Source organism: Triticum aestivum, chromosome 6A (assembly GCF_018294505.1).
Source record: "Triticum aestivum cultivar Chinese Spring chromosome 6A, IWGSC CS RefSeq v2.1, whole genome shotgun sequence".
NCBI classification, from domain to species: Eukaryota; Viridiplantae; Streptophyta; class Magnoliopsida; order Poales; family Poaceae; genus Triticum; species Triticum aestivum.
In genome coordinates this window covers 531,433,629-531,505,717 of record NC_057809.1, presented here as the reverse complement: position 1 = coordinate 531,505,717, position 72,089 = coordinate 531,433,629, and the positions used below count along the sequence as shown (strand labels likewise).

At 45.2% G+C, this 72,089-nt stretch overlaps 3 protein-coding genes across 3 annotated transcripts; 1 reads left to right on the top strand and 2 right to left on the bottom strand.

Annotated features, from left to right (window-relative positions):
- Positions 1-22,410: 22,410 nt before the first annotated feature.
- LOC123130923 (keratin-associated protein 10-5-like) lies at positions 22,411-23,275 on the bottom strand. The gene has a single exon (XM_044550713.1). It carries the CDS (start codon positions 23,183-23,185, stop codon positions 22,649-22,651), a length of 537 nt encoding a protein of 178 aa, XP_044406648.1. The 5' UTR covers positions 23,186-23,275; the 3' UTR covers positions 22,411-22,648.
- Positions 23,276-46,427: 23,152 nt separating this feature from the next.
- On the top strand, positions 46,428-48,855 carry LOC123128301 (GDSL esterase/lipase At5g37690). Its single transcript, XM_044548269.1, has 6 exons — positions 46,428-46,727; positions 47,069-47,196; positions 47,445-47,571; positions 47,664-47,776; positions 47,889-48,138; positions 48,237-48,855. Exons 1-6 carry the CDS (start codon positions 46,475-46,477, stop codon positions 48,491-48,493), a joined length of 1,128 nt encoding a protein of 375 aa, XP_044404204.1. The 5' UTR covers positions 46,428-46,474; the 3' UTR covers positions 48,494-48,855.
- Positions 48,781-52,342, bottom strand: LOC123128300 (cysteine-rich receptor-like protein kinase 10). Its single transcript, XM_044548268.1, has 6 exons — positions 51,331-52,342; positions 51,052-51,215; positions 50,727-50,937; positions 50,311-50,548; positions 49,439-49,589; positions 48,781-49,351 (listed from the first exon to the last, which is right to left on the bottom strand). Exons 1-6 carry the CDS (start codon positions 52,262-52,264, stop codon positions 49,046-49,048), a joined length of 2,004 nt encoding a protein of 667 aa, XP_044404203.1. The 5' UTR covers positions 52,265-52,342; the 3' UTR covers positions 48,781-49,045.
- Positions 52,343-72,089: the final 19,747 nt, after the last annotated feature.

Below are 72,089 nucleotides of genomic sequence, written 5' to 3'. Positions count from 1 at the left end.
AGTCTCACCGTAGTCAACTCCTTGAACTTGTCAGAAAACATTTTAACGACAAGTCGAGCTTTCTTAATGGTGACATTTACCATCATTGTCCGTCTTCCTTTTAAAATCCATCTGTACTCAACAGCCTTACGACCATCAAGTAGTTCTTCCAAAGTCTACACTTTTTTTTCATATATGGATCCTCTCTCGGATTATATGGCCTCGACCCATTTATCGGAATCCGGGCCCACCATCGCTTCTCCATAGCTCGTAGGTTCATTGTTGTCTAGCAACATGACTTCCAAGACAGGATTATGTACCACTCTGAAGTAGTACGCATCCTTGTCATCCTACGAGGTTTGGGAGTGACTTGATCCGAAGTCTCATGATCAATATCATAAGCTTCCACTTCAATTGGTGTAGGTGCCACAGGAACAACTCTTTGTGCCCTGCTATACACTAGTTGAAGTAACGGTTTAATAACCTCATCAAGTCTCCACCATCCTCCCACTCAATTCTTTCGAGAGAAACTTTTCCTCGAGAAAGAACCCGATTCTAGAAACAATCCTTTATTGCTTTCGGATCTGAGACAGGAGGTATACCCAACTGTTTTTGGGTTGTCCTATGAAGATGCATTTATCCGCTTTGGGTTCGAGCTTATCAGCCTGAAACTTTTTCACATAAGCGTCGCAGCCCCAAACTTTTAAGAAATGACAGCTTAGGTTTCTCTAAACCATAGTTCATACGGTGTCATCTCATCGGAATTACGTGGTGCCCTATTTAAAGTGAATGTGGTTGTCTCTAATGCCTAACCCATAAACTATCGTGGTAATTTGATAAGAGACATCATGGTATGCATCATATCTAATAGGGTGCAGTTATGATGTTCGGACACACCATCACACTATGGTGTTCCAGGCTGTATCAGTTGTGGAACAATTTCCACAATGTCTTAATTCTGTGCCAAACTCGTAATTCAGATATTCATCTCTATGATCATATCATAGATATTTTATCCTCTTGTCACGACGATCTTTCAACTTCACCCTGAAATTACTTGAACCTTTCAATAATTCAGACTCGTGATTCATCAAGTAAATATACTCAACATCTACTCAAATCATCTGTGAAGTAAGAACATAACGATATCCACTACATGCCTCAGCACTCATTTGACTGCACACATCAAAAATGTATTACTTCCAACAAGTTGCTTTCTTGTTCCATTTTACTGAAAACGAGGCTTTCAGTCATCTTGCCCATGTGGTATGATTTGCATGCCTCAAGTGATTCAAAATCAAGTGAGTCCAAACGATCCATCTGTATAGAGTTTCTTCATGCATATCTACCAATAGACATGGTTCGCATGCCTCAAACTTTTCAAAACGAGTGAGCCCAAAGATCCATCAACATGGAGCTTCTTCATGCGTTTTATACCGATATGACTTATGTGGCAGTGCCACAAGCAGGTGGTACTATCATTACTATCTTTTGGCATGAACGTGTGTATCACTACGATCGAGATTCAATAAACCATTCATTTTAGGCGCAAGACCATTGAAGGTATTATTCAAATAAACAGAGTAACCATTATTCTCCTTAAATGAATAACCGTATTGCGATAGACATAATCCAATCATGTCTATGCTCAACGCAAACACCAATCTCGATGGTAGAGGGAGCGTGCGACGCTTGATCATATCAACATTGGAAACACTTCCAACACATATCATTAGCTCACCTTTAGCTAGTCTCCGTTTATTCCGTAGCTTTTATTTCGAGTTACTAACACTTAGCAACCGAACCGGTATCTAATACCCTGGTGCTACTAGGAGTACTAGTAAAGTACACATCAACACAATGTATATCCAATATACTTCTATCGACCTTGCCAGCCTTCTAATCTACCAAGCATCTAGGGTAATTCTGCTCCAGTGGCTGTTCCCTTTATTGCAGAAGCACTAAGTCTAGGGTTTGGGTTCAACCTTGGGTTTCTTCACTAGAGCAGCAGCTGAATTGCCGTTTCATGAAGTATCCCTTCTTGCCCTTGCCCTTCTTGAAACTAGTGGTTTCACTAACCATCAACAATTGATGCTCCTTCTTGATTTCTACTTTTGTGGTGTCAAACATCACGAACATCTCAAGGATCATCATATATGTCCCTGATATATTATAGTTCATCACGAAGATCTAGCAGCTTGGTGGTAATGACTTTGGAGAAACATCACTATCTCATCTGGAAGATCAACTCCCACTTGATTCAAGCGATTGTTGTACTCAGACAATCTGAGCACAAGCTCAACAATTGAGCTTTTCTCCCTTAGTTTGCAGGCTAAGAAAATCATCGGAGGTCTTATACCTTTTGACGTGGGCACGAGCTTGAAATCCCAATTTCAGCCCTCAAAACATCTCATATGTTTCGTGACGTTTCAAAAACGTCTTTGGTGCCTCAACTCTAAACCGTTTAACTGAACTATCATGTAGTTATCAAAACGTGTATGTCAGATGTTCGCAACATCCACAGACAACGTTCGAGGTTCAGCACACTGAGCGGTGCATTAAGGACATAAGCCTTCTAAGAAGCAATGAGGACAATCCTCAGTGTACGGACCTAGTCCGCATAATTGCTACTATCAACTTTCAACTAATTTTTCTCTAGGAACATATCCAAACAGTAGAACTAAAGCGTGAGATACGACATAATTTGCAAAATACTTTTGACTATGTTCAGGATAATTAAGTTCATCTTATGAACTCCCACTCAGATAGACATCCCTCTAGTCATCTAAGTGATTACATGATCCGAGTGAACTAGGCCGTGTCCGATCATCACGTGAGACGGACTAGTCAACGTCGGTGAACATCTTCATTTTGATCGTATCTTCTATACGACTCATGCTCGACCTTTCGGTCTTCTGTGTTCTGAGGCCATGTCTATGCACATGCTAGGCTCGTCAAGTTAACCCTAAGTGTTTTTGCTGTGTAAATCTGTCTTACACCCGTTGTATGTGAACGTAAGGATCTATCACACCCGATCATCACGTGGTGCTTCGAAACGACGAACTGTAGCAACGGTGCACAGTTAGGGGAGAACACTTCTTGAAATTTTAATGAGGGATCATCTTATTTACTACCGTCGTTCTAAGCAAATAAGATGTATAAACATGATAAACATCACATGCAATCAAATAGTGACATGATATGGCCAATATCATGTAGCTCCTTTGATCTCCATCTTGGGGCTCCATGATCATCTTGTCACCGGCATACTCATCGACATGTAAGTTGTGATTCCTTTGACAAGAACATGATCAATCTCATACATCACATATATCATTCATCACATCCTTTTGGCCATATCACATCACATAGCATACCCTGCAAAAACAAGTTAGACGTCCTCTAATTGTTGTTTGCATGTTTTACGTGGCTGCTATGGGTTTCTAGCAAGAACGTTTCTTACCTATGCAAAACCACAACGTGATATGCCAATTGCTATTTACCCTTCATAAGGACCCTTTTCATCGAATCCGATCCGACTAAAGTAGGAGAGACAGACACCCGCTAGCCACCTTATGCAACTAGTGCATGTCAGTCAGTGGAACCTATCTCACGTAAGAGTACGTGTAAGGTTGGTCCGGGCCGCTTCATCCCACAATACCGTCGAATCAAGATAAGACTAGTAACGGCAAGCATATTGAACAAAATCAACGCCCACAACTACTTTGTGTTCTACTCGTGCATAGAATCTACGCAATAGACCTAGCTCATGATGCCACTGTTGGGGAACGTAGCATAAATTCAAAATTTTCCGACGTGTCACCAAGATCAATCTATGGAGTCATCTAGCAACGAGGGAGGAGTGGATCTACATACCCTTGTAGATCGCGCGCGGAAGCGTTCAAGAGAACGGGGTTGATGGAGTCGTACTCGTCGTGATTCAAATCACCGATGATCCTAGTGCCGAACGGACGGCACCTCCGCGTTCAACACACGTACGGAAGGGAGACGTCTCCCATGCCTTGATCCAGCAAGGAGGAGGGAGAGGTTGATGGAGATCCAGCAGCACGACGGCGTGGTGGAAGTAGCGGGATTCCAACAGGGCTTCGCTAAGCGCTGCGGGAGGAGGAAGATGTGTCACGGGAGGGAGAGGGAGGCGCCAGGCCTTAGATTGGTTTGCTCCTCCTTTTCCCCACTATATATAGGGCCAAGGGAGAGGGGGAGGCGCAGCCCTTGCCCCTTCCTCCAAGGAAGGGTGCGGCCAAGGGTGGGGAGGAGTCCATCCTCCCCAAGGCACCTCGGAGGTGCCTTCCCCTTTTAGGACTCTCCTCTTTTTCCCATCTCTTGGCGCATGGGCCTCTTGGGGCTGGTGCCCTTGGCCCATATAGGCCAAGGCACACCCCCTACAGCCCATGTGGCCCCCTGGGGCAGGTGGCCCCACCCGGTGGACCCCCGGGACCCTTCCGGTGGTCCCGGTACAATACCGATGACCCCGAAACTTGTCCCGATGACCGAAATAGCACTTCCTATATATAATTCTTTACCTCCGGACCATTCCGGAACTCCTCGTGACGTCCGGGATCTCATCCGGGACTCCGAACAACTTTCGGGTTACCGCATAATATCTCTATAACCCTAGCGTCACCAAACCTTAAGTGTGTAGACCCTACGGGTTCGGGAGACATGCAGACATGACCGAGACGTTCTCCGGTCAATAACCAACAGCGGGATCTGGATACCCATGATGGCTCCCACATGTTCCACGATGATCTCATCGGATGAACCACGATGTCAAGGACTTAATCAATCCCGTATACAATTCCCTTTGTCTAGCGGTATGTTACTTGCCCGAGATTCGATCGTCGGTATCCATATACCTTGTTCAATCTCGTTACCGGCAAGTCTCTTTACTCGTTCCGTAACACATCATCCCGTGATCAACTCCTTGGTCACATTGCGCATTGATGATGTCCTACCGAGTGGGCCCAGAGATACCTCTCCGCTTACACGGAGTGACAAATCCCAGTCTCGATTCGTGCCAACCCAACAGACACTTTCGGAGATACCTGTAATGCACCTTTATAGTCACCCAGTTACGTTGTGACGTTTGATACACCCAAAGCATTCCTACAGTATCTGGGAGTTGCACAATCTCATGGTCTAAGGAAATGATACTTGACATTAGAAAAGCTTTAGCATACGAACTACACGATCTTTGTGCTAGGCTTAGGATTGGGTCTTGTCCATCACATCATTCTCCTAATGATGTGATCCCGTTATCAATGACATCCAATGTCCATGGTCAGGAAATCGTAACCATCTATTGATCAACAAGCTAGTCAACTAGAGGCTTACCAGGGACATGGTGTTGTCTATGTATCCACACATGTATCTGAGTTTCCTATCAATACAATTATAGCATGGATAATAAACGATTATCATGAACAAGGAAATATAATAATAACCAATTTATTATTGCCTCTAGGGCATATTTCCAACAGTAAGAACATAACGATATCCATTACATGCCTCAGCACTCATTGGACTGCACACATCAAAATGTATTACTTCCAACAAGTTGCTTTCTAGTTCCATTTTACTGAAAAACGAGGCTTTCTGTCATCTTGCCCATGTGGTATGATTTGCATGTCTCAAGTGATTCAAAATCAAGTGAGTCCAAATGGTCCATTTGCATGGAGTTTCTTCATGCATATACACCAATAGACATGGTTCGCATGCCTCAAACTTTTCAAAACGAGTGAGCCCAAAGATCCATCAACATGGAGCTTCTTCATGCGTTTTATACCGATATGACTTACGTGGTAGTGCCACAAGCAGGTGGTACTATCATTACTATCTTATTGGCATGAACATGTGTATCACTATGATCGAGATTCAATGAACCATTCATTTTAGGTGCAAGACCATTGAAGGTATTATTCAAATAAACGGAGTAACCATTATTCTCCTTAAATGAATAACCGTATTGCGATAGACATAATCCAATCATGTCTATGCTCAACGCAAACACCAATCTCGATGGTAGAGGGAGCGTGCGATGCTTGATCATATCAACATTGGAAACACTTCCAACACTTATCGTCAGCTCACCTTTAGCTAGTCTCCGTTTATTCCGTAGCCTTTTGTTTCGAGTTACTAACACTTAGCAACCGAACCGGTATCTAATACCCTGGTGCTACTAGGAGTACTAGTAAAGTACACATCAACACAATGTATATCCAATATACTTCTATCGACCTTGCCAGCCTTCTCATCTACCAAGTATCTAGGGCAATTCTGCTCCAGTGGCTGTTCCCCTTATTACAGAAGCACTCAGTCTCGGGTTTGGGTTCAACCTTGGGTTTCTTCACTAGAGCAGCAGCTGAATTGCTGTTTCATGAAGTATCCCTTTGTTCCCTTGCCCTTCTTGAAACTAGTGGTTTCACCAACCATCAACGATTGATGCTCCTTCTTGATTTCTACTTTTGTGGTGTCAAACATCGCGAATATCTCAAGGATCATCATATATGTCCCTGATGTATTATAGTTCATCATGAAGCTCTAGCAGCTTGGTGGTAATGACTTCGGAGAAACATCACTATCTTATCTGGGAGATCAACTCCCACTCGATTCAAATGATTGTTGTACTCAGACAATCTGAGCACAAGCTCAACAATTGAGCTTTTCTCCCTTAGTTTGCAGGCTAAGAAAATCGTCGGAGGTCTTATACCTCTTGACGTGGGCACGAGCCTGAAATCCCAATTTCAGCTCTCGAAACATCTCATATGTTCCGCGACGTTTCAAAAAACATCTTTGGCGCCTCAATTCTAAACCATTTAGCATTACGCACTGAACTATCATGTAGTTATCAAAATGTGTATGTCAGATGTTCGCAACATCCACAGACAACGTTCGAGGTTCAGCACACTGAGCGGTGCATTAAGGACATAAGCCTTCTATGAAGCAATGAGGACAATCCTCAGTTTACGGACCTAGTCCGCATAATTGCTACTATCAACTTTCAACTAAATTTTCTCTAGGAACATATCTAAACAGTAGAACTGAAGCGCGAGCTACGACATAATTTGCGAAGACCTTTTGACTATGTTCAGGATAATTAAGTTCATCTTATGAACTCCCACTCAGATAGACATCCCTCTAGTCATCTAAGTGATTACATGATCCGAGTCAACTAGGCCGTGTCCGATCATCACGTGAGATGGACTAGTCATCATCGGTGAACATCTTCATGTTGATCGTATCTACCATACGACTCATGCTCGACCTTTCGGTCTTCTGTGTTCCGAGGCCATGTCTATGCACATGCTAGGCTCGTCAAGTTAACCCTAAGTGTTTTGCATGTGTAAAACTGTCTTACACCCATTGTATGTGAACGTAAGGATCTATCACACCCGATCATCACGTGGTGCTTCGAAACGACGAACTTTAGCAACGGTGCACAGTTAGGGGAGAACACTTCTTGAAATTTTTATGAGGGATCATCTTATTTACTACCGTCGTTCTAAGTAAACAAGATGCAAAAACATGATAAACATCACATGCAATCAAATAGTAGTGACATGATATGGCCAATATCATATAGCTCCTTTGATCTCCATCTTGGGGCTCCATGATCATCTTGTCATACTCATCGACATGCAAGTCGTGATTCCTATTACAAGAACATGATCAATCTCATATATCACATATATCATTCATCACATCCTTTTGGCCATATCACATCACATAGCATACCCTGCAAAAACAAGTTAGACGTCCTCTAATTGATGTTTGCATGTTTTACGTGGCTGCTATGGGTTTCTAGCAAGAACGTTTCTTACCTACGCAAAAACCACAACATGATATGCCAATTGCTATTTACCCTTCATAAGGACCTTTTTCATCGAATCCGATCCGACTAAAGTGGGAGAGACAGACACCCGCCAGCCACCTAATGCAACTAGTGCATGTCAGTCGGTGGAACCGGTCTCACGTAAGAGTACGTGTAAGGTCGGTTCGGGCCGCTTCATCCCACGATGCCGCCGAATCAAGATAAGACTAGTAACGGCAAGCATATTGAACAAAATCAACGCCCACAACTACTTTGTGTTCTACTCGTGCATAGAAACTACGCATAGACCTAGCTCATGATGCCACTGTTGGGGAACGTAGCAATAATTCAAAATTTTCCTACGTGTCACCAAGATCAATCTATGGAGTCATCTAGCAACGAGGGAGGAGTGGATCTACATACCCTTGTAGATCATGCGCGGAAGCGTTCAAGAGAACGGGGTTGATGGAGTCGTACTCGTCGTGATCCAAATCACCGATGATCCTAGCGCCGAACGGACGGCACCTCCGCGTTCAACACACGTACGGAGCAGCGACGTTTCCTCCTTCTTGATCCAGCAAGGGGGGAGGAGAGGTTGATGGAGATCCAACAGCACGACGGCGTGGTGGTGGAAGTAGCGGGATTCCAACAGGGCTTCGCCAAGCGCTGCGGGAGGAGGGAGATGTGTCATGGGAGGGAGAGGGAGGCGCCATGGCTTAGGTATGGTTGCCCTCCCTTCCCCCCACTATATATAGGGCCAAGGGAGAGGGGGAGGGTGCAGCCTTGCCCCTTCCTCCAAGGAAGGGTGCGGCCAAGGGGGGGAGGAGTCCATCCTCCCCAAGGCACCTCGGAGGTGCCTTCCCCCTTTAGGACTCTCCCCTCCTCTTGTCCCTTTGGCGCATGGGCCTCTAGGGGCTGGTGCCCTTGGCCCATATAGGCCAAGGCGTACCCCCTACAGCCCATGTGGCCCCCGGGGCAGGTGGCCCCACCCGGTGGACCCCCGGGACCCTTCCGGTGGTCCCGGTACAATACCGGTGACCCCAAAACTTGTCCCGATGGCCGAAATAGCACTTCCTATATATAATTCTTTACCTCCGGACCATTCCGGAACTCCTCATGACGTCCGGGATCTCATCCGGGACTCCGAACAACTTTCGGGTTACCGCATACTAATATCTCTATAACCCTAGCGTCACCGAACCTTAAGTGTGTAGACCCTACGGGTTCGGGAGACATGCAGACATGACCGAGATGACTCTCCGGTCAATAACCAACAGCGGGATCTGGATACCCATGTTGGCTCCCACATGTTCCACGATGATCTCATCGGATGAACCACGATGTTAAGGACTTAATCAATCCCGTATACAATTCCCTTTGTCTAGCGGTACGATACTTGCCCGAGATTCGATCGTCGGTATTTCGATACCTTGTTCAATCTCGTTACCGGCAAGTCTCTTTACTCGTTCCGTAACACATCATCCCGTGATCAAGTCCTTGATCACATTGTGCACATTATGATGATGTCCTACCGAGTGGGCCCAGAGATACCTCCCCGTCACACGGAGTGACAAATCCCAGTCTCGATTCGTGCCAACCCAACAGACACTTTCGGAGATACCTGTAGTGTACCTTTATAGCCACCCAGTTACGTTGTGACGTTTGGCACATCCAAAGCACTCCTACGGTATCCGGGAGTTGCACAATCTCATGGTCTAAGGAAATGATACTTGACATTAGAAAAGCTTTAGCATACGAACTACACGATCTTTGTGCTAGGCTTAGGATTGGGTCTTGTCCATCACATCATTCTCCTAATGATTTGATCCCGTTATCAATGACATCCAATGTCCATGGTCAGGAAACCGTAACCATCTATTGATCAACGAGCTAGTCAACTAGAGGCTTACTAGGGACATGGTGTTGTCTATGTATCCACACATGTATCTGAGTTTCCTATCAATACAATTATAGCATGGATAATAAACGATTATCATGAACAAGGAAATATAATAATAACTAATTTATTATTGCCTCTAGGGCATATTTCCAACAATAATATTATCGAGGATTATGGTGGAGGAGGGCACTGCACACGGCTAATAGATCTCAAGGATCAATTGTTGTGTCTATGGGGTGCCCCTGGCCACGTATATAAAGGAGTGGAGGAGGGGGGAGAGGGCCGGCCCCTATGGCGTGCCCTGGAGGAGTCCTACTCCCACCGGGAGTAGGATTCCCCCCTTTCCAAGTAGTAGGAGTAGGAGTCAAGGCAAGGGAAGAGAGAAGAGAAGGAAGGAGGGGGCGTAGCCCCTCCCCCTAGTCCAATTCAGACTAGGCCTTGGGGGGCGCCCAACCTCTCCTCTCTCTTTCCCCTAAAGCCCAATAAGGCCCATATACTCCCCGGCGAATTCCCGTAACTCTCCGGTACTCCGAAAAATACCCGAATCACTCGGAACCTTTCCGATGTCCGAATATAGTCGTCCAATATATCGATCTTTACGTCTCGACCATTTAGAGACTCCTCGTCATGCCCCCGATCTCATACGGGACTCCGAACTCCTTCGGTACATCAAAACTCATAAACTCATAATATAACTGTCATTGAAACCTTAAGCGTGCGGACCCTACGGGTTCAAGAACAATGTAGACATGACCGAGACACGTCTCCAGTCAATAACCAATAGCGGAACCTGGATGCTCATATTGGCTCCCACATATTCTACGAAGATCTTTATCGGTCAGACCGCATAACAACATACGTTGTTCCCTTTGTCATCGGTATGTTACTTGCCCGAGATTCGATCATCGGTATCTCAATACCTAGTTCAATCTCGTTACCGGCAAGTCTCTTTACTCGTTCCGTAATACATCATCTCGCAACTAACTCATTAGTTGCAATGCTTGCAAGGCTTTAGGTGGTGTGCATTACCGAGAGGGCCCAGAGATACCTCTCTGACAATCGGAGTGACAAATCCTAATCTCGAAATACACCAACCCAACAAGTACCTTCGGAGACACCTGTAGAGCACCTTTATAATCACCCAGTTACGTTGTGACGTTTGGTAGCACACAAAGTGTTCCTCCGGTAAACGGGAGTTGCATAATCTCATAGTCATAGGAACATGTATAAGTTATGAAGAAAGAAATAGCAACAAACTAAACGATCAAGTGCTAAGCTAATGGAATGGGTCAAGTCAATCACATCATTCTCCTAATGATGTGATCTCGTTAATCAAATGACAACTCATGTCTATGGTTAGGAAACATAACCATCTTTGATCAACGAGCTAGTCAAGTAGAGGCATACTAGTGACACTCTGTTTGTCTATGTATTCACACATGTATTATGTTTTCGGTTAATACAATTCTAGCATGAATAATAAACATTTATCATGATATAAGGAAATAAATAATAGCTTTATTATTGCCTCTAGGGCATATTTCCTTCATGTATGACTCAAGAGGATACCAATACATCTCACCTCGGGTTTTGTAAAGTATCAGGAAGCAAAGGGAATAGCACATGATTACCAAAGGTTCACTCGAATGTCATTGGTGTACTCATAGAGATCCATATAGACGTGCACGGTTCGCTATCGATCATTGAACAAAGGGGTTTTATTCATTTCTATATTTTACCGAACCTACAGGGTTACAAACTTAAGGTAATCATGATCTGCTGAGTGTTATTAGGATAAGAGTGATGAGGAATTATTTGTAAAATAGTTTCGTTAATATTCAAAATAGTTTCTAGAGGAACCGAAAGTGTTTCAGGGTCACCGGAAGGGTTTCGGAGTTTATCGTGCAATACCGGTTATTACCGATAAATAATATATATACATATATATATATACACATATATATATATATATATATATATATATATATATATATATGAAAAATGTTTCCGGAGATGCTAAATTAATAATCAAAGACTCACTAGGAGAATTTAATAATTAATTAAATATCAACAGGGCTTAAAAGGCCAAGAGGTGGAAGGCAACTTAGGCCACAAGGGCCCAAGAGGGGAGGCGCCCTCTTTCCCTCTAGGGGTAGCCGAATTGGGTGGAGGAAGGACTCCCCCTTGCCCCTTTGGCCGGTGCAAGGAGGAGAGTCCTCCTCCTCCTTCTGCCCCGCCTCCTCTCCCCTTTAACTTATATATACTAGAGGCTTTTGCACATTTTCTCTAGACAAGTTTTGAAGCCTCCTCTATTCTCTAGTTCTAGTTGGTCCTAGTTGATCAATTAGAGCTTGACCTATATTTTCTAATCCTCATAATTAGAACCCTGGTGTGGTTCTAATCTCCTATCTCTAATTCTACGATGACGATTAGCTATGGACGATGAAGCGTTGTCGGATCATGATATCGTACGCTCGCAACTCGTAGAGAGGCCGTGCTTTCGATCTTTCATTCGAGGGATTGTTTGTGGGCGATTCGCGGGATCATTCATCTATGGTCCGAGTGACTCCAGGTACGATCTACACCGACTCGTCTTCTTCCGCTGTCACTCGGAGTCGGTAACGATCGAATCCAAACCGTTAATACATCTTCATATTGTTCCTGGGTGGTCGTAGGGCATTTTTTCTACCATGTTTCCCAAGATTATAATTATAGTAAAATAATTACTCTCGTAATTTTAGATGCGGCAATTAATGTGGATTACTTTCCTCTTTTAATCCAATGAGCTAATTTATCCAAAGTAATTAACGAAGCAATAAATCTACGCTTTTAATGTGGAGTATTAACAAACGAGGAAGAAATCTGTGTTTTTAATGCGAAGTAATTAATGGACGATCTTAAACTGCTCTCGGTCCAACCCGGGTGTGGGGTCCGCAATGGCTTTTAATTGGACGTGGATGTCCGAATTCCTGCAAAGCTCTCCATGTTTGGTTCCGATTTGCGGGGAAAATGTGGTCCGGACCTCTCGGCAGAGTGACATGACCACACGTTCGATGTCACAACACATCCGGACCGCGCACTCTGGAAGATTGCGGACGGTTTAAGGGTCCGCTTTGGCGATGCCCTTATGGAGTACTACCTCCGTCTCGGTGAATAAGTCATTTGCGTAGTTCTAGGTCGACGATTTAACTATCTAAATATGTATTATATGTGACAAAAAATATATATTTAGAAACTACATCCATGTAGAAATCTAGTGATATACTTTTCATTACATATAACACATATTTAATTGCTCAAATTGATGATATAAAATTACGCGAATGACTTATACACCTAGACGGAGATAGTATATTTGATTGATTTTACATGATACTGATCAATTGCTTTTTTGGGTGAAATCATAGCACTGTAGATTTGTACTCAATCTAGCACGTAACATTTCTGAAATATTATTTGTGTTCATGCAACACGCGCACACCTAGACAAAGAATTCTCAGTCTATTTTCTGAAATCTTCTATTCATAACTCCTTTTTTGCGGTGGAAAAGGAGTTATATATTAATCAAGCAGCAGGTAAATCTGCCTTACGAATGTTCAGTACATCTCCAGATCCAGATTTAAGCCAGACGGCAGTACGTCTTTCATAACTCCTTTTGTACTCTTGGTAGTATGCTTGCCAAGATGATTTTTCAATAGTAGAAACTCAGTCTAGCTGTCTGTCTGGGCCAGGCAAGTAGACTAGATTGAAAATAAATAGATCGGAAGCTTTCTTGCAAAAAAAAAATAGACTACGTGAGCTCAGTGGGAACGAGACTTTCTTGGTTGTGTAACAAATTGTATGCTGCGAATTTTAAACAGACTTTCTTGGTCGGATGTGTGTGTTCTTCGCTGGTTTTTTGAATTAACCATGCCATGTATGGTTGTTGGATCTGGTTTTCCTTATTAAGTGGACCAGTTCACTTCGTCTTAATGTAGTGCGGTAGCTGCCCGCCCTCTGACGAGGTTCTGTAAAAGAACAATATGTATAATCGGTCATTGTGCAATTTTTTTATTGAAATACTTCCTGACATCATTCACCGCACAATGGATGGAAGAAAAAATTATTGTGCTCCTTCCTTCTCGGATATTTCTCTTGTGCGAAAATACATTTGCTTCACTTTCTCAATCATCTACAAGGCCACTACACATAGTTGACGTCCTATGGCGATTCAGTTTATCTGCCCTATTTATAAAGATTCGAGTTGATGGTGTGTTCACATGTGGACCCACAATCTTCACATGTGGACACATGGTGAAACTATGATGGAACTTGGGCAAGGGATAACCGGACTACTCTAGAAAGGCGATAAACTCGTTGCAAATGCTCATATGCTAGGAATGCTCGTGTCTTCCGCACGACATTTGTACCACTTGTGTGGCGGAGACAATTAGGGATGAGGCAAAAATTTGGGTAGTTGCCAAGGCTAAATTTCTGGGAAACATTTTACCGGGAGAGTGATCCCCTTTGTGGACCTTCGTGGTCCTGTAACAATTCAGACCATGTCCTTCTCCTTATTTAATGAGATGAGGCAAAACTTTTGCCTCCATTTAAAGAAACTTCAAAATAAATAAATACACTCATCCCCACAATTTTTCAAGAGACATATAAATAATTATACTTTACACACATATGCGACATAACACAAATAGACAAATACTTTAAAGTAAGACCAATATTTTTGTTGAAGACAAATAAGAAAGGAAAAAATGTGAGTCCAACTCAAAATTATAATAATAGTTTTAGTTTCTCTTCTCAACCAATCCTTCAAGTTGTATACCATATCATAAGAGAAATTGTATATCTAACGCGGTGATAGACCTTATCCTCCTTCCCAATGTTTTGAATTCAAAATGTTATCTCACTTTAAGTCTTGCAGAGGACCTACTGCGGTCACTGAAAATTCCTTGACGCCTGCCGCATCCCTCTAGATATACTTTTGCCGTCTTTTAAATTATGAATCATGAGCCCACGACAGAAAACCGACATCTTTTGATCATCTCCTTAGTCAGTGGCCTAACTTATCTTTTTTATGACTCTTTAGCAACGCAGGGGCATTATGCTTGTTAGAAACAACTTTCTTAAAGGAAAATATTCACTAGATAATGTTCAAAAAAAGAAAATGTGGCATTAATCTAATAAACTGCCAATGATAACACCCAAACGGCGCAGCAACGTGCGCGTTTGCTTCTAGTCTCTACTCCTAATGGAGCAGTTGGTAGCCTGGTACTCCGGTTTTATTTTCGTCCGGTTTTATTTCTTCCCATCTTCCACCATCCCCTCCCACGGGTTTTCTTATTCATTGGTTTATTTTTTTACTTCACTATTTTTTTTAAAAAAATTAGCAGTTTCCAAACATACAAAAGATCACAGATCTAACTTTCCTAACTTATCCAAATTAACCGATCTCTCTCATTAATGCAATTTGCTTTAGGAAACAAATAATAGATTTTCGGAAAACAAATAAAGAATTTTAAGAAAATTAAGAAGTAAACCATGACAAACAACTCCTAATGGAGCAGTTGGTAGCCTGGTACTCCGGTTTTATTTTCGTCCGGTTTTATTTCTTCCCATCTTCCACCATCCCCTCCCACGGGTTTTCTTATTCATTAGTTTATTTTTTTACTTCACTATTTTTTTAAAAAAATTAGCAGCTTCCAAACATACAAAAGATCACAGATCTAACTTTCCTAACTTATCCAAATTAACCGATCTCTCTCATTAATGCAATTTGCTTTAGGAAACAAATAATAGATTTTCGGAAAACAAATAAAGAATTTTAAGAAAATTAAGAAGTAAACCATGACAAACAAATCTTATTGTGGAAGTGGTACTTTTTCTCTCACTCATAATCTCTACTCCTAATGGAGCAGTTGGTAGTCTCGCTTCCAGGTTTTTTTTCGTCCCACCTCACCCGATTTTTTTTGGTACTTCTTTGGTACTTCCTCCCACCTCCCACCCGTTTCATTTCGCTGGTTTTTTTCGTCCCTCCCCTACTCCACCGGTTTAGTTTCGCGTCACCCTCTCACACAACGAAAAAAATCTTAACGGATCATAACTTTCCATGCGTCACCCTCCCATCAATGCAATTTGATTTAGGAAACATATAATAAATTTTAAGGAAACAAATAACGGACTTTAAAGAAAAATCCAATTTTAAGGAAACAAATCAATCGATCCATCCAAATCAAACGATCCATCTCATCAATGCAATTTGCTTTAGGAAACATATAATGGATGTGAAGGAAACAAATAATAGACTATCTAAATCAATCGATCCATCCCATCAATACAATTTAATTTAGGAAACATATAATAAATTCTAAGGAAACAAATAACAGACTTTAAAAAAAATCCAATTTTAAGGAAACAAATCAATCGATCCATCCAAATCAAACGATCCATCTCATCAATGCAATTTGCTTTAGGAAACATATAATGGATGTGAAGGAAACAAATAATAGACTATCCAAATCAATCGATCCATCCCATCAATGCAATTTGATTTAGGAAACATATAATAAATTTTAAGAAAACAAATAACAGACTTTAAAGAAAAATCCAATTAACTAATCTCTACTCTTAAAGGCCCCTCGATTGATTTTTGTCCCTCGCTTCCTTTCCCAGCACTTATACAATGGAAGGAATTATAAGCCACCTATTTGTTCTCCTATATATCCGTGCAGGCAACACAACATAAACCGGTGAAAAAAACACTCACCTCGCACGTCCCCCTGCCTGCAATCCCGAAACGCCGCCATCGCTCCAGGCTCCAGGCTCCGCCGTCCTACATCTTGCCCCTCTCCAACCTCAGAGACCTCCGCCACCGCCGCCATCTCGGAACCCCAGTTCAGGGCAGGACTCAGAGAGGGTGTGGCTGTGGACGACGCTGCCGCCGTCGCAGAACCCTAGGGCAGGGCGTGGTCGCGTTGCGGGCAGCGCGAGCGGCCGTGCGTCTCCCCCGTCAGGCTGTCCTCGGCAGGAACTCGGGACCTCCTCCTGACAGAGCTAAGGCCCTCTGAGGTCCAAGTCGCTGTGCGGCGTGCACAGTAATCTCCCCGGCCTACTCTGTCTTTATGTCAATGCTCATGTGCTCCGACCCTCCCCGACCCCTCCCAGCAAGCAGCAGAGTCTTTCGGGTTCGAGCTCCACCGGGCCGCCGGCGGCGGCGTCCATGTTCGTTGGGCGAAGCACAACGCTAGGTTTGAAATTCACCATGATGCTACTGATGAGGCTCTCCTTCTCCTTTGTTTCGTCTGGGTTTTTTCGTCCCCCCTCCCACCACCCCATCTCGTCTGGGTTTGAAATCAATAAGAGCAGCACAAAGTCTAGGTCCCTGTCTCGGTGGCAGACGGAAGGAGAAGAAGGATTGATATGTATGAGAATATTAATATTGAACTCTTAAAGTTAATGTGGCCCCGTTGCAACGCACGGGCGTTCTTCTAGTGTCTCAGTATCTCTACTCCTAATGTCTGAGTTGATAGTCTCGTCTCACGGTTTATTTTTGCTTCCACATCCCACCACCCCTGGTTTTTCGTCCTATCGATTTTTTCTGTCGAAACCGATACCCTTCCCCACCGGTTTTTTCGTCCTATCGATTTTTTCTATCGATTTTTTCGCCGGTTTTCTAGCGCGCTAGCCTTCCCCACCGGTTTTTCTAATCAACAATTTGCTTCTAATCAGCGAACAATCAAAGATCAAAACTCTTCCTTATAATCAACACTTTCCTTCTAATCAGCGAACACCAATCAACCAAAGAAACGACCAAATATCAATACTTTCTTTCTAATCAACACTTTCCTTCTAATCAAAACTCTCCGTATACAACTCTCCATATGTGCCAATCTCACCCACCGGCATTCTAAGGAGTTTTCTTTTCGGTCGCCGCGATTTTATGGCCGCGGCATTTGGATGTCTCGCTGATTTGGTGTGTGGATTTGTTGGTGGTGTGCCAGGACGGCTGGGGATTTGGATGCCGGCGATGTTGTTCACGGAGGGCCTGGACCGGGATGCGCTCAAGTTGGTGCGGAAGGTGACTGGGCAGCGGCGGCCTCATGACACCGCCGGAGAAGTTCAGGAGCAGCCACGTGCCGCGCGCGTCGCTGCCGCTGCACGCCGCATACGGGAGCACCTCCACAACCTCCGACGTGGACAAGTCCTCGAACGTCGAGGAGGTCGAGCTCTGCAGCTGCGGCAGTTACTCTGTCGTAGGTCTCGCCCCGCCGCCGCACGGCCGTGCCCCGTACCGGTGCAACAACATGCCCGCCGCCGCCACTGATCCCCACGGGCGAGGCAGACGCCGCCAACCAGTGCAGAACGTGGTCGCCTTCCCCGCGCGGCTATACGGACGATCGCTTCGCCTGAGGTCGCCTTTCATGGCTGCCACCGGCGTCGGCGGGAACGACTCTCCGATAGCACCAGAGGACTGCACAGTGGTTTGTACCTCTGCTATGATTGACGAACTCATCGCTGTTCAGCTTCCCTACTAGCCATGTCTTATTGTTCAATGTTTTCAGCATCGTCTAGGCTGGGAAAGGTCGGGAAGGTAACCAAGGAGTCAAATGTACATGTCAAGATCAACCTCGACGGCACTGGTGTTGCAAACTGCAGCACAGGGAGTCAGGGATACCGTTCTTGGATCACATGCTTGATGTGAGTATGGTTTACTCCTCATGTCAGTAGTTGTGTATTCAGGATTTTTTTCTAGACAATATATCTTTCGTTTTTTACAAAAAAATAAATGAGTAGCTATTTTTTCCCACCTAGGGTCTTTTTTAAAGCAAGAGTGTGATTTCTGTGGCATTTGTGTGACGAAGAGAAAACAAAACAAAATCTTAACTTGAACACACAAAATGGATAAACAGACAAAAGTGGCAGGTAGTGTTCTGAATTTGTGTTGGTCAAAGCCTTTATATGGAGGGCATTCTAACTTTAGGTGCTTATAAAAGCATGATGGGTACAATCATGTTATTATTCGGAGAAAGTGATGTATACACGACTAAGCCTGAAGGGGCTTGTTGTAGAAAAGTCTACTGCCTTTCAAGTTGCACATGTTGGGTGATGTTGAGCAATTGGGATGGGCATTCTTAATTGATTTTTCTTTCCCAAGGGTGATGTGATCCATGCAAAATTATTACTACTCTTCTTTTTAACTAATGTTTGTATGTGTGAAATGTGCATTTGGTTATTCCACAACAGTGAAAAACTGACAATAATGGCCACCGTGGGTGTCAAGCCCTTACGTCTGAACTTAATAAGTAAATGAAACTACAGTAAAGTGCTTACGAGTAGCACAAATCAATGCAAGCATGAACAAAAATATTGGGACGTACTTTTTGTTTGACTGGCTCAAAAAAAATTGTTTGACGACGGCGGCGCCATATGTGACGCAGGGTGACGGGCTAATCTAATGCCGAGCTCCACAGATCAGCACATCCTCTCTTCTCTCCCATGGAAGTCCTTCCATTCTCATAGCTCTCTGTCTGTGAGCGGTGGCGCCGAGAGGAATGAGGGCGGCTGGCGTCGTCGCGCCTTCTCACCACTGACAACGTTGCGTCGCTACCGGAGGGGAACGCCACCCTCATCAGTGGCGTCGAGGTCTGAAAGAACCGCCGGCGACCTCCCGGTCTACTTCGCCAAGCGCAGTGTGTCCCGGCGCGGCACCTGCGGTGCTGTTGCTGCCCTGGCCATCGCCCTTGGCATGGCGGGTGGCAACGACAGGGCCCTCGGGCTTGGGGCACCTCTGGCACGGCCTGTCCACCACCTCCGTCCGGCATCATGCACCGGAAAGCCTCGTTGTTGTCCCCGCTCCGGCACATCCCCCGCCATGGATGGAGGGAACCCGAGACACTACACCACCTACTCCCTTCTCCATATTTCTTGATCCTTATTAAATTGTCTCGGCCTATGTTCAATTGCTCACATCCATTCCATTTGTAGGTCTATTTGATGGGTTTAAAACTGATCTTATTAGGTGGAAGCTGGTTCACTATGTCAGCAATGTTTGCAAATTTGGGGGGAATTAGAGGATCGAGTAGGCTTGCCCTTGAATCCAATTGTTTTTAGATTATAGTGCCCACGAAAGTATCAAAAGAATGTAGTTGCAGGATGAAAAAATTATGCCAACTGTACTTTAGATGAACACGAACACATCTTTGTTTCTACAATGTTGCCATCTTATCAAAATGAACTATTGTACTTTGTAAAACTGAAATTTGTACAATGGTTGTTGACTACCAAATTTTGATTGAAGGCTTTCTATTTTCTTTCTCTCCTTTGAACAATAATGTAGATGATTTTGTCCAATTATTTTAGTTGATTCATCCTGGCTTATTTTTTATTGTCATTTGCAATACAGAATATCAAAGTTCTACATTTCCTGCCTCCGATACATAAATAGATCTTGGAAGTGCATTAACATCTTATATCTGAGTGTGTATCCTACATTCTGTAGAAAAAAACAGTTGCATAAATGCAATGAGTAAAAGCCTAGAAAACTTTCATTCCGCCTTGCTAACTTTTTAGCACTTACGTGGAATTCAGAAATGTCGACATTGTTTTTCTTGCAGTGTAACCGAGGTCTATGGACCTGTCAAAGGGTCTTGCTGCATATGGTTATGGTTGCATTGCGTGGAAGGAGCGAATGGAGCGCTGAAAGCAGAATCGTAGGAGATGGTGCACAATATGAGGAATGACAGTAAAGGCTTGAACTATGATGAAGGTGATGCCCGATTTGACCATTAGTATATTCTCATCAGGCAACATGTAATTTCTGCTATGACATGGATTTTCCATTGTGAGGGGCGTCTCTCATGAAGAATGTGATTTCTGCATGATACAATATGTTGTTAGAACGTGAATATTCTATGCAAGGACTGACATTTAGGAAGGATGTAGTAACAGGTAAAACTTGATAGAATATATTAACTTTTCATGATGATCTTTTCATTCAGCACATACGTATGTCGAGTTGTTCTTGTGTTTAGAAGAGGTGTAGCATGCCAGACGTTCTTGCAGGAGTAGTCGAGCGGTGGATCTCCCTAGCGATTTGGATGTATAGAGTTTATGATACAAAGACCTTTTTTGTACTAACTATTGAATTTTCTCCTTTATATTTCTGAACTCTTTTGTTATGTTGTTTACTCTCGATTCCAAATTTGCAATGTTTCTTGTTCTTCAAGGATTTCAAAGAGTATGGACCACTGTAGGGCCGAAGGAGATGCCATTCTTGACTGTCGTTGTCCATGGTGTGTTGCTGCTATTTTTCTGTCCGGTAATTTGTGCACTGCCGAGACCTTAGTCTGACCACTGTAGGGTGTGCCCTCTGATCAATTGTTCGCAATCGTTGAAATATTTTTTTTCCATGCCCATTTTGTCACTCAAATTTCTGATTTATCTAGGTAGGGGTTTTGATGAATTTACTCTTCTCCATCGTGCATTCCGAGGGCAGAATTTCATGGTAGTTCTCCAAAGCTGCTTGGCAAGAAAACGGTTATCTGGTGATTGCTCTTCTCAACGGACCATGTTAGGGGGGGGGGGGGTAGAGATATATTCATACCTACAAAATTTTAACGTTAGGGGTAGCTCTTATCCCTTCCCATGGATTGCTGCAAATTTTGAAAAACATGGATGTTCCTGTTATATCATATACTCCATCCAAATTATAATGTGTTCATGTTACATGGCCGTGACTTATTAGTTCAATGCAAATGGTTTATTTTGTGGTTGTAAACTCGGCATGATCTTTTCTTGCCTCTTCTCCATAGTGATTTGCTACAAGTAAATATATTTCACTGGTAGTATTTATGTCATCATCGCAACTCATGGGCAATTAACTACATTTTGTATCCCAACAACAAACATAAAAAAAATCGTGGCTCAAGAGACATTAGAACTGCCTTCTTGGTTCGGGAGGCATCATGGGCGGCGCACACCTCCTCCCCCTTATGGCGATGGTGGATCAGCACAAACACGGGAGAGAGGATCAGGGTGGAGAGTGGGGCGGCTAGCAGGGTGAAGAACATAGGGTGCCATGGCAAAGGTGAGGTGGGCATCATCCCGTTTTAAAGGGTGAAGAACATAGGGCACCATGTTGAAGGTGAGGTGGGCACCATCCCGTTTTAAAGGGTGAAGAACATAGGGCACCATGTCGAATGTGAGGTGGGCGTCATCGAGTTTTAAAGGGTGAAGAACATAGAGCGCAATGGACAACGTGAGGTGGCCGTTATCCGGTTTAAAGGACAGGGCTCCAGCTAGAAATGTTTCACTATGACGAAAATCAAGTAGGAAGGGGAGAGTGTGGCAGGAAAAGGCAAGGGTGTGTCGTCGGATGGGGTTTTTGTATTGGACCCGCGTGTTTGAGATAACATGGTAAATAGTCTAGACAACCACATTTATCCTCTACATATGATCTGGATTCGGGGAGCCTGAACTGTCGGACGGTTGAATTTTGGGAGCCTGTTCGTCGCCCGTTTGATGCCCGGACACGCCCAAACGTACGAGAAAGAAATGAGCTTCGACTCTGAAGACAACCTTAATCACTTGTTTTATTCATTTATATGTATTGTAGCCCGTAGCAACGCACAGGCGTTCTGCTAGTACATCTTAGATACCCACGGGTGATCGATGAGATCTATCCAGTCCCTTATTTTGAAGCAACTGCTGCAACAGAAGCCTAGACGTAAAACAAACAACAACAACGACCGACATGACAAGTGTGATGACAAGCCTAGATGAAATCTAACAACAACCACGACCGACATGACAAGTGTGATGACAAGGCTAGACGAAATCTAAAACAACAACGATGACCGACACGACGACATGACATGAAACCAACAAAGGGAAGTGCATGGAGCGTGTGCCTCGGCTCTCCCCCCGTTTGAACTCAACTGTAGCAGCTACTGCTTCTGGTGCGTGCATCCTGTCTCGCAGTCTTGGAGCCCGCCACAACTAATCGGGCCCCCCTGGCACGTTTCCCTGCACTTGTTAACGCAGGACAGGCACCTCGCCTTGGTTGGGCCGCAAATGTCCTTCGCCGGCGGGCGGCTCGCCGTCTGTATCGCGCACCCCGGCTCGCAGTACATGGTCATACGGCACTGCGTCGGGTCCCGCCGGCATCTTTCCCCGCACTTCTTCACGCAGGCCTGGCACTTTGCGTTGGTCGGGCCACACCTGCCACTCTCCCGCGACGGCAGCGGCGGCGAAGGGGGGCTCGACGTCTGTTGCGCGCATTTCGGCCCGCAGAGGAGGGTCGCACGGCACTGGGTCGGGTCCCGCCGGCAGGGCTCCACGCACTTGTTATAGCAGGCCAGGCACTTTGCGTCGCCTGGGGCGCAGCTGTCCGGCGGCGCCGGCGTGGCCGTGGGGAGCAGCTGGCCGGCGAACAGGAGCAACGTGCAGACGGCCGCCGCCTGGAGCGCCCCGGTGGAGGCCATTGGTCGCAGGACCAAAGCTTGCAAGTCGCAAGTGAAAGTGAGCAAAGCTTGCTAGCTAACTTAGAGGAGAGCAATGGAGGCGTGTGTCGTGCTGGGCGCTGGCTTGCCATGAGAGTGGAAATGAGGGTCCTATTTATAGGCGGCCGGCGAGCGAGTGGAGATCTCAGATGGTAAGAGAAAACAATTCATTAGTCGCACGTTTATATCACGGTCGACCGTGGTATGTCGGCAGGCCCTCTCTCCTTCACGGTCGAACAGAGGGAAGGCTGCTGCATGCATCCAACATGTCCTCAGGCCACTTTTTCGACGCCGGCGTCGAAAAAACGGTTCAGTCGTGCTCTTAAGACGCCGAAAATCGTCAGTTTGGACTTTTTTTCCGCTCGGCGGTCACAGGCCGAACCCGGCGCGCTGGGAAGCAGTTGAGGGCTCCGGCGCTAGGGAAAAGCATGCCTGGCCCACACCGACAGGGGAAAAGTCAAGGTTTTCTTTCCCCGATTCGCCTCGCACCCCCCGCGCCCTTGGCCACCACTAGCTATATCCCGGCGACGGCCGCCGCCCTACTCCGCTAGATAGCCATTCCCCGTCGGAAAATAGCAGCGCTTCGCCGCGGCAGCCTCTCCCACAACAGCTGGGCGTTTCCGGCCGCCGTTTCCGGTCGCGGAGGCACGGTTTAACGACGGGTACACGCCCACCAAGCGCAAGGTGTTCGGCGTTTTGCCTGTCTCGGCGATGGACGCGGATGAGGAGGAAGAGCTCGCCGCGCTGCTGGAGGAGGAAGCCGCGGCCGACGTCCAAGAAGAAGAGCATCTCATGGTGCTCGCCGCCCTCGCCCAGCTGCTGGCGAGCAATGAAAAGCCACGGCGAGGTGGCTCGGCGCCGGGGCGGGTGAAAGCAAAGAACCGGCATCGTCTCCAAGGCTACTGCATGCTCTACTCCGACTATTTCGCCAATGCTCCACTTCATGGCGAGAGAACATTTCGGCACCGTTATCGGATGAGCCGAAAGCTCTTCCTCAGGATTGTGAATTCCATCCGGGAGTTCGACAACTACTTCAAGTGCAAGATGGATTGCACTGGCGCTCTTGGATTCACCTCCATCCAGAAGTGCACGGCAGTGATGAGGATGCTTGCATATGGAGCTCCCAGTGATTCACTCGATGACTATGGGCGCATAGCCGAGTCCACCAGCGTAGAGTGTTTCTACAAGTTCTGTCGGGCAGTGGTGGCAGTGTTTGGGCCACAATACTTGAGAACACCCAATGCGAAAGACACTGCTCGGATCCTAGCCTAGAATGCAGCAAGAGGATTCCCTGGGATGCTTGGAAGCATCGACTGCATGCATTGGAAATGGAAGAATTGCCCATTTGGTTGGCAGGGGATGTACAAAGGCGCCAAAGGCGGTTGCAGTGTGGTGCTTGAGGCGGTAGCCACACAGGACCTCTGGATTTGGCACGCCTTCTTTGGTATGCCAGGAACTCACAATGACATCAACGTGCTGCAGTGCTCTCCTGTTTTTGCCAAGCTCGTTGAGGGCCATTCTCCTCCGGTGAACTTCGAGATCAATGGGCACCAATACAATAAGGGGTACTATCTAGCTGACGGCATCTATCCGAGATGGTCGACATTTATGAAGACGATCTCAAACCCTGTGGCAGGAGGCAAGAACGCCTGGTTTGCGAAGCTTCGGGAGGCTTGCAGGAAGGATGTCGAGCGGGCATTTGGTGTGCTCCAATCTCGATTTGCTGTTGTTCGGTACCCCGCTCAGACCTGGTCCAAAGATCAAATGTGGGAGATTATGACTTGCTGTGTCATCTTGCACAACATGATCATCAAGAGCGAGCAAGAAGACCCAATGTTTGACACTAAACCATACTACAGGCAGGGTCCTCTAGCCGAAGTTGATCACCAGCTACCGGCAACTTGGACTGCCTATCTCAGTATGCGTCAGGAGATCCGAGACCTACAGGTGCATCATCAACTGCAGAAAGATCTGATTGAGCACCTATGGAGGCTCAAGGGGGACGCCGTGTGATGAAATACGAGTTTTTATTTGTTGAACTATATAATTTGTATTGAACTATTTGTTGTTGTACTATTTTGTTGAAGTATTTGATTTTTCTGTGATGAAATATGTGATAAGAAATAATTGTGTTGATAATTGAACGCCGAGACACGGCGAAACCACGCCGAATATGGGCCTATTCTCGCCCATATGGGCCCTTTATTCGCCGAAATTGGGCTGCAAAGTGGGCCAATTTCGGCGCCTGGGGGCGAGCTTGGGGCGACGACTGGGCGCAAAACCGCCCCCAGCGCCGATTGTATCGCCGGCTCGCCCCAAGGGGGCGATTTTTATGCGTCCTGGGAGGGGGGGGGTGGCAACGGCTGGAGATGCCCTCACCCGTGATCGTCACTGCGTGGCTTGTTTTTCTCTGTGCGGCTTGATGCCACAGAGTGGTGGGACTGGTTTCTTTTGTTTTTGTCGGATGTCCTGAATTTTAAAATGGAAGCATGTTTCTTTTTTGCCAAATTAGGGCATCTCTACCGCTGATCTGCGAACCGGACTCACCGTCCATTCCACAGGAAGAATCAGTCAGCAGACATGAGATGGTCATTCAACTCTAACAACATATATTTCAAACTGCATTTCAACTAGCCGGATAAAATTTATTAAATTTCGGATAGAAAATAGCACAAATCATTCATATATAGCATGCAAATATGTTGGGGAACGTAGTAATTTCAAAAAATTTCCTACGCACACGCAAGATCATGATGATGCATAGCAACGAGAGGGGGAGAGTGTGATCTATGTACCCTTGTAGATCGACAACGGAAGCGTTAACTTGGTTGATGTAGTCGTACGTCTTCACGGCCCAACCGATCAAGCACCGAAACTACGGCACCTCCGAGTTCTAGCACACGCTCAGCTTGATGACGATCCCCGGACTCCGATCTAGCAAAGTGTCGGGGAAGAGTTCCGTCAGCACGACGGCGTGATGACGATCTTGATGTACTACTGTCGCAGGGCTTCGCCTAAGCACCGCTACAATATTATCGAGGACTATGGTGGAAGGGGCACCGCACACGGCTAAGAATATGATCACGTGGATCAACTTGTGTCTCTAGGGGTGCCCCTGCCTCCGTATATAAAGGTTCAAGAGGGGGAGGCCGACCGGCCATCATAGGGCGCGCCAGGAGGAGTCCTACTCCCTCTGGGAGTAGGACTCCCCCCCTTTCCTAGTTGGAATAGGATTCACGAGGTGGGAAAAGAGAGAGAGAGAAGGAGGGGGGCGCCGACCCCCTCTCTCCTTGTCCTATTCAGACTAGGGGGGAGGGGCGCGCGGCCCAGCCCTGGCCGCCTCTCCTCTTCTTCCACTAAGGCCCACTAAGGCCCATATAGCTCCCGGGGGGTTCCGGTAACCTCCCGGTACTCCAGTAAAATCCCGATTTCACCCGGAACACTTCCGATATCCAAACATAGGCTTCCAATATATCAATATTTATGTCTCGACCATTTCGAGACTCCTCGTCATGTCCGTGATCACATCCGGGACTCCGAACAACCTTCGGTACATCAAAATGCATAAACTCATAATATAACTGTCATCATAACCTTAAGCGTGCGGACCCTACGGGTTCGAGAACAATGTAGACATGACCGAGACACGTCTCCGGTCAATAACCAATAGCGGAACCTGGATGCTCATATTGGCTCCTACATATTCTACGAAGATCTTTTATCGGTCAGACCGCATAACAACATATGTTGTTCCCTTTGTCATCGGTATGTTACTTGCCCGAGATTCGATCGTCGGTATCCTATACCTAGTTCAATCTCGTTACCGGCAAGTCTCTTTACTCGTTCTGTAATACATCATCCCGCAACTAACTCATTAGTTGCAATGCTTGCAAGGCTTAAGTGATGTGCATTACCGAGAGGGCCCAGAGATACCTCTCCGACAATCGGAGTGACAAATCCTAATCTCGAAATACGCCAACCCAATATGTACCTTTGGAGACACCTGTAGAGCTCCTTTATAATCACCCAGTTACGTTGTGACGTTTGGTAGCACACAAAGTGTTCCTCTAGCAAACGGGAGTTGCATAATCTCATAGTCATAGGAACATGTATAAGTCATGAAGAAAGCAATAGCAACATACTAAACGATCGGGTGCTAAGCTAATGGAATGGGTATGTTAATCAGATCATTCAACTAATGATGTGATCCCGTTAATCAAATAACAACTCTTTGTCCATGGTTAGGAAACATAACCATCTTTGATTAACGAGCTAGTCAAGTAGAGGCATACTAGTGACACTCTGTTTGTCTATGTATTCACACATGTATTATGTTTCCGGTTAATACAATTCTAGCATGAATAATAAACTTTTATCATGATATAAGGAAATAAATAATAACTTTATTATTGCCTCTAGGGCATATTTCCTTCAGTCTCCCACTTGCACTAGAGTCAATAATCTAGATTACACAGTAATGATTCTAACACCCATGGAGCCTTGGTGTTGATCATGTTTTGCTCGTGGAAGAGGCTTAGTCAATGGGTCTGCAACATTCAGATCCGTATGTATCTTGCAAATCTCTATGTATCCCACCTGGACTAGATCCCGGATGGAATTGAAGCATCTCTTGATGTGCTTGGTTCTCTTGTGAAATCTGGATTCTTCGCCAAGGCAATTGCACCAGTATTGTCACAAAAGATTTTTATTGGACCCGATGCACTAGGTATGACACCTAGATCGGATATGAACTCCTTCACCCAGACTCCTTCATTTGCTGCTTCCGAAGCAGCTATGTATTCCGCTTCACACGTAGATCCCGCCACGATGCTTTGTTTAGAACTGCACCAACTGACAGCTCCACCGTTTAATGTAAACACGTATCCGATTTGCGATTTAGAATCATCCGGATCAGTGTCAAAGCTTGCATCAACGTAACCGTTTACGATGAGCTCTTTGTCACCTCCATATACGAGAAACATATCCTTAGTCCTTTTCAGGTATTTCAGGATGTTCTTGACCGTTGTCCAGTGATCCACTCCTGGATTACTTTGGTACCTCCCTGCTAGACTTATAGAAGGCACACATCAGGTCTGGTACATAGCATTGCATACATGATAGAGCCTATGGCTGAAGCATAGGGAACATCTTTCATTTTCTCTCTATCTTCTGCAGTGGTCGGGCATTGAGTCTGACTCAACTTCACACCTTGTAACACAGGCAAGAACCCTTTCTTTGCTTGATCCATTTTGAACTTCTTCAAAATCTTGTCAAGGTATGTGCTTTGTGAAAGTCCAATTAAACGTCTTGATCTATCTCTATAGATCTTTGTGCCTAATATGTAAGCAGCTTCACCGAGGTCTTTCATTGAAAAACTCTTATTCAAGTATCCCTTTATGCTATCCAGAAATTCTATATCATTTCCGATCAGTAATATGTCGTCCACATATAATATCAGAAATGCTACAGAGCTCCCACTCACTTTCTTGTAAATACAGGCTTCTCCAAAAGTCTGTATAAAACCAAATGCTTTGATCATACTATCAAAGTGTTTATTCCAACTCCGAGAGGCTTGCACCAGTCCATAAATGGATCGCTGGAGCTTGCACACTTTGTTAGCTCCCTTTGGATCGACAAAACCTTCCGGTTGCATCATATACAACTCTTCTTCCAGAAATCCATTCAGGAACGCAGTTTTGACATCCATCTGCCAAATTTCATAATCATAAAATGCGGCAATTGCTAACATGATTCAGACAGACTTAAGCATCGCTACGGGTGAGAAGGTCTCATCGTAGTCAACCCCTTGAACTTACCGAAACCCTTTTGCGACAAGTCGAGCTTTGTAGACAGTAATATTACCGTCGGCGTCAGTCTTCTTCTTGAAGATCCATTTATTCTCAATTACTTGCCGATCATTGGGCAAGTCAACCAAAGTCCATACTTTGTTCTCATACATGGATCCCATCTCAGATTTCATGGCTTCAAGCCATTTCGCGGAATCTGGGCTCACAATCGCTTCTTCATAGTTTGTAGGTTCATCATGATCTAGTAGCATGACTTCTAGAACTGGATTACCGTACCACTCTGGCGCGGATCTCACTCTGGTTGATCTACGAGGTTCAGTAGTATCTTGTTCTGAAGTTTCATGATCATTATCATTGGCTTCCTCACTAATTGGTGTAGGTGTCACAGAAACAGCTTTCTGTGATGCACTATTTTCCAATAAGGGAGCAGGTACAGTTACCTCGTCAAGTTCTACTTTCCTCCCACTCACTTCTTTCGAGAGAAACCCCTTCTCTAGAAAGTTTCCGAACTTAGCAACAAAAGTCTTGCCTTCGGATCTGTGATAGAAGGTGTATCCAATAGTCTCCTTTGGATATCCTATGAAGACACATTTCTCCGATTTGGGTTCGAGCTTATCAGGTTGAAGCTTTTTCACATAAGCATCGCAGCCCCAAACTTTCAGAAACGACAACTTTGGTTTCTTGCCAAACCATAGTTCATAAGGCGTCGTCTCAACGGATTTTGATGGTGCCCTATTTAACGTGAATGCGGCCGTCTCCAAAGCATAACCCCAAAACGACAGCGGTAAATCAGTAAGAGACATCATAGATCGCACCATATCTAGTAAAGTACGATTACGACGTTCGGACACACCATTACGCTGTGGTGTTCCGGGTGGCGTGAGTTGCGAAACTATTCCACATTGTTTCAAATGTACACCAAACTCGTAACTCAAATATTCTCCTCCACGATCAGATCGTAGAAACTTTATTTTCTTGTTACGATGATTTTCAACTTCACTCTGAAATTCTTTGAACTTTTCAAACGTTTCAGACTTATGTTTCATTAAGTAGATATACCCATATCTGCTTGAGTCATCTGCGAAGGTGAGAAAATAACGATATCTGCCACGAGCCTCAATATTCATCGGACCACATACATCTGTATGTATGATTTCCAATAAATCTGTTGCTCTCTCCATAGTACCGGAGAACGGCGTTTTAGTCATCTTTCCCATGAGGCACGGTTCGCAAGTACCAAGTGATTCACAATCAAGTGGTTCCAAAAGTCCATCAGTATGGAGTTTCTTCATGCGCTTTACACCGATATGACCTAAACAGCAGTGCCACAAATAAGTTGCACTATCATTATCAACTCTGCATCTTTTGGCTTCAACATTATGAATATGTGTGTTACTACTATCGAGATTCAATAAGAATAGACCACTCTTCAAGGGTGCATGACCATAAAAGATATTATTCATATAAATAGAACAACCATTATTCTCTGATTTAAATGAATAACCGTATCGCATCAAACAAGATCCAGATATAATTTTCATGCTTAACGCTGGCACCAATAACAATTATTTAGGTCTAATATTAATCCCGAAGGTAGATGTAGAGGTAGCGTGCCGACCGTGATCACATCGACTTTGGAACCGTTTCCCACGCGCATCGTCACCTCGTCCTTAGCCAATCTTCGCTTAATTCGTAGTCCCTGTTTTGAGTTGCAAATATTAGCAACAGAACCAATATCAAATACCCAGGTGCTACTGCGAGCATTAGTAAGGTACACATCAATAACATGTATATCACATATACCTTTGTTCACCTTGCCATCCTTCTTATCCGCCAAATACTTGGGGCAGTTCCGCTTCCAGTGACCAGTCTGCTTGCAGTAGAAGCACTCAGTTTCAGGCTTAAGTCCAGACTTGGGTTTCTTCTCTTAAGCAGCAACTTGCTTGCTGTTCTTCTTGAAGTTCCCCTTCTTCTTCCCTTTGCCCTTTTTCTTGAAACTAGTGGTCTTGTTGACCATCAACACTTGATGCTCCTTTTTGATTTCTACCTCCGCAGCTTTCAGCATTGCGAAGAGCTCGGGAATAGTCTTATTCACCCCTTGCATATTATAGTTCATCACGAAGCTCTTGTAGCTTGGTGGCAGTGATTGGAGAATTCTGTCAATGACGCAATCATCTGGAAGATTAACTCCCATCTGAATCAAGTGATTATTATACCCATACATTTTGAGTATATGCTCACTGACAGAACTGTTCTCCTCCATCTTGCAGCTATAGAACTTATTGGAGACTTCATATCTCTCAATCCGGGCATTTGCTTGAAATATTAACTTCAACTCCTGGAACATCTCATATGCTCCATGACGTTCAAAATGTCGTTGAAGTCCCGGTTCTAAGCCGTAAAGCATGGCACACTGAACTATCGAGTAGTCATCAGCTTTGCTCTGCCAGACGTTCACAACATCTGGTGTTGCTCCAGCAGCAGGCCTGGCACCTAGCGGTGCTTCCAGGACGTAATTCTTCTGTGCAGCAATGAGGATAATTCTCAAGTTACGGACCCAGTCCGTGTAATTGCTACCATCAGCTTTCAACTTTGCTTTCTCAAGGAACGCATTAAAATTCAACGGAACAACAGCACGGGCCATTTATCTACAATCATACATAAACAAGCAAGATACTATCAGGTACTAAGTTCATGATAAATTTAGGTTCAATTAATCATATTACTTAAAGAACTCCCACTTAGATAGACATCCCTCTAATCCTTTAAGTGATTACATGATCCAAATCAACTAAACCATGTCCGATCATCACGTGAGATGGAGTAGTTTCATTGGTGAACATCACTATGTTGATCATATCTACTATATGATTCACGCTCGACCTTTCGGTCTCTGTGTTCCGAGGCCATATCTGTATATGCTTGGCTCGTCAAGTATAACCTGAGTATTCCGCGTGTGCAACTGTTTTGCACCCGTTGTATTTGAACGTAGAGCCTATCACACCCGATCATCACGTGGTGTCTCAGCACGAAGAACTTTCGCAACGGTGCATACTCAGGGAGAACACTTCTTGATAATTTAGTGAGAGATCATCTTATAATGCTACCGTCAATCAAAGCAAGATAAGATGCATAAAAGATAAACATCACATGCAATCAATATAAGTGATATGATATGGCCATCATCATCTTGTGCTTGTGATCTCCATGTCCGAAGCACCGTCATGATCGCCATCGTCACCGGCGTGACACCTTGATCTCCATCGTAGCATCGTTGTCGTCTCGCCAATCTTATGCTTCCACGACTATCGCTACCGCTTAGTGATAAAGTAAAGCATTACAGCGCGATTGCATTGCATACAATAAATCGACAACCATATGGCTCCTGCCAGTTGCCGATAACTTGGTTACAAAATATGATCATCTCATACAATAAAATCTAGCATCATGTCTTGACCATATCACATCACAACATGCCCTGCAAAAACAAGTTAGACGTCCTCTACTTTGTTGTTGCATGTTTTACGTGGCTGCTACGGGCTTAAGCAAGAACCAATCTTACCTACGCATCAAAACCACAACGATAGTTTGTCAAGTTGGTGCTGTTTTAACCTTCACAAGGACCGGGCGTAGCCACACTCGGTTCAACTAAAGTTGGAGAAACTGTCACCCGCAAGCCACCTATGTGCAAAGCACGTCGGGAGAACCGGTCTCGCGTAAGCGTACGCGTAATGCCGGTCCGGGCCGCTTCGTCCAACAATACCGCCGAACCAAAGTATGACATGCTGGTAAGCAGTATGACTTATATCGCCCACAACTCACTTGTGTTCTACTCGTGCATATAACATTAACATATAAAACCTAGGCTCGGATGCCACTGTTGGGGAACATAGTAATTTCAAAAATTTTCCTATGCACACGCAAGATCATGATGATGCATAGCAACGAGAGGGGGAGAGTGTGATCTACGTACCCTTGTAGATCGACAACGGAAGCGTTAACTTGGTTGATGTAGTCGTACGTCTTCACGGCCCGACCGATCAAGCACCGAAACTACGGCACCTCCGAGTTCTAGCACATGTTCAACTCGATGACGATCTCCGGACTCCGATCCAGCAAAGTGTCAGGGAAGAGTTCCGTCAGCACGACGGCGTGGTGACGATCTTGATGTACTACTGTCGCAGGGCTTCGCCTAAGCACCGCTACAATATTATCGAAGACTATGGTGGAAGGGGGCACCGCACACGGCTAAGAATATGATCACGTGGATCAACTTGTGTCTCTAGGGGTGCCCCTGCCTCCGTATATAAAGGTTCAAGAGGGGGAGGCCGGCCGGCCATCATAGGGCGCGCCAGGAGGAGCCTACTCCCTCTGGGAGTAGGACTCCTCCCCTTTCCTAGTTGGAATAGGATTCGCGAGGTGGGAAAAGAGAGAGAGAGAAGGAGGGGGGCGCCGGCCCCCTCTCTCCTTGTCCTATTCGGACTAGGGGGGAGGGGCGCGCGGCCCAGCCCTGGCCGCCTCTCCTCTTCTTCCACTAAGGCCCACTAAGGCCCATATAGCTCTCGGGGGGTTCCAGTAACCTCCCGGTACTCCGGTAAAATCCCGATTTCATCCGGAACACTTCTGATATCCAAACATAGGCTTCCAATATATCAATCTTTATGTCTCGACCATTTCGAGACTCCTCGTCATGTCCGTGATCACATCCGGGACTCCGAACAACCTTCGGTACATCAAAATGCATAAACTCATAATATAACTGTCATCATAACCTTAAGCGTGCGGACCCTACGGGTTCAAGAACAATGTAGACATGACCGAGACACGTCTCCGGTCAATAACCAATAGCGGAACCTGGATGCTCATATTGGCTCCTACATATTCTACGAAGATCTTTTATCGGTCAGACCGCATAACAACATACGTTGTTCCCTTTGTCATCGGTATGTTACTTGCCCGAGATTCGATCGTCGGTATCCTATACCTAGTTCAATCTCGTTACCGGCAAGTCTCTTTACTCGTTCTGTAATACATCATCCCGCAACTAACTCATTAGTTGCAATGCTTGCAAGGCTAAGTGATGTGCATTACCGAGAGGACCCAGAGATACCTCTCCGACAATCGGAGTGACAAATCCTAATCTCGAAATACGCCAACCCAACATGTACCTTTGGAGACACCTGTAGAGCTCCTTTATAATCACTCAGTTACGTTGTGACGTTTGGTAGCACAAAAAGTGTTCCTCTGGCAAACGGGAGTTGCATAATCTCATAGTCATAGGAACATGTATAAGTCACGAAGAAAGCAATAGCAACATACTAAACGATCGGGTGCTAAGCTAATGGAATGGGTCATGTCAATCAGATCATTCAACTAATGATGTGATCCCGTTAATCAAATAACAACTCTTTGTCCATGGTTAGGAAACATAACCATCTTTGATTAACGAGCTAGTCAAGTAGAGGCATACTAGTGACACTCTGTTTGTCTATGTATTCACACATGTATTATGTTTCCGATTAATACAATTCTAGCATGAATAATAAACTTTTATCATGATATAAGGAAATAAATAATAACTTTATTATTGCCTCTAGGGCATATTTCCTTCAAAATAAGGCTAGTACAAGTTCAAATTCAACGATAAATAGTTCAAATTCAACATGATTAACCGGATGTTCAACACGTTTGTCATCAACGGATCATGTCGTCACACACATACTATCTCTTGAGCTTCACCCACCAGTGTATATGCGTAAATGGTCTACCCTCTACCTTGTGGTATATCACGACTGCGCGTACATTTTACACAATGTGGGAACGTTGAGTAAATGAGCGAACCAAGCAACAAGAAGCAAAGCTTACGATCTCCACGGGTGGCGCACGCAAGCCGATCCGATCAACCGATGTACAAAACTTGGCGACGGTGGTCTAGATATTGTACCATCGATACGCTAACGAATGCACATTGCGTTCATGGATGATGTGCATGTCGTAATGTGCAATGTGTTTTCGAGCGTGAAATGATCCATGCACGCGCTACCTGAAGAGCCCCCTTGTGCTTATGCCTACGAAATACACGGATATAGCCAACCTCGCATCACAAAACAACTCATCCTCCATGCTCGAGTACCCGGTCATCCTTAGTACTCTAAAAAAATGTCATGAAGTTCGAAAATAAGCTCAATGGCATTTGACCGAACACCTGTTGGGCGTGGTGTCCTCCATTGACATTGTCGACGGGGGCGAAGGGTACCTGGTCGTGGACTGATCATGGGTGGACGACATCGTAGTACAAGGCGAGCGGGACGCCTGAGTGGTGGTTGCAAACGACCAACAATGCATGGGTGGCGGCCGGGGAGGTACAACGGAGGCGTCAGAGGAGGAGGGCACGAATGCAAAGTAAGGAGAGCAGGGACGGAGTGGAAGACAATGGAAGGGAGGAAGATTTTAGTGGGTCGGGGTGTTGTAGTCCTACGTGGCTGTTGTTTGGACTCCCGCAAAGCCCCTCCCCCCCAACTTGCTTCCAATTTCCGGAAAAAGCGTGACCGAACCGATTGGCAGACCGATACAGGACCGTGTTGGATGGCAAAGCACGTCCGGGCCGCATGATCTGAACAGATGCAGTCGGTTTGAGGGTCCGCATTGGAGATGTCCTTATGTGTCGGGAGAATATCTGGTGCTCACAATGTTGGGAAACATATTAGAAAACAAAAAAAATCGCACCTACAATCACTGAAGATCAATATGAAGATGCATTACGAGTTGGGATCATAACCGTTACCATCACCGAGTTGCAGCGAAAAAAGAGCATGTCAGTGTACATCATCCCTCAAACCATCGATGAATGACCCCTCGTACCACCACCGAAAGCACGGCTTCTCTACTTGGTTGTAGGCGTGTAGCCTTCACGATCCGGCAGCGCTTCACCGTCCAGAGCTAATTGTCATCAGAGAATTAGAGGAGGAGATTAGAACCACACTGGGATTCTAATTATGAGGACAAGAGGATTAGTCATGCTCTAATTAGTCAATTAGGACCAACTAGAACATGAACTAGAAGAACTAGAGGAAGCTTCAAAAACTATGTATCCAATAGAGCAAAACCCCTAGTCCACTGCAAGCAAGGGGGGAAAGTCCCCCCTTGGGGTTCCGTCCAATTTGCCTCCCCACACACACAAGGAAAGGGGGGTGCCTTCCTACTTGGGCCCTTGTGGCACCTCTTAGCCCTTTAAGACCCGTTGATTTTTAAATTAAATATAAAATGTTCTAAATACCTCTAGACCATTATATACTTTAACATCTCCGATAACATTTTCCAACTATATAAAATTTATCGACAATACCCGGTATTACCCGATACTCTCCGGAACCCTTCAGGTGACCCCGGAACGCTTTCGGATCCTCTCAGAACTATTTCGAATATTCATGAAACAATTCCAAAAATATATTACCATGACTCCCGTCCTACTAACACTCATCATATTGTGATTTCCTTAAGCTTGTGACCCCGTAGGTTCGGTAACTCATAGACATGAACGAAACCGTTCGTTCAGACCAACAGCGGGACCGTGAACGTCTGTATCGGTCCCTATGAGCACACGAATGACATTCGAGTAAACCTTAGGTTATCATGTCATGTTACTTTTGCTTCACGAGACTTCAAAAAATTTGGGATGCATCGATATCCTCCCGAGCCATCACTATGCTTGTTATACCGAAATCCTCGTTACCTATTTTGTTCTTCTTTCTCGTTTATTGCGACATCCCCATGACGAAGTCATGTGTGTCTAGCCAGATGATGATTGATGCCATCACACCGAGGGGGGGCCTAAGAATATCTCTCAATAGTCATAGGAACAAATCCCACTCTTGAGCTATCCGGCCACTTGTCAAACTTTTCGATGAACCTGTTAGTTGTTGTTATGATCACCATGTTACATGTGACATTTGAGCAACCCCAAAGCCCACTGTACGGTAAGAAGTGACCACGATACTCTCATGGTTTAAGGATCAATTTCACAAGTTAATACTCTGTGTTATTACAATTGAATGCAGACGATATTAACTCAATTCATAACAAACAAGATTGGGTCGATTCAATATGAATGTTCTTCCAATGTCATAATCTCAATGTTGTTTTATGATCATCGTTACACTTAACGATATGTTAAGATCCGGAAAATGTGATCACCAACAACACTTGAGTTAGTCTTAGAGGCGAAACTAGGAACCATTTATTTTACTATTTATCATTCCACACATGCATATAAGTTTTACACTGAATCGCATATTCCAGGATCATAGCAGTTATAGCATAGAATATAAACTCTTTAATTATGAATATGAAAATATAATAATACAAATATTATTGCCTTTCGACATATTTCCAACAGTCTCCCACTTGCACTAGAGTCAATAATCTAGTTGCATGCTTTCTTAACTCATATGGCTACCCAGTGTTACTCATGCTTTGCTAGTGGTGGAGCCTTCGTCTCTGGATCTGACACTCTTCAAATCTGAATGTTTATTTGTGTCGGTAACATCTGGTTTATTGTGCAATTCATTTGTTACATTAATGGTGACTAGTAAAACGCTCGTGCGTTGCTACGGGCTATACTGTATATAAATGAATCAGACAAATTATTGATAATGAAGCTTATTTCTCTCTCATACACCAACCTCAAGGTCGACGGTAGGTTCCCGCGATCTAGTGTAACATAAACATGGCCATATTGGAGGGCTATACTGTATATAATAAAGGGGATTTGTTTTCACTGTATGTATGATACACTACCTGAAAAATGTAACAATGCGACAATCCAGGCTCCCACAAATCCAGACCATACTGAAGAGAAAAATGTCTAAACTATGAACCCTGTTATCTCCAACACGCATACCAAACATAAAAACTCCACCCCATGACACACCCTTATGTTTTCCTGTCGGACCCTCCCCTTCCGCTCGGTTTTCGCCGTAGTGAGACATTTCTCGCTGGAGTCCTCTCCTTTAAAACGGGATGACGCCCACCTCACCTTCGCCATCGCGGCCTCTTTCCTTCACATCATACTTCCCCACGGAGGGATTGCATTTAGACGTAGAAAAAAATCGATGGCGAGGGAGTCATGGAGGAGGGGCAGAGAACGAACCGATGAAAGCCAAAATAAAACCTACGTACAATGTTTGCTCCACCTGGGTCATAGAGGAGTCCCCCTAGTAGAGGAGTTTGGGGAGAGGAGGACAGCGACACGAGGACACGTCGGGAGGATCACAAGGAAGGCACGCTGGTAGAGGAGATCAGGGAGAAGAGGATGGCAGCGCGAGGATGTCGGGATTATCGCGAGGAGGGCAGGCGATGGGAGGATTGCGTTCACATACACGTTAATGGGCCAGCCCAATGCTATGATGTGATGATGTCAAAGGTGGGCGAAAGATAGGAGTGGTGGGATGAGGTGGAGTGAGGCGAGACTACCAACTAAGACATTAGTAGTAGAGATTACTAAGAGTTGGTATAACATACATAATCCTTATGGAAAATGTTAGGCTGAATCTTTGAGTAAGTGAATCTATCTTGTAAACTCCATTGTAGACCATGCATACACATTATTCTCCAGAAGAACCGGTGCAGATTATTTGAGGGAGCTTGATATCCCATAGACCATAGTCCTCGTGTAGTCTTGCATTGAAAGATATAGGTATGTAAGACAGTTAGCTTGGAATGAAATAGATAATTAAATGGAAAAGAGAAGAACTGAAATGAGGTAGAACTTTCAGTAGGGTTACATTTTATTACTCGGACTAACCAAAAGTTCCAGAACCGAGTTCTTGGAGCTCTTTGTCTTTGAGGTCATCATTCTTTATAATCTAAAACATGAATATTTGGTTGGTAAAGAACATTACGTGTTAAATATGACATGTTATAGCAAGCCTAATATCAGGACCACCTCTCATGCGCACAATCAACTCCCTAAAGCCTCTTTTTTTATCAGATGCATAATGCACATCACTTACCGAGGAAGATTTTAGCCTCTTCAACATAACAATCGACATCCCTTGTCAAAGCTCACACCAAAATAACTGCACGTGTAATCATTCTACCCTTTGATTGATAGACTGAAAATAAGTACACAAAAGATAGGAGCTACTCACATTCAAACTTCTGCCACAAGCTCGTTGATGGTCATGCCCCTTCAACATGTTCACACATAGTACATCAAAAAATAATATTCCTCCAATCAGCCCATACAAAATGCCTCAAATTGGAATGATAAAACAAATCCATATTGCATCATTCATTGAAATGATAAAAAATGAAAACATCTCAAACCAATATGTATGTAGAACCTGAAATTATATCTTATGTATCAAAACGACTATACAACCTTCCAAAAAGCGAAGGAGGGCCATACATAATACAATACTCCTTTCCAGCGCTTTACGTCGCCCGCCTCCCAATGCATGCCTGGTCATCTCCATGGCCTACAGGAGGTGCTTCACCTATAGCAGAATTTTGAGATAGGAATCCATTCTTCACCTACAGCAAATTTTCGAGATCCCAACACTATCAGGCTAATACAAAGATCCATGAGAAGTGTGAACGCACCAACGTCTCCGGGTATGCATGGACCATACGGGTAACTGATTTGGGCATCTATAGTGAGGGCATCTGAACAAAAAAATACATAGGGAAAATGGAACATGTCATTTCGAAGATTACATTAATCTTGTCAATGTTAACCACAATACTGAAGATAGGCCATAATGGCCACATGACCATCTGCACTGTACTGATAACGGAACTGCGTGTCTTCATTGCTATCATTATAGATTAACATATTTAATTGTTTCAGCACAAAGGTTCCATAATGTCAGGGTAAATTCAAGAATCTTCACACGCACTTAATAGACCATGTAATAGCATGTTGAAAACTACGCAGGAAAAGCATGGTCCCGAGATACTTAAGTCTTGAGGTCAGTCCAGTCTTACCACGAAAATGAAAAGACCATATGATGTCTGATGCAGCTCCCTATTCATCAGTAGAGAATCCTTCGATTTATTTACATGAAGATTCTTATTGGGCATGGCTGCATCAATCCGAGTATATATATCTGGATGATTGATTCCACACATGTGGAACAGATATTGGAGATTATTAAGATTCTAGCTTATTTCAAACTTTATTTATTTTTATCATAGTTCTAGACTTCTAATGTCTGTGAAAGAAGAAAATCTTGACCGGAACACAAAATGACAACAATAAGAAAAAGTTATCACCGGAGCAATGCAGTTAAGAGTTCCGGATACCTTTCAGAAAGAAGTGACATATATTAGCATATTTTATCAGAACAATTCAATTTGCAAATTAGCAAACATGGACATTCCAGTGCATAGTAGTATGAAAAAAGGTGAAAAACAAGTGAACTGTGACACAATGTAACAGCTGAATCAACAAGGACATGTTAGAATGCGAACATATTGGAGATGAGAATTCCATTGACCTCTTGTTGGACTCTTCAAATCAGATCACTGATGGCGCTTCCAGTAGCGAGGCTTCCCCACGACAAGGCATCTTTCTGGCTATTGTAGCTCTGGAGGATTATGCCATCAGTAGATAATCTACCAGGACCTAAGGCTTCTCCATCCGGCCACGACTGCAGCCGCGTCCACATCGTCGTGGATGCTCCACCATATCCGCCTGGACGAGCGCAGGATCTTCATCACCAACCTCTTGTTTAGCCACGATGCCAAGGTGGCCACCATGCGGCTTGAAGCCACAAACGACATGCTTGAGCACACATCGCGATGTTGGGGGTCACACCCGACAGCGACACCATGCAACGCGTCATGGCGGCGTTCATGGAGGCGTTGGAGCGATGCTAGCTCCCGGCATGGGCTGGCCTATGCAGGGCACTGTTCCTACCCCGTGCGGCGCCCATGCCACCATCACACCATATACCATGCAATCAAATTGGCAGATAGAGTGCAAACTAATGGAACAAAATTGACAAAAAGATGAACAATGTGCAAGTAGCAACCTCAAAATACGAGGACTACTCGTTTTGAAGTTTCAGAAGAGTTGATCTCAGAAAACTTCAATTGAACGCAAGACCGAGTAGCAATGTACCCGGATTAGCAGCCCGATTTTTAGATGGTATAGCTGGCAAATCTTCAAATCTAGTCCCCAATAAGGAAATCAAGAGCAGATCATGAAGTTAATATACAGAGCTTCCAGAAATCACACATTCACCTACATCCAAAATGAAGCCTCCACCTGCCAAAATCACATGCCAAGTTCTTATAGTGTCCCAAAGGCAGTATGTAAGGCAGCGGAATGGATGATCAAATCATAAAACACAATCTTGTATTTACCAGTGATTCAGTATCCTGCACGTCGGACTGGATCTCAGAGAGCCTCTGCTTCATCTTGTCTGCTTAGATCTCACCATGTAAGACGAAACCAACAACAACGAATAGAAATAGGCACGGGAAGAGAGGGTGGCGGTCTTGGCGAAGACCTCGCAGATGCAGAGTCGCAGTACTGGCGCTCGTAGCCTTGGAACACCTCGCTGCTTATGATTGCTCCTTGTGATCGCCTTTCATGGCATGTATTAAAGATAAATGGTAGCTAACCAAACCTGGCCGCTGCCACCGCCGAGAGGAGGTTGAGTAGTCAGCCGTTTGCGTAGGTGAAAGCTGCTATGTACATCCTTGATCCATCGCCCGCCGTCCAGGATCGACCCATGCACTTGAGATAATACTGGGCGCGCATCGAAGGAGACTTCATGACTATGTCCCGGATCCACCCCCCCCCTGTCCTGCTTGACCCATCCACAGGAATCAACACCGGACGCACCGACTCGTCGTCGATGCCGACGAGTTGTTTCATTGCGAGGTCAAGGGGGGCCGCGGAAGGGCCGCACTGGTGCCTGTGCTACTCGCTAGCGGCGTCAACTGGAAAGGGGCGGCTAGGGTTTGAACATGGAGGAGGAGACATGGCTTGCGTGGATTTTTCGTTGCTTGCATGCGTGGGTATGACGGTTTTGCTGGTTCTTTCACCGGATCGCATGGGGGTGGGGCCACATAATTAAGAAGAACGAATCACGTTTGAGGTGGAACGTACGCAGGGAAAACCAATAGCACACGGGAGGAAGGCTCGACGAAGGGTTTGACGACGTAAGACGGGAAACGGAACGCTGCGTTTCTTTTAGGTATTATATATTATTATTATTATTATTATTATTAGAGAATTAGAGATTAGAGATTATTTTTTTCCTAAAAATCTATTATTTTTTTCCTAAAGCAAATTGCATTAATGAGAGAGATCCGTTGATTTGGCTAAGGTAGGAAAGAATCTATTATTTGTTTGCTAAAGAAAATTGCATTAATGGGAGAGATCCGTTGATTTGGCTAAGGTAGGAAAGAATTTATTATTTGTTTCCTAAAGCAAATTGCATTAATGAGAGAGATTCGTTGATTTGGCTAAGCTAGGAAAGTTAGATCCGTGGTCTTTTGTCATTAGGAAAGTGTTGAAAATAAACCGTACCGGACTACCAGCTCCTCCATTAGGTTTTTTTTGCTGGTTAATTTTCGTAGGTTTTTTCGCTGGATTGTCTTGGGTGCGATCGGAGGTTAGGCCCTCGAGTGCGTGGGGGCGGGTGGGGGCTTCGGTACGTGGTTTTTTCGGTTCTTGGCGGCTCAGTGTAAGGTGGGACGAGGTACCAAAAAAACCATAAAAGGTGGGACGAAAAAAAAACCTGGAAACGAGACTACCAACTGCTCCATTAGGAGTAGAGACACTATATCTCCATATAGTCCATTATATAGTAATACTATATCTTCATATAGTCCTATTGCTATATCTCCATATAGTCAATATCTATTTGGAATTACATCATAATTTATCAATAAACTTTTATTAATCCAGATTACATACTATTGAAAGTCTTCTCAAGTTTCAGGCTATACCATTTATAGACCCACAACTTAGGTTCATTTCTGAAAAACTTTTCTTCAAAAATTTATAACCCAATAGTTTATCGGTCATGAAGTTGTCTTGTGTCCTGAACGTCGAGGTTAGTTGGAGTGTGTTTCAACCGGTTTCGTAGTTCAGGGTTGTAAGTTAATGCGTGTGGTTAGTTTGGGGTTGAAATGTAGACTTTTTTCTAGTATAAATAACATTTAAATCATGTTGTAATATGATTGGAAAAAATTTATAATTTATCTGGCTACTGTATACTAAACAATTCTAGTATCACACATATTTATAAGGGGAATAGTAAAATTGCAATAAGCAGCTTATGATAGGTATAAGAGAAACTGTCAAAACAAAGCAGTTTGTAAGGACGTAAATAATATCCATACCTCTGTAACTTCCAAAAACTAAAAACTTACCACGTAACAAAGCATTTACGTATTCCCGTACAAAACAAAGCACTTATCTATGCTTATTGTGTAGAAACCGTGACAAAATAAAACCTAGCAGCAAACTTTCTGTTTCAGCACAACAACTCACAGACTTACAAACTTAACATGGTAAAGGCAATCCTTGGCACTTCATTAAGAAAAAAACATAAAAACAAAATGGTTACAAAGATCAACACCCTCTTCTTCTTTTTCTTTTTTCTTTTGACAGGAAGAGCAACATCCTCATTAACAAACAAAGGAAACAAAGGAAAACGTTTACAATCATCCGACTGATTTCTGGCTGTCGTAAACTGCTTCGTGAAGCGTCCGATCGACTCGATCATGCGGTGCTCGCCTCTCGCGCAACTCGCGTCAGCCATCAACCACCAAACTTTATCTCCTCTTTCGCGAAGTTGAGCCACCCATTTTTACTCCTTGTCTCCTAAAACGTGATCCACTTTCTTCGTCTTTAACCTTTCGTTCTTCTCCCCGTGAACCTCTGCTACCCAAGCTCCTAAAGAATATAGGATGCAAAGCTGGCGGCCATGTTGGAACACAACACATCGGATGTTGTGATGAAACACTCGACGCTGTAGAGATGCTCCGGCGCTGCGACGCAGCACCCGTCGACGGTTGCCATTGTGTGAATTGTGATGCAGCATCCGGTGGTGCTGTCGGCGCTGCGACGCGGCGCTCGTCGCCGGCCGCCGGCGCTGCAATGCAGACCTTGCCAGGGTTGCGCTGTTATACGGCCCGTGGTGGTTGCCTGTACTGCGATGCAGGGTTTGACTGTGCTATGACGGCGACGGTCGTCAGCTGCCGGTCCTGTAACGCAACTCTCGCCGGCGCTGCCGGTGCTTTCGGCTGCCCAATGATGCTCCATCGCAGCTGGGACGAGCCCCAGGTAATGCTTTGACGACCATGACAACATCAACAACCGTGGAATGCTTTGATGACCACGACGACGAGCGTGCTTCAATGGCCGTGGCAATGCTTTCATGACCATGACAACTTTTATGGCCACGAGAATGCTTCAATGACTAGAGCTGCGAGGCATGGCATGACCGCATTGACGACCGCAGCCATGCAAGGAGGCATGCTCCAATAGTCATGGTGATGCTTCGACAACCACGATGCCATCAACAACTGCGAAAATGCTTCGACGAACACGACGGGGCGTGCTTCAATGGGCGTGCCAATGCTTCCATGACCATGATGACTTTGACTGCCACAACAATGCTTCAACAACTAGGGCGACGAGGCAATGCCATGACGGCGTGGACGACCGTGACCATGCAATGAGCCAATGAGGATGTTCCAATGGTCACGGTGATGCTTCGACGACCACAACGACGTCAATGATTGAGGAGATTCTTCAATGACCACAAGGAAAGGCGTGTTCATAGACCGTGACAATGCTTCCATGACCGTGACGACTTCAACGGCCATGGCAATGCTTCAACGACTAGAGCGGTGGGGCATGCCATGACGATTGTTTGACGAGTGTGACCATGCAACGAGGCATGCTTCAAGGTCGTGGCATGCGTCGACAACCACAACAGCGTAGATGACTGTGGACGAGGCGTGCCATCACAGCGTCGACGTTCGCGGCAATGCAACGAGTCATGCTTCAATGAGCTTTATCTAGCATCACCGGTGTTGTTATGGAGCATCGACGGGTTGCCGGAGCATCACCGGTGCTGCGATGGAGCATCAACGAGCAGTCGTAACCTCGCGGGTGGTGCAATGAAGCATCAACGGTCGCCGGAGCATCACTGGTGATGCGATGGAGCATGGTCAGGTCGTCGGAGCATCACCGATGCTGCAATGGAGCATCGAAGGGTCGACGGAGCATCGCCTGTGCTGCAACGGATCATTTTGCCGGGTGCCGGAGCATCAGCATTGCTTTGATGGAACATCAACGGGTCGCCGAAGCATTGCCGGTGCTGAGACGGGACGCCGGAGCATCGCTGATGCTTCCGAAGATGGTCGCAACAGCGTTGGCGCTGCAGCCGTGGCTAGTGCTGACGAGCTTGCCGGCGCTTTGCTTTCAGATGACCGGCGACACGGGTGATTCAACGTGAATGTTGCATCTGGTGCAAGCAAAAGTTCGTGGTCCATGCCGGCCAACTGCGCCTTGTCGCCTGGGAAAGGCCGCTGCGTTGCATACGATGGCTGGCTGGAGTGGCGGCGTAAGATGCATGAGCGTATTGTGGTGTAAGTGATGGCTGGTCCAGGGATTAAGTGGCTCAAATCGATGCAAATGAACGGCTGGCAAGGCGGCTGATCTTTTCGTAAGATCAGCCGGCTTACGCCTAGCAGCGGCCGGAAACAAAAGCATAACATGGGTTGCCTCTCACATGCTCTTGTCTTCTTCTTTTTTGCGATGACACATGCTCTTGTCTTTAATGTCTCTTAGCTAGGCAAGACAATTTCCCGAGAGCTTTAAGTCTCCTGCTCAACATTTTCCAAGGAATCCTTACGTTCAATTAGGAGGGGATTAATGGTTTTCATCCTTATCTACCTTCTCATAGATAGAGTGCACAGTCTCAATTGAAGGATTGACAAGTCCCTTTTTCCCGACCGTATCTTACTCCTCCCTAAGAGGAAAAAAAAATCCGGAAATTTCTCGTTTGTCCGGTTGCAGCAGGTTTGCAACGTTCGCACCCACCAGGGAGCTGTTTTTCACGTTCTCGATTCAAGCAAAGCAAAATTGCTTCTAGCAACAACACAGTGCAGTGCGTCATTCTTCTTCAACCACCTCAGCTACCACGTCTGCTCGCACGGCCAACTCCTCCGTTTTCTCGTTTGCCCGCGCGGCCGCCACACCGGGCTAGCCGTGAGCTCGCAGTATTGCCGTTCATCGCACTACACTCAACTCAAGCTGGCCGGAAAACTATAGACCCGTTTTTCACTATAATAACCCGACCTTCTAGACGAGCCACGGTTTTGTGCCGCACTATATATAAATCGGCGCCGCCCCGCCATGCAAATCAGCACCAACACACAGACGCTTGTGTGTGTTCTTCGGTCAGGGAGTACTGTACCAAAGCAACAAGCAATGGCAGCTCTCCGCGCGCTCGTCGTCGGCATTGCCATCGTCGCCGCAGCCGCACATTATTGGGTCGCCGGTGGCACGGCGACCAAGGGCCCGGTGACGTACGTGTTCGGCGACTCGATGTCGGACGTGGGGAACAACAACTACTTCCAGCTCTCCCTCGCCAGGTCCAACTACCCCTGGTACGGCATCGACTACCCCAACGGCGTCGCCACCGGGAGGTTCACCAACGGCAGAACCATTGGAGACTACATGGGTAAGTCACCACTGACTGTCAACGTTACTACTCCCTCCTTCCATCTATATAGGGCCTAATGCGTTTTTCGAGGCTAATTTTGACCAAATATTAGAGTAATAATATATGACATGCAACTTACACAAAGCACACCGTTAAATTCGTGTGTGAAAGGAGTTTTCAATGATATAATTTTCACATTGTGCATGTCATGTATTATTAATCTTGTCAATAGTCAAATGCGGTCTTAAAAAATGCATTAGGCCCTATATAGATGGAAGGAGGGAGTACTTAGTTCATGAACCGTGTACACGTGCGACGAGATCGAGTGGCATGCCTGAAGGATGTTCGGTCTGATGCAGCGGCCAAGTTTGGCATCCCGCCCCCGCCGCCGTTCCTCTCCCTGTCGTTGGCCGACGATGACTTCCTCGCCGGCGTCAACTTCGCGTCTGGTGGCGCCGGCATTCTGAACGAGACAGGCGTCTACTTTGTAAGCCGCATTACTGCTAACTGCTACTCCTCGATCGGCACTGATCACTACTTTGTAGTACTCCAACCGGGTCATCGCCGACGCCGGCCAACCGGGTCATCGCCGACCGCCTCTGGGCCGGCATGACAACGGCGAGCGCTCCGACTCCGGCTCCTCGCGACGCCGTGTTGGCGGAGGTGTGGTACTCCGGTTGGCGGCGTCATGCCGGCCCAGAGTAGCTCAGTTTTGTGACACGGTTAAATTTGCAGGTCGAGTACTTCTCGTTCGACGAGCAGATATCGTGCTTCGAGACTGTCAAGAGGGCCATGATCGCCAAGATCGGCAAGGAGGCCGCCGAGGAGACCGTCAACGCAGCGATGTTCCAAATTGGTCTCGGTACGTCGTTTGCCTTCGTCTCACTCCGTGAAAAGGTACGAGCTTATGGATTAATCACGCGCATCATAAATTAATCTGGTCATCTGCATCAGGGAGCAACGACTACATCAACAACTTCCTGCAGCCGTTCATGGCGGACGGCACGACGTACACGCACGACCAGTTCATCCGCCTTCTCGTCGCCACTCTAGACAGGCAGCTCAAGGCAAGAACACATCTGATCACTGTCCCAGACTAGAGACATGCACAAAGCTAGAGTCGATTATCAAGTCGGGAATGCATCCATTTGACAGACAGTCCACTGATTAACTATGCAGAGGCTGTACGGGCTCGGCGCGCGGAAGGTGGCGTTCAACGGGCTACCCCCGCTCGGCTGCATCCCGTCGCAGCGCGTCAAGTCGGCCACCGGGGAGTGCATAGCCCAGGTGAACAGCTACGCCGTGCAGTTCAACGCCGCCGCCAAGAAGCTGCTAGACGGCATGAACGCCAAGCTGCCCGGCGCGCAGATGGCGCTCGCCGACTGCTACTCCGTCGTCAAGGAGCTCATCGACCACCCGCAGAGAAACGGTACAGTAACATCGACGGCGCCGGCCAAGCCGTTCCGGTGCGTCGTAGTCCGTGCCTGACGTCCTCTTCTTTTCTTTGTGTCTTGGTGTTTGTTGCAGGGTTCACGACGTCCGACACGTCGTGCTGCGGCGTGGACACGAAGGTCGGGGGCCTCTGCCTGCCGGACTCGACGCCCTGCCGCGACCGCAAGGCGTACGTGTTCTGGGACGCGTACCACACCTCCGACGCCGCCAACCGGGTCATCGCCGACCGCCTCTGGGCCGGCATGACAACGGCGAGCGCTCCGACTCCGGCTCCTCGCGCCGGCGCGCCCGGGCCAGTCGCGGTGCCGGCGCCTTCTCCTTCTCGTGCTTAAATAAAGACTTAGACCCACATTGATGTTGATCGATTTCGCGTCTTTACTTCGGACAGTGTTTCAGTTTTAACTGTGAGATGGATGCTTGGTTTCGCTGCTAATATCTTATCATAAGATTAATCCTATGAGCTCGTATAGATTGAGTATCCCGTGCTCTACTATGCTCAAATTAGTTTCTTTTCTGCCATCGATGGGACTCCAGCACCCAGCCACTTTTTTATTTTGAAACGGATCACCCAGCAACTTCAATCCTTTGTATTTTCAGCGCATTTAGTTTATTTTCTCGGTAGCCCAGGAACTCCATGGTACAGCTTTTGAGTGTGGTGTAAAATTTATCAAAAAATAATGAAAAATACATCCTATATGTGTATTTACACCCACGTCTCGTATACCACAAGATGTCCACTTGCCAAAGTAGAAAATACATCTATAGCAAAACTTATGCATTACTTATGAAACTCAGAATTATGCACTATACAACAATTACGAATTACGCACAACATCATTGACACTGCACCATTGATGTACTCCTATGTACAGTAACACCTGAAACTATCTTGGAGTTATGACAGATATGGTCACATCATTGACACTGCACCATTGAGTACTAGTGGACGACGCCTCTTCATTGCCTACCCTTAAATTAAAATACGCTGGATGCTTAGGCTCACCCAGGATCATATCCTTGTTGCTTAGCATTGCAATAACATCCAACATGGTCGGTCGATTGGCTGCTTTCTCTTGTACACACAGCAGTGCAATGTTAATGCACCTCACTATTTCTTCCGACTGACACGTGGGGAGCAATGATTCTTCAACGACTTCGAACCATCTACCCTCGTCCCACAACTGCCAAGCCTGTTCCAAAATTCATCACATACTTAGGTATGAACACTACATAAACAAATCATATGTTTCATGTTATGTAGATGTCGATGAACTCACATATCCAGTGAGATTGATAAAATCTCCATACCGACGACTACCAGAATTCCTTTGCCCGCTGAGGATCTCGAGAACCAAAACGCCGAAGCTGAACACGTCCGACTTGATGGAGAAGATGCCCAGGGAAGAATACTCGGGAGCCATGTAGCCACTGCAATCATGTAATAATGTATGTTGAATTACTATATAACTTGTAATATAATGTTCATGAGTGGACCACTTCTTCCATCCTAAAGTACTTATCATTTTAATTTTGTCACAAGCCAAACTTTTTAAAGTTTGACCAAATTTATAGAAAAAATATAAACATCTATAATAGCCAATAACCATATAATAAAGACATATTTCATGATTAATCTGGTAATAGTAATTTTGTGTTGTACACATTGGTAGACTTTCCAATAAATTTGGTTAAGCTTGAATTTTTTTGACATGGGATAAACTAGAAGGGTTAAAGGGAGTAATTTATGGACATGGAGTTTCTACTTGCAAGCTCAAATGCCCCCTCATGAGCAGTAAAAAAAAACAGGTCAAAAAATATCAAACAGTCTGATTTTTTGGGTTAAAACATTGACGATTTGTCTACATGCTTACGAATTTTCGTGAATAGAAAACATTTCTAAATGCTCTGGGCAAAAGAAGCAAAATCAATGTTCGAAAAAAGCTATTTTTTAAAGTATTTTGGAGCATTAAGTTTTTTCCCAGGACATTAGGTATAATGAAGATTTGCACTTATGTGACAATTCGTCAATGTTTGTTGATAAGAAAATACATTTTTTTGTTTTACTATTATTTTCAAATTTACTATTCAGCGTGTGTACTTTTGAGCTTGCGAGTAGAAGAACACCTTCTGTAATTTATATGAAACTTACTATGTACCGACCACCCTTGTAGTGTCTCCTTCTGTGTTGTTTGGGCTGAATATTTTGGCTAGTCCAAAATCTGAAATTTTAGGATTCATTTCGTTGTCCAAGAGAATGTTGCTCGGTTTAAGATCTCGATGTATGACACGCAACCGTGAGTGCTTATGTAGGTAAAGAAGTCCTTCGGCTATTCCTTCAACTATTGTGAGACGTCTATTCCAATCCATTAAAGATTTTCCATCTTCACCTGCACATGTACTAAATGTTAGTATAACAAAAGGAAAAAAAAACACTAGAAAGTTGGAGACCTTAATCGTCAAGGGAGTGCAACCTATACTCATATATAGAGGCTATCGAAAACAACATACTGAGATATTTCAGGCACGCAATGTGTAACCAATGAAAGTTGAAATGCAAATATGTACCGAAGATGAAGAGGTCCAAGCTTTTGTTTGGCAAGTACTCATAGACCAGTATTTTCTCCTCCCCCTGAGAGCAACACCCCAAGAGCCTAACCAAATTCCTGTGTTGAAGTTTGGCTATGAGCTCAACTTCGTTTTTGAATTCTGTGAAACCTTGTCCTGATTGCGAAGCTAGTCTCTTGACTGCTTTCTCCATTCCCTCGGGAAAGTAGCCCTGGGGAAATCATATTTTTGTTTGATAACAATGTATGGTCAAATTTTACAAACATACCTCATCTAGTAAAAATCAAGGGTCGGGGATTGCAGAAGTGTTTTATATACTGTGTACCTTATATACAGGGCCAAATCCACCTTCTCCAAGTTTGTTTTCTTCGGAAAAGTTGTTTGTAGCCTGCAATATCTGTTGGAAGTCGAAAACAGAAAACTCAGAGAGCTCTGTTTCAATTTCCCATAGTTCATCTCCTCCTCGCTTGCGTCGTAATCCCCCTTTACCTGCAAAATTGAGAATTGGCGCAACCGTTCTCTTTAGCAGTTTATGACTATGACTCTTTACTGGAGTAGAGTATATCTGATGAGCGTTTCTCGTTTCAGCAAGTAATTCGCTGACCTTTTCTGCCTCTTCTTCTGAGCCGATGACAGTAAACGATGAAGCAGAAAGCCACTAGTACTACAGGAGCAACTACAGATATGGCAACTACCCAGGGTTTGGTTCCATGATTCTTGTCTGCTGGAGCAGGGACCGGAGCGATGGATGATGGAGTGATCCGCCGCATTGGTTGGCCTTTGTAGAACAAATTTGCCTCGAACCTGATGTTGCAGCGCAGCACGACGATCCGTCCTCCCAGGCGCACGGACATGGTGGCGTTGACCATGCCGACAAGCCGCTGGAGACACGCCTGGCAGTTGTCGCTGAACAGGTCCGGCGTGCACTGCGCCAGCGAGTAGAGCGTCGTGGTGGCGCCGCTTGTGCTAATGGAGTCCATGAACGCAGTGGCGAAATGCATCGGCCTGATGGCCGCATCAAGGGCCGTCCCATTCAGGAGGTCACGGACGCCAGCGGCGACGATGGCGGCGTCGCCGGGGATGATCTGCTGGTTCCATTCCTGAAAGAGCGTACCGTTCTCGGTGATGTTGGCTGGGCTGAGCAGGTTGTCGCTGGAGTAGCTGAGATGGCACTCATGCTCAGCGTCATCGTCCATATAGACGGTCGCGCCCCGGTCGTAGGGGCACCTCTGCTGAGCGTCTTGGAACGAGGCCGCGACGCAGTCTCGGCACGCGGTGGCGTTCACCATGTCGCCGCGGCAGAGCGCGAGCGCGTACACCACGTCAGGGGCTCCGCCGGCGGTGGCGGTAGCGTAGAAGTAGATGCGTGTCTGGTTGAGGGTGGAGGCGTTTATGGGGAGGGTGGCGGCGAGGACGGCGAGGTTGGACTGATAGGCGCTGTTGGCCGTGTAATTGCCGCCGTTGCTGCAGATCACCGTTGCCGTTGCCGACAGCGGCGTGAGGAGGAAGCCAAGGATGGTGAGCAGGAGGGACGCCATGGCTAGGCTAGGATGGTGAGCAGGGATGCAGGACAGACGGTCTCGTACGCAAGCAAGCTCTTTGCCTGCTTCTTGTTTCTAATGCAGATCAGCATCACTTGCCGGTCTGTTGCTTTCAGCAGCAAGACAAGTCGGTCAACAATCTTTTTCAAGAAAGTCCTCTGATCTACTAATAATAAGTAACAATGGTACAAAGATTCATACTGTAGTCCTTCATATAGTTGTAGGTAACAACATCATCACTTTTGTTGATTAGTCTCAAGGTGTTTTGAGAGTCTTGGACTACACCGGCAACAACACCAACATCATCGGGGTCGCATTCTTGTTGTGCAACCATTACCTTTCCATCTCTCTTCTTAAACTTGGAGTTCAAAGGGTTGGGCAACTTGCTCTTTACAAAAGGTCTTGGGAAACCTCAGTCCATCTTCTCTTTGTGAAAATTGATGAAGCATCTCAACTCCCATACACAGGAGCCCGTATTGTATATATTGATGACGTCGAGAGTAGAACCCCTTGTGAGATTACAACGTACGGTTGCCTATAACGGTGGGAGATTTACATAGAAGAAATAATAGAAATATAAAAGGAAAATCTCCTTAACAGACTCTTAGAGATAGACTTGCTATACAAGAGATGCCATAGGCCATCATGACAAGTAATGTACCGTGATAATACATGCGTGACATATCTATGTTTAACACCCTCCCTTAATTACAACTGTGCAAGTTGAGATTATGCATGACTTCCTCTAAGTTTCTGCTGCAAGTTGGTTTTTGGAAGGAATAAATTTGATCTCTAGTTGTTTGTTTGCAATTTGTCTGCAAGCTAGGCTAGGGTTCCTCGCCCCCGCCGCCGCTGCCGGCCGCCCCCTTCGCGCCGTCGCCGGCCGCCGGCCGCGCGCGTCCCGCCTCCCTCTCCCCCTCCCCCGCGTTCCCGTCCGCTTGCTCGCCCCCCTGGGCGACGAGCGGGCCCCCTTCCCCGTCCCTCTCCCTCCCCGCTGTCGCTGGCTTGGTCCGCCGGGCCCTGCAGACGGGGCGCTGGCGGCGACGGGCTGTCCCCGAAGGAAATATGCCCTAGAGGCGATAATAAAGTTGTTATTTATATTTCCTTATATCATGATAAATTTTTATTATTCATGCTAGAATTGTATTAACCGAAAACTTAGTGCATGTGTGAATACATAGACAAACAGAGTGTCCCTAGTATGCCTCTACTTGACTAGCTCGTTAATCAAAGATGGTTAAGTTTCCTAGTCATAGACATATGTTGTCATTTGATGGACGAGATCACATCATTAGAAAATGATGTGATGGACTAGACCCATCCGTTAGCTTAGCACTATGATCGTTTAGTTTATTGCTATTGCTTTCTTCATAACTTATACATGTTCCTGTGACTATGAGATTATGCAACTCCCGAATATCAGAGGAACACTTAGTGTGCTATCAAACGTCACAACGTAACTGGGTGATTATAAAGATGCTCTACAGGTGTCTCCGATGGTGTTTGTTGAGTTGGCATAGATCGAGATTAGGATTTGTCACTCCGATTGTCGGAGAGGTATCTCTAGGCCCTCTTGGTAATGCATATCACTATAAGCCTTGCAAGCAATGTGACTAATGAATTAGTTGCGGCATGATGCATTACAGAACGAGTAAAGAGACTTGCTGGTAACGAGATTGAACTAGGTATGATGATACCGACGACCGAATCTCGGGCAAGTAACATACCGATGACAAAGGGAACAACGTATGTTGTTGTGCGGTTTAACTGATAAAGATCTTCATAGAATATGTAGGAACCAATATGAGCATCCAGGCTCCGCTGTTGGTTATTGACCGTAGAAGTGTCTCGCTCATGTCTACAGAGTTCTCGAACCCGTAGGGTCCGCACGCTTAACGTTTGATGATGATTGGTATTATGAGTTTATGTGATTTGATGTATCGAACGTTGTTCGGAGTCCCGGATGAGATCATAGACATGACGAGGAGTCTCGAAATGGTCGAGACATAAAGATTGATATATTGGACCATGTTATTCGGACACCGGAAGTGTTCTGGGGGGTTTCAGATAAAATTGGAGTGCCGGAGGGTTACCGGTACCCCACAGAAGTTATTGGGCCACCATGGGCTTTAGAGGAGAGAGGGCCGGCCAGGAGGCGGCGCGCGCTGCCCTAGTCCGAATTGGACAAGGGGAGGGGGTGGCGCCCCCCTCCTTCCTTCTCTCCCCTTCCTCCTTCCTTCCCCTCCTTGTTGGACTAGGAAAGGGGGGAACCTACTCCTAGTAGGAGTAGGATTCCCCCCCTTGGGGCGCGCCCCTTGAGGCCGGTCGGCCCCTCCTCCCCTCCTTTATATACGGGTGAGGGGGGAACCCCATAGACACACAAGTTGATTTCTTAGCCGTGTGCGGTGCCCCCCTCCACAGATTTCCACCTCAGTCATATTGTCATAGTGCTTAGGCGAAGCCCTGCATCGGTAACTTCATCATCACCGTCACCACAATGTCGTGCTGACGAAACTCTCCCTCGGCCTCAGCTGGGTCTAAAGTTCGAGGGACGTCATCGAGCTGAACGTGTGCAGGTCGCGGAGGTGCCATGTGTTCGGTACTTGATCGGTTGGATCGCGAAGACGTTCGACTACATCAACCGTGTTACTTAACGCTTCCGCTTTCTGTATACGAGGGTACGTAGACACACTCTCCTCTCTCGTTGCTATGCATCTCCTAGATAGATCTTGCGTGTTCGTAGGAAAATATTGAAATAATGCATTCCCCAATAGTGGCATCCAAGCCAGGTCTATGTGTAGATGTTATATGCACGAGTAGAACACAAAGAGTTGTGGGCGATAATAGTCATACTGCTTACCAGCATGTCATACTTTGATTCGGCGGTATTGTAGCATGAAGCGACCCAGACCGACATTACATGACCGTGTTCATGAGACTGGTTCTACCGCCGTGCTTCGCACACAGGTGGCTAGTGGGTGTTTGTTTCTCCAGCTTTAGTTGAATCGAGTGTGACTACGCCCGGTCCTTGTTGAAGGTTAAAACAACACACTTGACGAAAAATCGTTGTGGTTTTTGATGCGTAGGTAAAAACGGTTCTTGCTAATCCTGTAGCAGCCACGTAAAACTTGCAACAACAAAGTAGATGACGTCTAACTTGTTTTTGTAGCGCATGTTGTGATGTGATATGGTCAAGACGTGATTATATAAATTGTTGTATGAGATGATCATGTTTTGTAACACAATTATCGACAACTGGCAGGAGCCATATGGTTGTCGATTTATTGTATGAAATTCAATCGCCATGTAATTGCTTTACTTTATCACTAAGCGGTAGCGATAGTCGTGGAAGCAAAAGTTAGCGAGACGACAAAGATGTTGCGATGGAGATCAAGGTGTCAAGCTCGTGACGATGGTGATCATGATGGTGCTTTGGAGATGGAGATCAAAGGCACAAGATGATGATGGCGATATCATATCACTTATATTGATTGCATGTGATGCTTATCCTTTATGCATCTTATTTTGCTTAGTACGACGGTAGCATTATAAGATGATCTCTCACTAAATTTCAAGGTATAAGTGTTCTCCCTGAGTATGCACTGTTGCTATAGTTTGTCGTGCCGAGACACCACGTGATGATCGGGTGTGATAAACTCTACGTTCACATACAATGGGTGCAAGCCAGTTTTGCACAAGCAGAATACTCGGGTTAAACTTGTCGAGCCTAGCATATGCAGATATGGCCTCGAAACACTGAGACCGAAAGGTCGAGCGTGAATCATATAGTAGATATGATCAACATAGTGATGTTCACCATTGAAAGCTACTCCATCTCACGTGATGATAGGACATGGTTTAGTTGATATGGATCACGTGATCATTTAGATGACTAGATGGATGTCTATCTAAGAGGGAGTTCTTAAGTAATATGATTAATTAAACTTTAATTTATCATGAACTTAGTTCCTGATAGTATTTTGCATGTCTATGTTGTTGTAGATAAATGGCCCGTGTTGTTCCGTTGAATTTTAATGCGTTCCTAGAGAAAGCTAAGTTAAAAGATGATGGCAGCAACTACACGGACTGGGTCCGTAACTTGAGGATTATCCTCATTGTTGCACAAAAAAATTACGTCCTGGAAGCACCGCTAGGTGCAAAGCCCGCTACAGGAGCAACACCAGATGTTATGAATGTCTGGCAGAGCAAGCTGATGACTACTCGATAGTTCAGTGTGCCATGCTATACGGCTTAGAATCGGGACTTCAACGACGTTTTGAATGTCATGGAGCATATGAGATGTTCCAGGAGTTGAAGTTAATATTTCAAGCAAACGCCTGAATTGAGAGATATGAAGTCTCCAATAAGTTCTATAGCTGCAAGATGGAGGAGAATAGTTCTATCAGTGAACATATACTCAGAATGTCTGGGTACCACAACCACTTGACTCAACTGGGAGTTAATCTTCCTGATGATAGTGTCATTGACAAAGTTCTTCAATCACTGCCACCAAGCTACAAAAGCTTCGTGATGAACTATTGCAAGGGATGGATAAGACAATTCCTGAGCTTTTAGCAATGCTAAAGGCTGCAGAGGTAGAAATCAAGAAGGAGCATCAAGTGTTGATGGTCAACAAGACCACTAGTTTCAAGAAGAAGGGCAAAGGGAAGAAGGGGAACTTCAAGAAGAACAGAAAGCAAGTTGATGCTCAAGTGAAGAAGCCCAAGTCTGGACCTAAGCCTGAGATTGAGTGCTTCTACTACAAAGGGACTGGTCACTGGAAGCGGAACTGCCCCAAGTATTTGACGGATAAGAAGGATGGCAAAGTGAAAGGTATATTTGATATACATGTTATTGATGTGTACCTTACTAATGCTTGCAGTAGCGCCTGAGTATTTGATACAGGTTCTGTTGTTAATATTTGCAACTCAAAACAGGGGCTACAGATTAAGCGAAAATTGGCTAAGGACGAGGTGACGATGCGCGTGGGAAATGGTTCCAAAGTCGATGTGATCGCGGTCGGCACACTACCTCTACATCTACCTTTGGGATTAGTATTAGACCTAAATAATTGTTATTTGGTGCCAGCGTTAAGCATGAACATTATATCTGGATCTTGTTTGATGCGAGACGGTTATTCATTTAAATCAGAGAATAATGGTTGTTCTATTCATATGAGTAATATCTTTTATAGTCATGCACCCTTGATGAGTGGTCTATTTTTATTGAATCTTGATAGTAGTGATACACATATTCATAGTATTGAAGCCAAAAGATATAAGTTTAATAATGATAGTGCAACTTATTTGTGGCACTGCCGTTCAGGTCATATTGGTATAAAGTGCATGAAGAAACTCCATGCTGATGGGCTTTTGGAATTATTTGATGCTTGTGAACCCTGCCTCATGGGCAAGATGACTAAGAATCCGTTCTCCGAAACAATGGAACGAGCAACAAACTTATTGGAAATAATACATAATGATGTATGCGGTCCGATGAGTGTTGATACTCATGGCGGGTATCGTTATTTTCTGACCTTCATAGATGATTTGAGGAGATATGGGTATATCTACTTGATGAAACATAAGTCTGAAACATTTGAAAAGTTCAAAGGATTTCAGAGTGAAGTAGAAAATCATCGTAACAAGAAAATTAAGTTTCTACGATCTAATCATGGAGGTGAATATTTGAGTTATGAGTTTGGCCTTCATTTGAAACAATGCAGAATAGTTTCGCAACTCACGCCACCTGGAACACCATGGCGTAATGGTGTGTCCGAACGTCGTAACCGCACTTTATTAGATAAGGTGCGATCTATGATGTATCTTACTGATTTACTGCAATCGTTTTGGGGTTATGCTTTAGAGAGGGATGCATTCACGTTAAATAGGGCACCATCGGAATCCGTTGAGATGACACCATACGAATTGTGGTTTGGCAAGAAACCCAAGTTGTCGTTTCTTAAAGTTTGGAGCTGCGATGCTTATGTGAAAAAGCTTCAACCTGATAAGCTCGAACCCAAATCGGAGAAATGTGTCTTCATAGGATACCCAAAAGAGACTGTTGGGTACACCTTCTATCACAGATCCGAAGGCAAGATATTCGTTGCTAAGAATGGATCCTTTCTAGGGAAGGAGTTGCCCTCAAAAGAAGTGAGTGGGAGGAAAGTAGAACTTTATGAGGTAGCTGTACCTTCTCCCTTATTGGAAAGTAGTTCATCACAGAAATCAATTCCAATGATTCCTACACCAATTACTGAGGAGGCTAATGACGATGATCATGAAACTTCTGACCAAGTTACTACCGAACCTCGTAGGTCAACTAGAATAGGATCCGCACCAGAGTGGTACGGTCATCCTGTTCTGGAAGTCATGTTACTTGACCATGACAAACCTACGAACTATGAGGAAGCGATGATGAGCCCAGGTTCCACAAAATGGCTTGAGGCCATGAAATTTGAGATGGGATCCATGTATGAGAACAAAGTGTGGACTTTGGTTGACTTGCCTAATGATAGTCAAGCCATATAGAATAAATGGATCTTCAAGAAGAAGACTAACGCTGACGGTAATGTTACTGTCTTCAAAGCTCGACTTTTTGCGAAAGGTTTTCGATAAGTTCAAGGAGTTGACTACGATGAGACCTTCTCACCCATAGCGATGCTTAAGTCCGTCCTAATCATGTTAGCAATTGCCGCATTTTATGATTATGACATTTGGCAAATGGATGTCAAAACTGCATTCCTTAATGGATATCTTAAAGAAGAGTTGCATATGATGCAACCGAAAGGTTTTGTCGATCCAAAAGGTGCTAACAAAGTGTGTAAGCTCCAGCAATCCATTTATGGACTTGTGCAAGCATCCCGGAGTTGGAATATACGCTTTGATAGTGTGATCAAAGCATATGGTTTTATACAGACTTTTGGAGAAGCTTGTATTTACAAGAAAGTGAGTGGGAGCTCTGTAGCATTTCTGATATTATATGTGGATGACATATTGTTGATCGAAAATGATAATGAATTTCTGAATAGCATAAAAGGATACTTGAATAAGAATTTTTCAATGAAAGACCTTGGTGAAGCTGCTTATATATTGGGCATTGATACGTCTCCAACGTATCTATAATGTTTGATTGTTCCATGCTATTATATTATCAACCTTGGATGTTTCATATGCATTTATATGCTATTTTATATGATTTTTGGGACTAACCTATTAACCTAGAGCCTAGTGCTAGTTTCTGTTTTTTCCTTGTTTTGGAGTATCGCAGAAAAGGAAAATCAAATGGAGTCCAATTGACCTGAAACTTCACGGAACTTATTTTTGGACCAGAAGAAGCCCACGGAGTATCGGAGTTGGACCAGGAGAGTCCCAGGCTTCCCACGAGGGCGGGGGGCGCGCCCCCTTGCCTCGTGGACAGCCCGGAGGTCCACCGACGTACTTCTTCCTCCCATATATACCCATATACCCTAAAAACTTCGGGGAGCAGAATAGATCGGGAGTTCCGCCGCCAGAAGCCTCTGTAGCCACCGAAAACTAATCTAGACCCATTCCGACAACCTGCCGGAGGGGGAATCCCTCTCCGGTGGCCATCTTCATCATCCCGGTGCTCTCCATGACGAGGAGGGAGTAGTTCTCCCTCGAGGCTGAGGGTATGTACCAGTAGCTATGTGTTTGATCTCTCTCTCTCTCTCTCATGTTCTTGAGGTGGTACGATCTTGATGTATCACGAGCTTTGCTATTATAGTTGTATCTTATGATGTTTCTCCCCCACTACTCTCTTGTAATGGATTGAGTTTTCCCTTTGAAGTTATCTTATCGGATTGAGTCTTTAAGTATTTGAGAACACTTGATATATGTCTTGCGTGGGATACCCGTGGTGACAATGGGGTATTCTATTGATCCACTTGATGTATGTTTTGGTGATCAACCTGCGGGTTCCGCCCATGAACCTATGCATAGGGGTTGGCACACGTTTTCGTCTTGACTCTCCGGTAGAAACTTTGGGGCACTCTTTGAAGTACTTTGTGTTGGTTTGAATAGATGAATCTGAGATTGTTTGATGCATATCGTATAATCATACCCATGGGTACTTGAGGTGACATTGGAGTATCTAGGTGACATTAGGGTTTTGGTTGATTTGTGTCTTAAGGTGTTATTCTAGTATGAACTCTATGATAGATTGAACGGAAAGAATAGCTTCGTGTTATTTTACTACAGACTCTTGAATAGATCGATCAGAAAGGATAACTTTGAGGTAGTTTCGTACCCTACCATAATCTCTTTGTTTGTTCTCTGCTATTAGTGACTTTGGAGTGACTCTTTGTTGCATGTTGAGGGATAGTTATATGATCCAATTATGTTATTATTGTTGAGAGAACTTGCACTAGTGAAAGTATGAACCCTAGGCCTTGTTTCCTAGCATTGCAATATCGTTTCTGCTCACTTTTATCATTAGTTACCTTGCTGTTTTTATATTTTCAGATTACAAAAACCTTTATCTACTATCCATATACCACTTGTATCACCATCTCTTCGCCGAACTAGTGCACATATACAATTTACTATTGTATTGGGTGTGTTGGGGACACAAGAGACTCTTTGTTATTTGGTTGCAGGGTTGCTTGAGAGAGACCATCTTCATCCTACGCCTCCTACGGATTGATAAACCTTAGGTCATCCACTTGAGGTAAATTTTCTACTGTCCTACAAACCTCTGCACTTGGAGGCCCAATAACGTCTACAAGAAGAAGATTGTGTAGTAGACATCAAGCTCTTTTCTGGCGCCGTTGCCGGGGAGGTTAGCGCTTGAAGGTATATCTTTAGATCTTGCAATCGAATCTTTTTGTTTCTTGTTTTAGCACTAGTTTAGTTTGTAAAAGAAAACTACAAAAAAATGGAATTGAGTTTGCCTCATATGCTTCATCTTTTTAATATCTTTCGTGAGAATGATGGAAAGGAAAATTGTGCTCAAGTGCTAGAAGAAGAATGCATTAGAATGTTTGGCACTAAATATTTGAATGGTGAGCATGATTGCAATGTTTTTAGTATGAATGACTTGGATATCTATGATGCTAATGATATGCAAAGCCACAATCTTGGGGATGCTATGTTTGATGAAGATGATTTTTTTGTCCCCCAAGTTTTGATGAGCAAATTTATTATGATGAGAGCATGCCCCCTATTTATGATGATTATTGTGATGACTTGTATGCTATAAAGATTAATGATATCCATGAAACTTTTCATCATGATTTTAACTTTAAATTGGATTATGCCTCACATGATAATTATTTTGTTGAGTTTGCTCCCACTATTATTCATGAGAAAAAGTTTGCTTGTGTGGAGAGTAATAAAATTTCTATGCTTGTAGATCATGAAAAGAATGCTTTAGGTGCTGGTTATATTGTTGAATTCATTCATGATGCTACTGAAAATTATTATGAGGGAGGAACATATGCTTGTAGGAATTGCAATAATATCAAGTTTCCTCTCTATGTGCTTAAAGTTTTGAAGTTATGCTTGTTTTGCCCTCCTATGCTAGTTGATTATTGTTCCCACAAGTTGGTTGCTCACAAAATCCCTATGCATAGGAAGTGGGTTAGACTTAAATGTGCTAGTCATATTCTTCATGATTCTCTCTTTATGTTTCAATTCTTCTCTTTTATGTGAGCATCATTGAAATCATCATGCCTAGCTAGGGGCGTTAAACGATAGCGCTTGTTGGGAGGCAACCCAATTTTATTTTTATTCCTTTCTTTTTTTCTCCTGCTTAGTAATAAATAATTTATCTAGCCTCTGTTATGGTTGAGTTTTTATGTTTAATTTAGTGTTTGTGCCAAGTAGAACCGTTGGGAAGACTTGGGGAAAGTCTTTTTGATCTTGCTGTAAAAAACAGAAACTTTAGCGCTCACGAGAATTGCTGCCATTTTTTATTGGAGAGTGCTATTTAGTTAATTATTTTTGAAGATGATTAATAGATAAATTCCTCACGTCCAGCAATTTATTTTAGAATTTTTGAGGTTCCAGAAGTTTGCGTTAGTTACAGATTACTACAGACTGTTCTGTTTTTGACACATTCTGTTTTTCATGTGTTGTTTACTTATTTTGATGAATCTATGGCTAGTAAAAGAGTTTATAAACCATAGATAAGTTGGAATACATTAGATTTAACACCAATATAAATAAAGAATGAGTTCATTACAGTACCTTGAAGTGGTGTTTTGTTTTCTTTCGCTAACGGAGCTTACGAGTTTTCTGTTAAGTTTTGTGTTGTGAAGTTTTCAAGTTTTGGGTAAAGATTCGATGGACTATGGAACAAGGAGTGGCAAGAGCCTAATCTTGGGGATGCCCATGGCACCCCAAGATGATCTAAGGACACCAAAAACACAATTCTTGGGGATGCCCCGGAAGGCATCCCCTCTTTCGTCCTCATCCATCGGTAACTTTACTTGGAGCTATATTTTTATTTACCACAAGATATGTGTTTTGCTTGGAGCGTCACTTCATTTTCTTTTGCTTTGCTTGATGTTTGAATAAAATATCAAGATCTGAAATTATCAAATAGGAGAGTCTTCACATAGTTGCATAATTATTCAACTACTCATTGATCTTAACTTATATCTTTTGGAGTAGTTTGTCATTTGCTCTAGTGCTTCACTTATATCTTTCTAGAGCACGGTGGTGGTTTTATTTTGAAGAAATAGATGAACTCTCGTGCTTCACTTATATTATTTTGAGAGTCTTTAGAACAGCATGGTAATTTGCTTTGGTTATGAATTTAGTCCTAATATGATGGGCATCCAAGAGGGATATAATAAAAACTTTCATATAAACTGCATTGAATACTATGAGAAGTTTGATACTTGATGATTATTTTGAGATATGAAGATAGTGATATTAGAGTCATGCTAGTTGAGTAGTTGTGAATTTGAGAAATACTTGTGTTGAAGTTTGTGATTCCCGTAGCATGCACGTATGGTGAACCGTTATGTGATGAAGTCGGAGCATGATTTATTTATGAATTGTCTTCCTTATGAGTGGCGGTCGGGGACGAACGATGGTCTTTTCCTACCAATATATCCCCCTAGGAGCATGCGTGTAGTACTTTGTTTTGATAACTAATAGATTTTTTAAATAAGTATGTGAGTTCTTTATGACTAATGTTGAGTCCATGGATTATACGCACTCTCACCTTTCCACCATTGCTAGCCTCTCTAGTACCGCGCAACTTTCGCCGGTACCATAAACCCACCATATACCTTCCTCAAAACAGCCACCATACCTACCTATCATGGCATTTTCATAGCCATTCCGAGATATATTGCCATGCAACTTTCCACCGTTCCGTTTATTATGACACGCTCCATCATTGTCATATTGCTTTGCATGATCATGTAGTTGACATCATATTTGTGGGCAAGCCACCATTCATAATTATTTCATACATGTCACTCATGAGTCATTGCACATCCCGGTACACCACCGGAGGCATTCATATAGAGTCATATCTTGTCCTAAGTATCGAGTTATAATTCTTGAGTTGTAAGTAAATAAAAGTGTGATGATCATCATTATTAGAGCATTGTTCCAGTGAGGAAAGGATGATGGAGACTATGATTCCCCCACAAGTAGGGATGAGACTCCGGGCGAAAAAAGAGAAAAAAAGAGGCCATAAAAAAAGAAAAGAGAAAAGCCCCAAATAAAAAAAATAAAAAAAGAGAGAAGGGGCAATTCTACTATCCTTTTACCGCACTTGTGATTCAAAGTAGCACCATGATCTTCATGATAAAGAGTCTCCTATGTTGTCACTTTCATATACTAGTGGGAATCTTTCATTATAGAACTTGGCTTGTTTATTCCAATGATGGGTGTCATTGTCAAAACCGGCGGATCTCGGGTAGGGGGTCCCGAATTGTGCGTCTAAGGCGGATGGTAACATGAGGCAGGGGACATGATGTTTACCCAGGTTCGGGCCCTCTTGATGGAGGTAATACCCTACATCCTGCTTGATTGTTCTTGATAATATGAGTAGTACAAGAGTTGATCTACCACGAGATCGAAGAGGCTAAACCCTAGAAGCTAGCCTATGGTATGATTGTATGTCATCCTATGGACTAAAACCCTCCGGTTTATATAGACACCGGAGAGGGCTAGGGTTACACAAGGTTGGTTACAAAGGAGGAGATATACATATCCGTATTGCCTAGCTTGCCTTCCATGCCAAGTAAAGTCCCATCCGGACACGAGACGAAGTCTTCAATCTTGTATCTTCATAGTCCAACAGTCCGGCCAAAGGATATAGTGTAGCTGTCCAGAGACCCCCTAATCCAGGACTCCCTCAGTAGCCCCTGAACCAGGCTTCAATGACGTTGAGTCCGACGCGCAGTATTGTCTTCGACATTGCAAGGCGGGTTCTTCTCCAAATCTTGAATGTCTGTTAAGTAGTGTCCAGCCCCATAAATGTTGGACTTCTTGGTTTCTGTGCTTAATAAGGGCTATCTTCCACGCGTCGAACGAATACGAGGAGCCAGGGTGTTTTTACATTTGCCCCCCTAGCCAGGTAAATAAATTGTCTATTAAAGGGATGGGGATTCTTAGATCCAGTCCATACCATCCTCCCACGGCAAGAATCCATCAGAGTGCGCTTCAGAAAAAATCCACTCCAACATGGCCGACCACCGCAGCTCCTCCTCCCGCCCCGTAGCCCTAAGCCCGGTGATTGGGAGAGGTGTTTAGTCCTGCAAAGTCGATTAATAGAGCTGCAGACTCAGGGATTTCTCCCTCCAGCGTATATGGTCCCCGTCCGAGCCGGGCTCGCCACGTATAATGGCAGGGAGCAAGCAGAGAGCTTCTCCACCTCCTCTAAGGGGGAGCGGGTGTGCCTTGTTCCTTACTTACTAAGGGGACTCGGATTTCCAATTCATCCGTTCCTCCGCGGGCTCCTGGAGTTTTATGGTCTCCAACTGCATAATTTTACCCCTGCTTCCATATTACACATCGCCAGCTATGTTGCCCTTTGCGAGCTATTTCTGGTCTGCGAGGCTCATTTTGAGCTATGGAAAAGGTTATTTTGCCTTGTGCCCCGCACACATAAGGGGTCACTTTATCAAGTGGGCGGAGCCGAAATATGGCGCATCACTGAAACCGGATACCTGTCCGGTACTCCGAAGATGTCTGAAGACTGGCCTTCGGAGTGGTTTTATATGGAGGACGTCCCCCTTCCAGACCCTGTTCGGCGGGGTCTTCCTGAGTTCAACAATGCTCCTCTAAAGAAATGCCGAAGCTGGCGCCCACGGAGCCCCCATGAGGAAGACAACAGAGAAGTCCTTTACCTGATGAACTGGATTAAAGCGCTGGCTCAATCAGGATTGACAATAATCGAGGTTATGTCAATATGCATAACGTGGGGAGTGCAACCACTTAAATATTGAGGGCACCCCCTGTGGTGTTTTAACGGGGAAGATGATGCCACCCGTTGTGGGCGTAAGGGACCGGACTCCGCTGCCGCTTTAGCAAAAATTCTGTCTGAGTTGTTCAAGGGAGAGGAAGAGGAGTTCATCCGTATCAAGCCACTGGATGGATTCTCCATGTACAACCCTCCAAGCTGGGTGAGTTATACCTCTTTACTCCCATTCTTCCCGCATTCTTCGTCGTAGGTACTCACCTTGCCATTTTACGACAGGAACTGTGAAAAGCTGTAAGGGAGGTCAACAGCCCATCTCCACAACCAGAGGACCCTGGTCGGGCCCTCAGTCCCGGACTCGAAGAGGATCCGGACATATTCGTGGAGGTGATAGACAAGCAATTCTATCAATTGAGTTGCGATGACGCCATGGTGGCCATAAAGGACGACTATCCCGGACTGCTCCCTGTGTCGCACGTAAGAAAAACCAAAATCCCAACTCCCAAAAATAGGATCCCCTTTTAGACACTTCACCTACCGTACAAAATGGTGTTTTATAGGGAAGGCATTCAGGACGCCGTGCCGAACCCGCAGCAATTCGCCAACAAGAGACATCGAAGCCGGGTAGGCCAAAAAGGAAGGCGGTCAGGACGGAGACGCCGATGCAGAGGTATGACACAAAACCTCGCTCCATGGTTGTCATCTTTCTCAAAATGCAATGACGTCCATGCTTCTTTAATAGAAAAAACGCTCGCTGGAGTATATCCGGAGAGGCTGCCGATCACGCTTCCACCAGTCGGGCTCCAGGGCCGGACACAGAGGTGGATGCCAACATGGGGCGGATGCTAGATGCTCCTCCTACAGAGGATGCAGATAGATTATCCGCTACAAATTCTGAAGTGGAGAGCGCTATGAATCATAGGCATTGCCGGGCCGTACTCTGTGACGCTTGCTTCTCGCTAGAGGCATTTGATGCCTTCAATTCTGGAGACGCGTACCTCCGTGCTGCTCAAAATGGTCTAGCCAGAGCCACGGACTAGCATGTAAGGGATATACGGGTAAGCAAATCTGACGACTATATGTATCAGTAGCCCCTGAGACTTGAAACAGTTGACGCAATTGATTTAAGGATCATTATTTGTGTAGGTTCTTACGGAGAAGAATTCCCAACTGTCTCAAGAGCTGGACGAATGCAAGGCCCAGCTGGAAGCCGCTATTGCCGCATTGAAGGAGTCCAAAAAGGGTCCCCCTGGTAACTTTTTTGTCTATTGCAAAGAATATCGGTACCAAGTAGTATGCGACATGTATGCACACCTAACAATAGATGTTGCAGGTGGCCCCGGAGTGAATCTGGAGGCCATGGAGGCGGATACGGCACGTGATGATCGACAACGAAATGCTGGCGAGCGCGTGCTGACGCGAGTCAGGCAGGAGAAAAATGATCTCCAAGATGCCAATATCCGGCTGGGCGTGGAACTGAAGGATGTCCGAGCCCAGCTTGCGGACTCCATGAAGGAGAATAAATGGCTTCAGCGCAGCATTTTTAGTAAGTGCTTGAATGAACTTTTTAAAGGAGTTCGGCGGAGAAGCCTGCTAACAGCGTTACATCTACAGGTATGCTGACGGGCCACCCCGCGGAGGAGATGCTCGGGTCTTCGGGTGATCTTCTACCAGAGCTCTCACAACTGCACAAACAAGTTCGACATGTGATGCAGAGTATTGCTCAAGCCTTGTGGCCATCCGCGTCCCCGCCAGGAGGCATGGGGGAGCTTATAGAGAAGCTCAAGGGAGCGCGGCGACGCTTCCGATTATGGAAAATATGAGCCTGCCGACAAGGTGCGAGGGAAGCCTGGGCTATGGTGAAGACACGATATACCAAGGCTGACCCAAACCACATGGCCGAGGTCCGACCTGTGGGGCCCGATGGGGAAGAGATCCCCGTCAGTTTAGTGTATGATAAAGTAGAATTAGCCGCAAAGTATTCCCAATAGGATTGTAGGCTAGACAGCCTGTTGGAGGGTATAGAAGAAGAATTTAATCAGTCTTAGTGATTGTGTACTTCAAGTGACATATGTAATGTCCCTAGCCGGATTGTAAATCATTTGTCATGGCGGACCTTTTCGCTTCAACCTCTGGACCCGATAGTCCGGAGTGTATCCGAATACCCACTCGGTTAGATAAAAACCGGGGTATGCATGGAAACCAGGCGTAGGGGTCATAAGTGCTTGAACAGACAAGTACCCAACTAGCTATGTTATATTACATGGATAGTAAGAAACATATTCCAGGGAGAATAGTTCCGTTAAGGGTTCCTTTCCCTGGGTATGCATGCTCTAATGTGCACGTCCGAACTGCGAGACGCGGGTTAAAAACATCTGGGGCGTGTAGTAATTTAAATGAAATTCATCTTTTATTCATCGACCGAATATTCCCTTAAGAACGCTAGCTTTCGGCTTCACCCAGTCTTAGGTACGCATCCGGCTGACCCGACAGTAACAATCGCAGAGGTGCTCCCCTTATGCCCTAGCTGAATTAACAGGAACGTAGGGCATAAATACAAGAGCCAGGCAACCCAACTTGGCCAAAACTTAAGTCATATCGATGCATATAATGGCGAAAAAGGTACATGCGGAAGAATAACACATGTGCGGGGAATAAAGCCTGGAAAGGTAATTAGATTAAGCTTCTGTATAGGAAGCCCCCAGGTATATTGAGCGCGGTTAGCGCGTCAAGATTGTGTAACCAAGACACAAATGTAGCCCATTAGGGCCTTGAAGAGAAAATAGGGAAAGAAAGAGATAAAAAACAGGTGTGCAAAAATTCATGGAGGTAAGGAGACGAACATAGAGTCCGGCGCTAGGCATAGAATCTTCGGAGTCTGGCTGCGTTCCATGGGTTTGGCTCGATTCGATTATTCGATGCATCCCGCAGACGGTACGCTCCACCGGTCAGAACCTGGTCAATAATGAAGGGACCTTCCCATTTGGGCTTGAGCTTGTTCTTTTTCTTCTTTGGCAGGCGTAGAACTAGTTCACCAACATTATAGGTTTTGGCCCGCACTTCTCTACTTTGATACCTTCGAGCCTGTTGCTAATAGAATGCGGAACGAGCTTTTGCCACGTCGCGCTCCTCCTCCAGGGCATCCAAACTGTCCTGCCGATCAAGCTCGACCTCTCTTTCTTCGTACATGCGCACTCGAGGTGAGTCATGAATTACGTCGCAAGGCAGCACCGCCTCAGCACCGTACACCATAAAAAACGGCGTGTATCCGGTAGTGCGATTCGGCGTGGTCCGCAGCCCCCATAGTACGGAGTCGAGCTCCTCTACCCAATGAGTGTCTGATTCCTTTAAAGATCGGACTAATCTGGGTTCAATGTCGCTCATGATAAGACCATTCGCTCGTTCGACTTGACCGTTAGTTTGCAGATGATAGACAGAAGCATAATCAAGCTTGACGCCCATGTTGCTGCACCAAAGTTTCACCTCGTCGGCTGTAAAGTTCGTGCCGTTGTCAGTGATGATGCTGTGGGGGATGCCATAACGGTGTACAACCCCGGATATGAAGTCTATCACCGGTCCAGATTCAGCCGTTTTGACAGGTTTGGCTTCTATCCATTTGGTGAATTTATCCACCATGACCAGTAAGTATTTTCTCTTATGGGTTCCCCCTTTGAAGGGTCCGACCATATCGAGCCCCCAGACCGCAAAGGGACAAGTAATGGGGATTGTTTGGAGGGCGGTAGGTGGCATGTGGCCTTGGTTTGCAAAAAGCTGGCAATCGCCACAATGATGTACTAGATGCTGTGCATCTGTTCGGGCCGTCGGCCAATAAAAACCTGTACGGAAGGCCTTGCTTACAAGGGCCCGGGCTGCGGCGTGGTGGCCGCCGAGTCCGGCATGAATTTCTGCCAAAAGCTTCCGCCCTTCCTCTTCGGAGATGCACCTTTGAAGGACTCCAGTTGTGCTTTTCTTATAAAGCTCTCCCTCATGGACCTTGTAGGCTTTAGATCGCCGCACTAGGCAGCGGGCCTCGTTTTGGTCCTCGGGTAATTCCTGTCTGGTTAGGTAGGCCAGGAATGGTTCTGTCCACGGGGCGATGACGACCATTATCACGTGGGCTGAAGGTGTTATTTCAGTGGCAGAGCCTCCGATTGTTTTAGAGTGTTCGGCATCTGGGGTTGTGGCCGGGTCCGGACTATTTTTGCCGGTGTCCCCTTCCCATACCACAGATGGTTTAAATAGTCTTTTCCAGGAAGATGTTCGGTGGGACAGGGTCGCGTTTAGCACCGATATGGGCTAGGATGTCCGTCGCCTAGTTGTTTTCCCGAGCCACATGATGGAATTCAAGCCCCTCGAACCGAGCTGACATTTTGAGGACGGCGTTGCGATATGCCGCCATTTTTGGATCCTTGGCATCACTACAAAAAAATACACTTCCGTGATGATACGTGTTTGTCACAGTAGGTCGCGTTTTCTGTCATGCGTGTACATCCATGACAAATTTATGACAGAATCAAGATAGTCATACCTGTGTTGTCGTAGAAGTGTTCCATGACATTGCCAAAATTATCATCACGAAAGTGTCCACTTCCATGACGATAAATCGCGCGTCACAGAAGTGCTTTCGTTAAGGGTGACCGACACGTGGCATCCACCATAACGGAACACCGTTAAGCTATCGGGTCGGGTTTTGGATCCGATAACCCGTTAACAACCCCGACCAATGGGGATTTTCCACGTGTAAAATCATTTTGGCTGGAGGAAACACGTGTCAGCTCACCGTTGGGACAGATGTCATCCGCTCATTGGACTGAAGGCGCCTATGATACGGTGACACATGGCACGGCCCAACAGAGGCCCATTCCTGTGAAAAGGCCGGCCCGTTTGACTTGGTCCAAAGGTGGCGGGCCGGCCCACGGAAAGCCTGTTAACGGCCTGTTCGCATATAGCCCATTTACATCCCGCTAACCTAGGGCCCGTTACGCCCTATCCGAATTAGGCCCAGTAGCGTCATCTGGGCCGTCCAATATGATTCAGCCTGTTTTAACTTCCGGCCCATGTGTGGCCCATGACTTCTTTCGGCCCATATGAGGACCTTTGTAACTCTTGGCCCATTAACGACCCATGGTGAAACTGGCCCGTAATGAACATTGTATAACTTTATACCCATTAACGGCCCGTTATTCCATTGGGCCGTTTCCAGCCCAAGTTATCTTTCGGCCTTCTCAGGGCCCATTGATTCTTGGGCTCATTTGCAGCATTCGGTTACATACGGCCCGCTACTGTCATTTTCTGCTTGTGGGCCAAATTCAGCCCGTCGTTACAGTCGGCCCGTTTGCGGACCGTTAATACGTTGGGCCGTTTTCATGTCAAAAAAACCCGTTGAGCTGTTTTCGTAGAGTTATCAAATACGGCCTATTAACGGCCCGTTATGGTCCACGAATAGTACGGCCCATGATTGGCGAAATGATGATACGCCCCGTACAAGGCCCATGGATCCTACAGCCCGTATGAGGCCCATGGATAGTACGGCCCGTAGAAGGCCCATGGATCGTATGGCCCGTAGAAGGCCCATGGACCCTACGGCCCGTAGAAGGCCCATGGACCCTAAGGCCCATATAGAAGGCCGATGGATCATACGGCCTGCAGGAGGCCCATGGTTACAACAGTCCGTGTGTTGCCATGATTATTTTGGCCTAGTTACCAAAAATAGGCTATTGTGGCCACTAGAAAAAAACAGAAAAAGAGTGCAGTGACTACAAGCAAACAACTAAACAAGACAATAAGGAAATAAATAAGCAAGCAATTAAAGCTAGCCTATTACCGCTATTACACATATTACATCCACTGGGCATCAAAGTTCACCACCAGTGCAAATATAGGGAACAAAGCAGCACATTACATACACTGGCCGTCAAAATTGGCCACCAGTGCAAATAAACGCGGCAGCAAAACAAGAGCATAACTGAAACAACTTCAGAAGAGCTCAAGAAACGTTATCCTGGGTATCCACCATGCTGGCAATAAGCTTAGCAAGCTGATTAGCTTTGTCCTGTTTGGCGCTAAAATCCTCCAGCGCTTGCTGTTGCACCAGAAAGTATGCATCTGAATGCTCCAGGGACTTCCACAGTCCTTCTGCTTCTTGTCGCAGCATAGCTGATCGGTGTCTTTCAGCTTGTAGTTGAGACTCGAGAAACCGAACTGATTCAGACAGTGAGTTTGAATAGCTTGTGCAAGCGGTAGTGGCCAGTAACTCGAACACTAAACCAAGACAGGACTTTGGGGTTGTCTCGCTGTCTTCAAGATAGTCTTCCTTAGCTATTTTATCAGCTTTGTTGGAGACCAACAATGATGTGTCACTATCCTGAACATTATCTGCATTACTTCCTTTACCATTGCTTAATAAGGCACTCTTCCC

Coding starts and splice junctions, on each gene's coding strand:
- LOC123128301 (XM_044548269.1), top strand. CDS start 46,475: ATGGCAGCTCTCCGCGCGCTCGTCGTCGGCATTGCCATCGTCGCCGCA. Junction 47,572..47,663: donor GATGTTCCAAATTGGTCTCG/GTACGTCGTTTG, acceptor CATCTGCATCAG/GGAGCAACGACTACATCAAC. Junction 48,139..48,236: donor CGACCACCCGCAGAGAAACG/GTACAGTAACAT, acceptor TGTTTGTTGCAG/GGTTCACGACGTCCGACACG.
- LOC123130923 (XM_044550713.1), bottom strand. CDS start 23,185: ATGGCCTCCACCGGGGCGCTCCAGGCGGCGGCCGTCTGCACGTTGCTC.
- LOC123128300 (XM_044548268.1), bottom strand. CDS start 52,264: ATGGCGTCCCTCCTGCTCACCATCCTTGGCTTCCTCCTCACGCCGCTG. Junction 50,549..50,726: donor CTTGGACCTCTTCATCTTCG/GTACATATTTGC, acceptor GTACATGTGCAG/GTGAAGATGGAAAATCTTTA. Junction 49,352..49,438: donor TTATCAATCTCACTGGATAT/GTGAGTTCATCG, acceptor ATTTTGGAACAG/GCTTGGCAGTTGTGGGACGA.